This window comes from Helianthus annuus, chromosome 1 (assembly GCF_002127325.2).
Source record: "Helianthus annuus cultivar XRQ/B chromosome 1, HanXRQr2.0-SUNRISE, whole genome shotgun sequence".
Taxonomy (NCBI): Eukaryota; Viridiplantae; Streptophyta; class Magnoliopsida; order Asterales; family Asteraceae; genus Helianthus; species Helianthus annuus.
This window is the reverse complement of record NC_035433.2, coordinates 73,281,258-73,353,346: the sequence shown is the minus strand read 5'-3', so window position 1 is coordinate 73,353,346 and position 72,089 is coordinate 73,281,258. Positions and strand designations below refer to the sequence as shown.

The following is a 72,089-nucleotide window of genomic DNA, read 5'->3' as shown; positions in this document are numbered from 1 at the left end:
ACTAATGAATAATTGTTAATTATGAGTCTAAATAAATTATATTTGAGCTTTTATATGTAAGTGTGAATATAAGTACATGTTTATTAATGTTTAGATACAAAAAGTGAATGGAGTTATTGAAGATTTGGTGAAAGAAAAGGAAGAAGATAAAGAAAGTTAAACAGAGTTATTGACGAGTTAACCAAAGAAAAAGAAGATAAACAAAAATTGAATGTGGTCATTGAGGATTTAGTGAAAGAAGAAGAGGCGATGCTTGATAGGATGATGAGCTTTGAATCACTGTTACAACTTGTGTCTCGAAATGTCCTACCACCGAGTTAGCTCTACTCATTTGTATTCAAATGTTTTGGATTTATTATGTTCGGATAATTAGCATATTTGACATATTTTGTAACTTTAACTCGATGTTTTGTTTAATCCGAATGTGCACATTTTTGATCAATGGAAATGGCTAAGTTTGAAAAATATCAACAGGTTAAAAATAGAAAAAAAAAAGAAAATAGAGATTTATTTTTAATTTTTTTAATGTAGTCGCAAGACGGTTGAAAAACTCAGTCGCAAGACGGTAGCAAAAGGTGTTGTCGCAAGCTAGGGAATGAAATAACCATATATTATGTACGCATAGGTTAGAATACACAAGTAGCCATTAATCACACATATAGACCATATAGACTGATGAACAAAGTGGTTGATCTATTTAGTTTTGACGAGCTCCGCTCTTGGTCTATGAGACCTTGAAGAGTGCTTTTGTATCTCAAGTTGAGTAGAATCGACATACATCGTCTAGGTTTGGTTGCTTCCTATGTCGGCACACATATTAATGTTCTTGCAAAACATTAATGGTCAACAAATTCATAGACACTTTTACATATCGGGTTTTCAATACAAGATTTTCAAATGTTTTAAAGACTCATTTGATACAAAATGAAACACATGAATTCACCAACTTTATGTTTACTTTTCAAACTTACATTTATTTCAGGAAAGTAAGCGGATCTTGCATGGTTGAAGTCAAAGTACAATGATTACAAGTTGATGCCATCTTTTTGAAGGGTTTGGTTCATATATTTCCACTTCGTGCGAAATATAGATACAAAGCTTTTATTTATATAAACAATACTTTGACTTTGTAATTGTGTTAAACAATCTATGGATGGGCATAGTATCTATTTTTATCATATAACATGTTTACTTTATCGAATGCAATGAAAACTAATCAAGTTCATACCTCACGCTTCCGCCACAAACGGGTGTGACACCAAATTGGAACCAGAGTGCTCATCCCTACCCAATTAGACATAAGACAGCACATATACTATTATTTTATCCATCTTTGTCCAAACTATTAATTCTTGACGAGTTTTTTTTTCTAATTTTATATACTTTGTATCACTTACCAAAACATGAATTTCAATGTATCCAAAAGCAAACATATAAGCATAAAAAGAACCAAATTTCACAAAAGCATTTCACAAAAATATAAAAAAGGAAATGCATGTCTCAATTCACAGAATACACCTTTTGTGTTTTGAATATCTCCACGCAAAGCCCGTGAAGCCACTAGTTTTATTTTGTGTTTATAAATTGTAGTATTTGGTTGAAAGAACCTAACATGAAGAACCTTCGTGTAATTACTCTTCTTGTTCTTCTTTTGGTTTGTTTGGCTAAAGGTAACTACTTAACAACTTTATATGTCATAAGAATACATAGGGTCAGGATTTAGAGAAAACAGAGGAAAGTGTGAGAACGGTGAGAACATTTATGGATCGTCTGATCAAAACAATCTATGGACTAGATTGGCGCGGTGGCATTTTCGTAAATAACACTAATTCTATTAAGTGGATGCGCTTCATTAAGGGTAAAAGGGTCTTTAGACTTCTCTAACAAAAACGCCAAACTAATAAATAAACTGCCATTACAGGCCAAAACACATCCTATATAAACAAAACATCTCAGACATTCATTAAAACACAGCCCCCGAACCGGAAATGCAATATTGACTACTATAATTCATCTTAGAAAAGCCAAAAAAAACCCAAAACATCAAACACACCAACTCAAAAACGCCAAGTTTTACTATATACCAATCATCTTAGAAAATGCCAAAAAACTCAAACATCAAAGATTCCAAAAAAATCGACGTTTCTTTTAGATACACTATTTCCTTAGTAAAAACGCCAAAATGGCAAACATCGTTTCTTGTATGTTCAATATTGTTCTACACGAAGTTTCGCAGAATGCATTCTTCCCTGAGGTGTTCTGACTCAATAACATTTTGCTGCATGAGATGGACAAATCTTCAACAAAAAGATGATGATGTCAGACTTATGTCATTTTTTGTGTTTTGTTCTTGATGAATATTATAATGGCATGAAGAGACGAATGACACTGATGAGCGGTTTGAAGATACATATTCAAAAAAAAACTCACGTCATTTTGTCTTTCCAAACAGCCACAAAAAAGCCTACTTCAACAACAAAAACTCATGTATGCCAAAGTCAAACTGCCAGTGAACATGTTTCAAAGAAAAAAGAGACTGATGACAGTAAAGATTTGGAAGATTAATTGTTTCTATTTTTATTTTTTTAATTTTCTGTTGTTTGTTATGTATTTTTCAGCTAAGAAGAAAAAAACATTATTTTAATAAAAACGTCAAATAGACATAATGATTGTGAAACGCCATAATGCAATAAAACACCAAAAACTCCCAAACTATAATAAAAGTAATTTGGACAAGTATTATTAAAAACTAAAAATGAAAAAAAAAAGCGAAAAACTACTTAAAGCCATTAAAAGTGCCAAACTTGGAATATGGCACGTCTACCACCCTAAAAACTCATAAAAAGCTGAACAAAAACAGTAAAAATATACACAGTAACTGAAAAGACGGCTACTTTATTAATATCATAAAATCCCGCCTAAACTACGCGCCAAAAACATCCTATAAGAGAGACGTCTCTGCATAATCAATTGACCACAACCAAAAACAACGCCATGTTTCCTATAAACCACTCACTTTAAAACGCCAAAAAAAGAGTTTAAAAAGCCACAGATGGGAAACCTCCTTTCTTCTATATTGAGTATTTTTCTGAATGAAGTTTCACTGAATGGATGTTTCTCTGAGGTGGGTATCTTTATAAGCTTTTGCTGAATGAGATGGACACATATTCATGAAAAGGAGACTCATCATGTCACTTTGTTTCTTGATAGATATATGGATGGCATGAAGGGATCAATACATTTGTTCAGGCGTTGATCTTCAACATGTCGCCAAACAAAGTATATATCAAACCACAATACAGGATGCCACTAAAAATAAGCATCTTCTAAAGACGGGCGTTGTGTAGGAAAATAAGGATCTAGATAAGGTATTCAAAACAGGTTAAAAACGTCAAAAAAGGTTAGAGTACAAGAGGCTGATGACAGTGAAGATTTGAATGAGAAAAATATATTAGAATTTAATTTTTTTTATCATTTTCTATTGTTTGTTATGCAATTCTCTGTTGTTTATTATCTAGTTCTCTACTAATAAAAAAATTGAGTATAAAACGCCAAAAACTACAAACACTAAAACGACCGATAGTATGAAAACTGTGTGACGGTAACATTAATTTGGATGCTAGCAAAGCACGTTGTTGCTATATAAAACGCCAAAAATGCCAAACAAAGTATTAGTGGAAAAAAGCAACACTAATTGATAGATGAAAAAATGAACGAAACATTAGTTGCAAAACAGTAAAATGAAGAGACGGTAAACATTATTGCCAAACATTAATTGAATTTGTTTATCTTTTCAACACGCCATAATTGCCTGTTACATTATAGGCCTGCATCCAAGATGGCACAACAATCAAAGTCATACTTAGTTAAAATGCCAAAATATTTATTGTGCTCTTGATCTAAAAAAAACAATAAAAATGTCGTGTATTTGTTAAACACCAAAAAGTGGAGAGGTGATGTGAGACGCATTTAAAAAAAAGAATATAAAAGGACAAAAAAGCCTCTCTACCCTTCAATATGTCCCGTGACACGTGTTACGCCAGAATCTGTTCTCACCGTTCTCACACTTTTGGTTGTTTTCTCCTGATCCCGTTCTTGAATACATATATCTCATATACACATATGCAAATAAATGTGTGAGTAATTTATAATATGATTTTACAACAAAACCAATATACAATGCTTACATGTCTGTATGATATATTACTAAGGTTTATGGTTGACTTTTTCTCTCACACCCATGCAAATACACATATATATACATATACATACATGTTCTTTTCAAAACCAATACTATGTTGATAAAGCGAAAACGACATAAACATTCTACATAGTGTGTTAATCTCGTGTTTGTGTAGGAGTTTATCTATTTATTTGAATGAGTTTTAGTTGAGTTAGGATTAGAATAAGTTTAGTACAAATAATTGGTTAGGCTATCATAAATGGTGTTATTTCATTGATAAATAACAAAAAAAGTCGAACGAGTTTGTTCAATCTCGTGTTTGTGTGTTCGATTAAGCTCCAAATGTTCCAAAAATGGCAACTACTTGGTGTACCAAGATTTGAAGTTGCCTTGCGACCAACCAAAAATTGAGCACTTGATGAAGCCATTCGAGAATGTGAGATTTTTTATCGTCTTTCGCGAGAGGAGAGCATTTTTTATTATTATGATTCAGCCAAAAACCCCCTCAACCGAACATTAATGATCCAAACATCATGTTATGACAAATGATATTTGTTCTTTGTTTGTTTATAGGAAGCGGGCGGACTATTCATGAGGCAAGACAAATAAATAGCGGTGAGAAATTATCTAACAGGTATATATGCGGTAATGCATGCTGGAAGTCACAGGAAACGTGTAACCAAAACTGCAAGGATCCCTATAAAGTTAAAGGCAAATGTCCAAGTTAAACTTCAAAGTTTCCTATACAATTAATGGCATGCCTGCTAGGTTGACGACTAAACGGGATTTCAATACCAATAAAATAATGATGTAAAATAATGTTTTATTTAACTCTAGATGTAATATTAATTAACTATATATGAATCGAAAGTGGGCATGAATAGTGTTTTCTTTCTGATTTTATGATGGTAGATTATTAATTTGGTTTGGATTGAGAAAGGTAAAGTGTTGCTTGTCTGATGGTTATGTTGGTGTTTGTTGTCTGGGGTTGCCTGTGTTCGAATCTGTTTTGGTGCATATTCTTCAGGTTGTTTTTCTTTTTTCGTACCCCTCTTTCATTTCAAAAGAAAGAGAGATTAAATGATCAATTGTGGAATATGAGTGAAATTACTATACTATCTTCCAAGCATGTGATTGTGGGTTATGTGTTGTCTTCTTCTACGCCTCTCTATGGACGCACCCGGCAGAAATGGACGGCCGGAGTAAAGGTGATATTACGAAGTTTTTCGTCTCGACATTACCAGAAAAATGCAGCTCTAAGGATGTCGCGGAAGCTTTAGGATCATACGGATCAATTCAGGGAGTTTATATCGCAAAAAAAAGAGACAAAAAAGGTTACCGATTCGGCTTCGCCAGCTTCTATGGAGTGAAAGACGCGGCGGAGCTAGAGAAGATGATGAGGAATGTTTGGATAGGAAGTTATAGGTTGTTCATCAATGTCACAAGGTTCGCTATGGAAAATGTTGTGGGGAGTATCGACAAGGAACATGAGGGAAAGGTGAAGGGGCAGAGATTCATAGAACAGGAAGAAAGTCATTTTCGTTTCAATAAGCAGGAGGTTTTCAGGGGAAATGCATTCGTCAACAAAGGGAAATCTTTCGCCGACACGGTGTCCGGTAAGTCGCTTAACGTGGGCAGTGTGAAGGAAGTTTTGGTTTCGGAGTACGCTTCGGCATATGTCGATCTTCACGGCATGGCGATAGTCGGAAAGATGAAAGATTTATGGAACCTTAGCAAATAGATCTTTTGTTGAAGGAAGCTAACTTCGGGAACGCGGTGATTAAGTACATTGGAGGACTAGATGTCTTGGTGGTTTTCCAGTCGTCGGACGAGGCCGACAAGTTTAGAGCTAATTCATCCGGTTTTGGGTGGTTTGCTAGTGTAGATATCTGGAAGGGACAGTCGATCGCCTTCGAAAGCTTGGCGTGGCTTAACATATACGGTGTACGGTTACATCTTTTCGGTAATGAAACATACGATTCGGTGGGGAGAAGATTCGGAAAAGTAATCCATGCATCACAAAGACAAATGGAGGACAAATTACTTACGTCTGATTGTGTGTGCGTGTTGACGGACACAGTTAAAAGGATCAAAGAAGAAGTCGTTATTATTGAGAATGGAAAATGCTTCAGGATTTGGGTTGAAGAAGAAAGGGGGGAGTGGATACCGGATTCGGTTGAGAAACAAGATGCATTTTCGGAAGAAAGTGATGGGTAGGATCTTATGTCGGAGAGCGATAACCACTGCAATAAGAAGAAATCGGGCTCGATTGACAGTACTACGACGGCGGAGGTGAACAATGAGGAAGGTGGTCGGAATACAGCGTTAGGTGGTTCCGGCCAAGCGACAATGAAGTAAGACGGCGGATTCCAAGAGTCTGAAGTGGTTTGGATTACTGATACGATACTGTTTGGGGATCTGGGGCTTAAGTTGCACAGTTGTCCGACTAGTTTGGAAAACTCCGGTACCGGAGAAGGAAATGTATCGGCCGGTATAGGGGAAGATGTACATGCTGGGTCAATTAATGTGGATGAAGTTCCAAGTAATTACAACGGATATGAAGGAATTGATAAGCAATTAGAGGATGGGAAGTATTGGGTTTTTCAAGAAACTTGGAAAAGGAGCTAGGTGATATAGTAGGAATGCAAAGGAAAGTGACAGAGGGAGCGGGCGGCGATGGCAGGAATTGTGGTTTCAATGTTAAACTAAATTCTTTTGGGCCATTCAAAAGAGTCAAAAAAAGGCAGGAAGCCCAACAAGAAAAAGACCTTATTGGAGGAAGCAAGTGAGATTATAAGGCCTAGGAAAAGGATGAGAAATAATTATCCTTTCAGCTTGAATGAAACAATAGGGATTCAAGAGGATAGTGTCAGTAGTAATCAACAGGAAATTAACGACAACCTTTTTATGGGGAGCGTTGGAGGGCCCGAGAAACACCAGAAGGAGGCAAGTGGTAATAGAAAGGAAAGGAATGAGGAGGTGGTAAATGATTTAAATTTGCATCCAATCCCGGAGGTGGAGGATAACATTAATGTGGAATTGCATATAACATCTGTTATGGGAGGCTTACTAGGAGTTGATCTACAGAGTCCTGAGCATTTGATTAAGAAGTGATCAGGGAAGAAGGAATTCAAAGAGGGGATAGATGAATTTTCTTTCTTTAAATATTAGAGTTTTAGGAGAGGGGGATAAAAACAAAGCGGGTTGGATAAAAAAATCTAAAACGTGAGAATGGTATTGATTTCATTGCTTTGCAGGAAATTCAATATAGTAACATTTCAGGTATTGAATTCGAGAAATTTTAGGGAGCAGGCAATTTCGAGATGGATCGCGTGCCGGCTGCTGGTAGATCTGGAGGGGTGGTCAGCATGTGGGACCTAGGTATTATCAAGGTACATGATTCTTTCAAACATCATAACTTTTTATTAACTATGGGGACTTTAAAAGGGAGCAATCATGCTATTAATATTGTGAATGTTTACGCTCCTCATACAGTGCCTCAAAAAAAGACTCTTTGGGATACTATTGGGAGGGTGATGGGTAGTTACACGGGCTGGAGGGTGATTCTGAGAGATTTTAATTCAGTTCGTTTTCGGGACGAAAGGAGAAATTCTATTTTCAACAAAAAAATGTGCTGCTATTTTTAATGATTTTATCGATGAAAATGGGTTAAGAGAATATGAGATGAAAGTGAGAAAATTCACGTATCTCAAAGACAATAATAATAAAATGAGCAAAATTGATAGAGTCCTGGTTTGTCAAGATTTCTTTTTGAATTGGTCGTTGGCATGCCTTCGGGCGATGCCGAGAATGTTTTTGGCTCATTGCCCTCTGGTTTTGACGTGCTCGAATAAAAACTTTGGTCCTAAGTTGTTCAGATTTTTCAACTCTTGGTTGGATAGAAAAGATTTCGAGGAGGTAGTTAGTAAGATGATTGCAAATTTTATCGAGGTTGGAGACCATGACGAGGTGTTTGGAGACCATGATGAGGTGTTATCACAAAAACTTAAAAAGATTAGAGAAGCTTTAAGAATTTGGAAAAAAGAGGTTGTATCTAAGGAAGGGGAAGAGGAGATGAAAATTAAGGAAGAGTTAGAATGCTTGGAAGAGATGGCGGAAGGCAGAGAGTTATCTGAAGAGGAGGAGTGGACCAGATTGGAATGCCTTAAAGATCTAAAGGAGCTCGACGCAAAATGAAAGATATTAAACAAAGAGCTAGAGCGAGATGGGATTTGGAAGGTGACGAGAATACAAAGTTCTTCCATGGGTACATTAATAGTAGGAGGGCATCCAATAATATTCCAGGCCTTGTGATAGATGAAGTGTGGATCACTAAACCTTCTATGATAAAAAAGGAGGTTATGGGATCTACAAAGGGCTTTTGAGGAAAAGATTAAAGATCGACCTAAACTCATACGTCTGAACATTAGTCGTCTATCGGAAGTGGATGCGGCTTCTTTGACGGTTCCTTTTAGCAAAGAGGAGATTAAACAAGCGGTGTTCGAATGTGGTTTGGACAAGGCTCCAGGACCGGACGGTTTCAATTTCAACTTCATCAAAAAGTATTGGAATGTTTTTGAAATTGATTTCTATAACTTGTTAGTGTCTTTTCACAGCAAAGGTACTATATCAGCGGGATACAGTTCGTCATTTATAACACTCATACCTAAAAACAAAGATCTGGTGGGGCTGAGAGAATATAGACCGATTAATTTGATTGGGGTGATAAGTAAGACGATTTCTAAGGTATTAGCTAATCGGCTTAAAATGGTCATTGGGACAATCATTTTGCAAAATCAAACGGCTTTCCTTAAGGAGAGGTACATTTTGGACACTCCGTTAATGTTAAATAAGCTCATGGCTTGGATTAAAAAATACAATAAAAATGCTTTTTTTTGCTAAAAATCGATTTCGAAAAGGCTTATGATAACGTTAGTTGGAGTTTTCTTCTGAACATCGTGGAGCAAATGGGTTTTCCTGATTTATGGTGTAAATGGATCAATGGGGTTCTAGCTTCGGCTAGATCCTCGGTTCTTGTAAATGGGTCCCCCACCTTTGAATTCAGATGCTCCAAAGGGGGTCAGACAGGGAGATCCTCTTTCCCCGTTTTTGTTCCCTTTGGTCATGGAAGCCTTGTCTAACATCTTGTGCAAGGCCAAGACAGAAATTCTTCTAAAAGGTATTCAAATTCCCAATAACGGTCCGGTTATTTCCCACCTTTTTTATGCAGATGATGCTCTTGTGTTGGGGGAGTGGGATAGAGATAATGTTAAGAATGTGGCGAGGTGTTTTAGAATTTTTCACTTATGCTCGGGTTTAAAAATTAATATTCAAAAATCAAACTTATACGGGTTGGGTGTCGATAGTGGGACGGTGTCGGATATGGCTAATGTGATTGGGTGTATATCGGATTCTTTTCCGCTTACATACTTGGGGATTGTGGTGAGTTCGAATATGAACAGAATTAAAAACTGGACTCCTATTTTTGAACTTTTTGATAAAAGATTGTCGATGTGGAAAGCTAAAACTTTATCGATAGGGGGAGGCTCACTTTGATAAATTCAATTTTGGAAAGCCTGCCTGTGACAACTCGAACTTTAGACTCACTTTAATGTAACGTTACGTGTCTATGCGATACCCTGAACTAATGAATATTATGTGAACTTTGTGAAAAATGTGTTGTGTTTATATTGCATGTATGTATGTTAAGTGAATGATTACGTGAATGATGTATCTATTTGTTGCGTGTGTTGTGTAAACGCATGTGTATGTATACCATCTAGCCCAATCGCACAATGCACACTCACACAAGATATTTGGGCCGCACATCATGTGCTCGGATCAATGGCAGCCCAAGTAAGGGCCGGCCCATTGTTTTATGCGTACAAGCACACACATGAGGGGGATTGCACCTCATTTGTTACAAACATATCACACACACACAAGTTCTCAAAACCCTAGCTCTCTCTTTCTTGCTCGAACCCGACGGCACAAGGCACAAGAGGATCATCGTCCCTCTCTTTGATTTCCAATCGGTTAGTGTTTGCTTGTGTTTTAGTGATTGAATGATGTTGTTATTATTACATGCTTTGATTAGAACGAGTAGGATTGATTGTTATGTCAAACAATATGAACCGTATATAGACGATCTTGTGGATCGGTTTGGCATGAGAATAACTTAGAAATCGATTTGATGATGCTTGCTAAACTGCTGTGATGTTATTTAGTTCGATTTATAATCATGATGTTCATAAGAATCGGCTCAATATGTGCTTCGGATTATGTGGATTTCTCGGTTACATGTTCATATATCTAGATAGATTATTGTTCGTATGAATGTTGTTCATGTTGAATTGATTAGGGTTCTTATGAGTTAGTTTATGTTTGCACTGTTTGATCGATACCATGCCAAGTGATTTACTGAAATTATGTTAATTGATAATGGTTAAATTTGGAAAATTATAGTAATCATGTAACTGATTGCTTGAATTGTGGAATTTGTTCAAATCATCGCACAAGACTCCTGGGCCGAACAAGGAGTCCAATCACACAATCGGACCAAACGCACAAGCTGGCCCAAACGCACAAGGGTCACTGCTCGCACAAGACCTGACCCGGACATACAAGGGCCAGTCGTACAACAGGTTCCTAGTCGCACAATATGATCTCAGACGCACAAGAGTTAACAGATCGCACAAGGTCACGGATTTGAGTAACTGATTTGGGCCTTAAGCCCAATTCTAGTCGCATAACCCGTCCGAGCCGCACAAAGTTCACTGACCGCACAAGACTTGTTATTTGAGTTAATGATTTGGGCCGTGAATGTTAAATTGTTTGTTTGTTTGTTGGGCCGGGTAAGGTTTGGGCCTAGACTCACATCGCACAAGATGGTTGGGCTCGCACAAGCTCTTTGGCCCAACCATCCGAATCGCACAAGTGATGTATTTAATGTGTTGACTATTTACGTGCATACGTGTTTGCCATGATGTATATGTACACTATTTGAACCGAACCTGACTTGTGTGGTAACCCTGTTAGGACGTGGTTGACCACCCTTAGTTCAAGAGTCTTTTATTTGTGTATCTGCCGAGCAAACCAAGGTGAGTTCACACAGCCAAGGCATGGGATTCCCGGGTTGGGAATTGGGTTGGATATGTTGGTATTGAAAGTGTTACTCGTACTTACGCATTCTCTAGACTATAGACCAGCGTCCTCAGGTTAGTCAGGACACGTTACGTAAAGCCTACGTAACCCAGTATTTGCCATTTGTCTCCCGGGTCGGGAGGACACGTTACGTAAAGCCTACGTAACCCAATACCTTCTACTGTCTTCCGGGTCGGAAGGACACGCTGCGTAAAGCCTACGTAGCCCCCACGCGTACCACTGTCCTCGGGGAAGGGCACGTCACGTAAAGCCTACGTGACCCAGTACGTATTCCTGTTCTCGGTAAAGAAGAACACATGGTCGGAAGTTAGTCTAGTAAGTACCACTGATGAGAAGCCCTCATTAGTAAGGATAAACGTGGGAAGCCCCCACCAGTAATATAAACACAAGGTTTAGGAAGCCCCCACCTTTAGTACACACACTAGTATGGGAAGCCCCCACTAGTTATACTTATGCACTATGTTATGAACTTACTTTCTGTGAACTCGCTCAACTAGTTTGTTGATTATTTGCTGCATGCCTTGCAGGACCTTAGGTATACTTGGAGCTTGCACCAGAGGAGAGGCGGGTCGTTGTGGACAAGAACATGTGAATGCTTATTAAACACTTTTACATTCACACATTGATACTTATGTTTTGGGTTTTACATTTAATGCTTCCGCTACATATATAATGTTTGGTTTTGAACATCAATTATGTCTATGATTATTATTAAATGCTATGTTTGATATAATTGGTGGCTTGATCCTGGTCATGTCACGCCTCCAAGCGGTGGTACTCCGCGTGTGGGATTTTGGGGGTGTGACAGATTGGTATCAGAGCCATTGGTTATAGAGAACTTGGTTTTAATATGGGAAAACGTTTTTATTAAAACCGGACTATAACCAGAACAGTGCTCTCAAACGATCCACAACGACGCTTCGCTCCACGTGCAAGACTCGACATCCTAGGTAATAAGGTTATGTTTATTGCCTGTTTGCTAGAACTGCTTAGAACTTTGCTCGCATTACGTTTAGATACACATGATACTATAGCATGAGAATCCCTACGTGCTTACTCTTTTCTGTCATCGCCCTATTCGCGAACCATTCTTACCTATGCTACTTGTTACAATGAAGATCATGTCTGGACGAATCAACATGACACAAGCCCAGCTAGAGGCTCTCGTTCAAGCTCAAGTTGTTGCGGCAGTTGCAGCAGCTCAAGCAGGTAATATATCCTGCAGTATAGGCACACACTAGGATCTTTAGATCCTACATTAACTCCCGTATTTAACTTCGTCCTATTCATACACAATAGGTCAAAACGCGCAGCAGCAAGTTTGCACTTTTAAGAACTTCATGGACTGTCGTCCAAATTCCTTCAGCGGCACAGAGGGGGCAGTGGGACTCCTCCATTGGTTTGAAAAGCTAGAATCAGTATTCGAAATGTGCGAGTGCCCTGAGGCTCGCAAGGTCAAGTTTGCTACCGGCACCTTGGAAGGAATCGCGCTAACCTGGTGGAACGCGCAGGTGCAGATTCTTGGGTTGGCAGCTGCTAACGCCACCCCATGGAACGATTTTAAGGAACTCATCAAGCGTGAGTATTGTACACGTGAAGATATTCACAAGCTGGAAGACGAGCTGTATAATCTGAAGATGGTTGGATCAGAGATTGAAGCGTATACTAAACGGTCGAATGAGCTGGCCGTATTGTGCCCAACTATGGTGGACCCTCCATACAAGCGCATCGAGATGTATCTCAAGGGGTTGGCACCAGAAATCCAGAGCCATGTTACCTCGGCTAATCTTGACAACATCCAGGAAATCCAACGTCTCGCTCATCGCATCACCGACCAGGCAGTGGATCAGAATAAACTGCCTAAGCGTGTCAACGCTACTGCTACAGTCACTCCATCAGTTACTCCTGCTACTACTGGCGAAAGCAAAAGAAAATGGGATGGAGATTCTAGTAAAGGTTCAGCATCTGTTCAGCCACAAGCTCAGCAGCAGAAGGTTGACCACTACCAGAGCCCCAGTCAGCAATCCTCTGGTGGTCACAGACAGAGGAGATATCAGGGAAGTCAACCTAAGTGCTACAATTGCCACAGACATCACAATGGCCCGTGTAACAAGGGTCGTTGTCAAAGGTGTCTTAAGATGGGTCACGAGGCCAAAGACTGTAGGAGTCCACGGCCTGCGAATCAGAATCAGCAGCCTCAGCAACCAGCTCCACAGAACCAGCAGCAGCAACAGCAGCCACAGCGTGGAAACCGGGGATGTTTCCAGTGTGGGGCTGAAGGTCATTTCAAACGCGATTGCCCTCAGTTGAACCAGAATCGCAACAACAACAACCAGGGCAACGGGAATAACAACAATGGGGGAAACAACAACAACGGCAATGAAGCTCGTGGTCGTGCATTCGTATTAGGTCGAGGTGACGCAGTGAACGATCCCAACGTGGTTATGGGTAAGTTTCTCCTCGACAATATTTACGTTACTGTTTTGTTTGATTCGGGTGCGGATACAAGCTATATGTCTGTGAAAATGTGTCAACTGCTAAAACGTGCACCAACACTTTTACCCACCAAACATGTAGTAGAGTTAGCTAACGGTAAAAGTCTAGAAGCCACGCACGTAGTTCAGGGTTGTAATCTTATCCTAGCTGGTCAAGCTTTCTCTATCGATCTCATTCCCATAGTTTTGGGTAGCTTCGACGTCGTGATTGGGATAGATTGGTTATCCCAGCACCAGGCAGAAATCTTATGCAGTGAGAAGATAATTCGAATTCCTCGTTCTGGTCAAGAACCTCTCGAAGTCCAAGGCGACAAGAGTGGTGCTGTGGTTGGCATCATCTCTTTCTTGAAGGCTCAGAAATGCTTACGAAAGGGTCACACTGCCATTCTGGCACTCGTTACAGACGCATCAGCAAAAGAAAAGAAATTGGAGGATATTCCAATTGTACGTGATTACCCTCAGGTATTTCCTGAAGACTTACCTGGCTTACCGCCTCATCGTCAGGTCGAATTTCAGATCGAGCTCGCTCCAGGAGCAGCACCCATAGCTCGCGCACCATATCGTCTAGCTCCATCAGAATTAGAAGAACTGTCAAAACAGCTACAAAAGCTCTTGGAAAAGGGTTTCATTCGTCCAAGCTCTTCGCCTTGGGGAGCTCCAGTACTTTTCGTGAAAAAGAAAGACGGTACGTTCAGGATGTGTATCGACTACCGTGAACTCAACAAGGTGACGGTGAAGAACCGTTATCCTCTTCCACGCATAGACGACTTATTCGACCAGTTGCAAGGGTCGTGTTACTATTCGAAGATAGATTTGAGGTCGGGGTACCATCAGCTGAGAGTCCGGGATGAGGACGTCTCCAAGACAGCCTTCAGAACTCGTTACGGTCACTACGAGTTTCTTGTCATGCCGTTCGGGTTAACGAACGCGCCTGCTGTATTTATGGATCTTATGAACAGGGTGTGCAAACCCTATCTTGACAAGTTCGTCATAGTATTCATCGACGACATTCTGATTTACTCCAAGAGTCAGGAGGAGCACGAACAACATCTTCGCCTGATATTGGAACTCCTTCGGAAGGAACAGCTGTACGCCAAGCTTTCTAAATGCGACTTCTGGCTTCGTGAAGTCCACTTCTTAGGCCATGTAGTGAACAGGGATGGGATCCATGTCGATCCATCCAAGGTAGATTCGATCAGAAACTGGCCTGCACCGCGTACGCCAACGGAAATACGCCAATTCTTGGGTTTGGCAGGTTACTACAGACGGTTTATCAAGGATTTCTCGAAAATTGCTCAGCCGCTTACGCTGCTGACACAGAAGGGTGTTACCTATCGCTGGGGAGAGCCCCAGGAGACTGCTTTTCAGCACCTACAGGATAGGCTTTGCAGTGCACCTATCCTCTCTCTGCCAGAGGGCACAGATGACTTCGTGGTTTATTGTGATGCATCCATTCGGGGACTTGGATGTGTGTTAATGCAGCGCGACAAGGTTATTGCTTACGCCTCTCGTCAACTCAAGATTCATGAACGCAACTACACGACGCACGACTTAGAGCTGGGAGCTGTTGTTTTCGCGCTTAAGATATGGCGACACTACCTGTACGGTACCAGGTGCACGATTTACACCGATCACAGGAGTCTCGAGCATATCCTTAAGCAGAAGGATTTGAACATGCGTCAACGACGATGGGTCGAGTTACTGAACGATTACGAATGCGCCATCAAGTACCATCCAGGCAAAGCCGATGTTGTGGCAGACGCCCTCAGTCGAAAGGACACTTTACCGAAGCGCGTGCGAGCGCTACAGCTTACGATTCAGTCTAGCCTTCCTACACAGATACGAAATGCTCAGGTAGAAGCATTGAAGCCCGAGAACGTCAAGGCTGAAGCCTTACGCGGCTCACGACAACAGATGGAACAGAAGGCAGACGGCGCCTACTATGTAACGGGGCGTATTTGGGTCCCACTTTATGGCGGTCTACGCGAACTTGTGATGGACGAAGCACACAAGTCTCGCTATTCGGTACATCCAGGGTCGGATAAAATGTACCACGACATCAGCACTACTTATTGGTGGCCTAGCATGAAGGCCCACATCGCTACGTACGTTGGAAAATGTTTGACCTGTGCGAGAGTCAAGGTCGAATATCAGAAACCAGCTGGTCTACTTCAGCAGCCTAAGATACCACAGTGGAAATGGGAAGAAATTTCCATGGATTTTGTTACAGGCTTACCTAGATCCCAGCGTGGGAATGATACCATATGGGTGATCGTGGATCGACTCACCAAGTCTGCACACTTCCTACCTATAAAGGAAACGGATAAGTTCTCCACTCTAGCAGACGTCTACCTTAAAGAAATTGTTTCGAGGCACGGGGTGCCCACATCCATCATTTCGGATCGCGATGCACGATTCACGTCAGAGCTATGGCAAGCGATGCATAAATCTTTCGGCTCACGATTAGACATGAGCACAGCATATCATCCTCAGACGGATGGCCAGTCTGAGCGAACGATTCAAACCCTAGAAGACATGCTTCGGGCATGCGTTATCGATTTTGGCAACGGCTGGGAAAAGCACCTCCCTTTGGTGGAGTTTTCGTACAATAACAGTTATCACACCAGCATACAAGCCGCTCCATTCGAGGCATTGTACGGACGTAAATGCCGGTCACCTCTCTGTTGGGCAGAGGTGGGGGATAGTCAGATTACGGGTCCAGAGATTGTAGTGGACGCCACAGAAAAGATTGCACAAATACGACAACGCATGGCGGCAGCACGCGACCGTCAGAAAGCCTACGCGGACAAGCGTAGAAAGCCTTTGGAATTTCAGGTCGGGGACCGGGTATTATTGAAAGTTTCACCCTGGAAGGGTGTAGTACGTTTTGGCAAACGGGGCAAACTGAATCCGCGGTACGTCGGACCATTCGAAATCATAGAAAAGATTGGCAAAGTAGCATACAAGTTGAAACTACCAGCTGAACTCGGGGCAGTTCACAATGTTTTTCATGTATCGAACTTAAAGAAGTGCCTATCAGATGAAAACCTCATCATTCCTTTTAAGGAACTCACTATCGACGAACGGTTGCAGTTCGTCGAGGAACCAGTGGAAATCACGGACCGGGATGTGAAGGTCCTCAAAAACAAGATAATCCCTCTTGTTCGAGTTCGTTGGAACTCCAAACGTGGCCCAGAGTACACATGGGAACGCGAAGACAGGATGACAGAAAAGTACCCTCAGTTATTCAAAACCAATGCAACCACTACTGAGGCTGAAGCTACTACTTCGGAATTTCGGGACGAAATTCCAGATCAACGGGGGGAGGATGTGACACCCCAGGAAAACCAGTGAACAGTACAGTTTACCTAGCTTCCTCAGTGAGTGCATACCAAATTTCGGGACGAAATTTCCAATTAGTTGGGGATAATGTGACAACTCGAACTTTAGACTCACTTTAATGTAACGTTACGTGTCTATGCGGTACCCTGAACTAATGAATATTATGTGAACTTTGTGAAAAATGTGTTGTGTTTATATTGCATGTATGTATGTTAAGTGAATGATTACGTGAATGATGTATCTATTTGTTGCGTGTGTTGTGTAAACGCATGTGTATGTATACCATCTAGCCCAATCGCACAATGCACACTCACACAAGATATTTGGGCCGCACATCATGTGCTCGGATCAATGGCAACCCAAGTAAGGGCCGGCCCATTGTTTTATGCGTACAAGCACACACATGAGGGGGATTGCACCTCATTTGTTACAAACATATCACACACACACAAGTTCTCAAAACCCTAGCTCTCTCTTTCTTGCTCGAACCCGACGGCACAAGGCACAAGAGGATCATCGTCCCTCTCTTTGATTTCCAATCGGTTAGTGTTTGATTGTGTTTTAGTGATTGAATGATGTTGTTATTATTACATGCTTTGATTAGAACGAGTAGGATTGATTGTTATGTCAAACAATATGAACCGTATATAGACGATCTTGTGGATCGGTTTGGCATGAGAATAACTTAGAAATCGATTTGATGATGCTTGCTAAACTGCTGTGATGTTATTTAGTTCGATTTATAATCATGATGTTCATAAGAATCGGCTCAATATGTGCTTCGGATTATGTGGATTTCTCGGTTACATGTTCATATATCTAGATAGATTATTGTTCGTATGAATGTTGTTCATGTTGAATTGATTAGGGTTCTTATGAGTTAGTTTATGTTTGCACTGTTTGATCGATACCATGCCAAGTGATTTACTGAAATTATGTTAATTGATAATGGTTAAATTTGGAAAATTATAGTAATCATGTAACTGATTGCTTGAATTGTGGAATTTGTTCAAATCATCGCACAAGACTCCTGGGCCGACCAAGGAGTCCAATCACACAATCGGACCAAACGCACAAGCTGGCCCAAACGCACAAGGGTCACTGCTCGCACAAGACCTGACCCGGACATACAAGGGCCAGTCGTACAACAGGTTCCTAGTCGCACAATATGATCTCAGACGCACAAGAGTTAACAGATCGCACAAGGTCACGGATTTGAGTAACTGATTTGGGCCTTAAGCCCAATTCTAGTCGCATAACCCGTCCGAGCCGCACAAAGTTCACTGACCGCACAAGACTTGTTATTTGAGTTAATGATTTGGGCCGTGAATGTTAAATTGTTTGTTTGTTTGTTGGGCCGGGTAAGGTTTGGGCCTAGACTCACATCGCACAAGATGGTTGGGCTCGCACAAGCTCTTTGGCCCAACCATCCGAATCGCACAAGTGATGTATTTAATGTGTTGACTATTTACGTGCATACGTGTTTGCCATGATGTATATGTGCACTATTTGAACCGAACCTGACTTGTGTGGTAACCCTGTTAGGACGTGGTTGACCACCCTTAGTTCAAGAGTCTTTTATTTGTGTATCTGCCGAGCAAACCAAGGTGAGTTCACACAGCCAAGGCATGGGATTCCCGGGTTGGGAATTGGGTTGGATATGTTGGTATTGAAAGTGTTACTCGTACTTACGCATTCTCTAGACTATAGACCAGCGTCCTCAGGTTAGTCAGGACACGTTACGTAAAGCCTACGTAACCCAGTATTTGCCATTTGTCTCCCGGGTCGGGAGGACACGTTACGTAAAGCCTACGTAACCCAATACCTTCTACTGTCTTCCGGGTCGGAAGGACACGCTGCGTAAAGCCTACGTAGCCCCCACGCGTACCACTGTCCTCGGGGAAGGGCACGTCACGTAAAGCCTACGTGACCCAGTACGTATTCCTGTTCTCGGTAAAGAAGAACACATGGTCGGAAGTTAGTCTAGTAAGTACCACTGATGAGAAGCCCTCATTAGTAAGGATAAACGTGGGAAGCCCCCACCAGTAATATAAACACAAGGTTTGGGAAGCCCCCACCTTTAGTACACACACTAGTATGGGAAGCCCCCACTAGTTATACTTATGCACTATGTTATGAACTTACTTTCTGTGAACTCGCTCAACTAGTTTGTTGATTATTTGCTGCATGCCTTGCAGGACCTTAGGTATACTTGGAGCTTGCACCAGAGGAGAGGCGGGTCGTTGTGGACAAGAACATGTGAATGCTTATTAAACACTTTTACATTCACACATTGATACTTATGTTTTGGGTTTTACATTTAATGCTTCCGCTACATATACAATGTTTGGTTTTGAACATCAATTATGTCTATGATTATTATTAAATGCTATGTTTGATATAATTGGTGGCTTGATCCTGGTCATGTCACGCCTCCAAGCGGTGGTACTCCGCGTGTGGGATTTTGGGGGTGTGACACTGCCTATTTATCATTTGTCCTTATATAAGGCCCCGATTGGGGTTCAAAAGGCCCTCGAGGCTAAGATGAGGAAATTCCTTTGGGCTGGTACTAGTAACATTTCTAAGATAAACTGGGTGTCGTGGGATTGGGTTTCTTGGCCCAAAACTAAAGGTGGGTTGGGGGTTAGCAGGTTAAAAGAAGTCAATGAAGCCCTTTTATTTAAATGGGGGTGGAGATATAGGGCTGAAAATCATAATCTTTGGTGTAAAATTATGGAAGCGTGTCATTGTAAGTATAATCAAAGGAGCTTCCTTTCTCTTAATGGAAATATTCCGGGTTGTTGGAAAAACATTGTGAATCTTATTTCCAAAATGAAAATTAATGGGAAAGGTTTAAATCATTTTATCACGGGTAAAGTGGGGAATGGGACTTGTATTCATTTCTGGATAGATAGGTGGGTGGGTGACCTTCCCTTCTTGGAAAGGTGGCCCCATTTATTCGGTTTGGAGTTACATAAATCGTGCAGGGTTGTAGAGAGATTGGAAACAGGTAATGGAAATGGAGCGTACAAATGGCAGTGGTCTAGGCAACCTGAGTCTGAAGAGGAGTTTAAGGAATGGAAGGAATGTTGCGAGGTGCTAAGTTTGGTGAGACTTTCCAACGATGAGGATGCTTGGTATTGGAGTGGTGATAGTAAGATCGGTTTCTCGGTGAAGGCGGTCAAATCGGCATTGATTACAGATAGAGGTAATTGTCACCCTCCAAATTTTGTTTGGTGTAAGTGGGTGCCCATTAAATGCAACATAGTGAACTGGAGAGGAAATCTGGATAGGCTTCCTACTAGAAATAATTTAAGAAAAAGGAACGTGGACATAACTACTACATTGTGCCCTTTGTGTGAAGATATCGAGGAATCGGTGGAGCACTTTTTTACTGCATGCTCGGTGGTTTTGAGGGTGTGGTCAGCTTTAGGTGTTTGATGCAACATATCTCCGCTCTACCTTTTTGAATATAAAGACATCCTAGAAATTCACAAATTCAGTAATCTTAGTAAGAAGGAGGAGAAGATCATTCAAGGTTTGGCAATGATAGCCTGCTGGTGCATGTGGAAGGAAAGGAACGATGTGGTTTTTAATCAGAAAAGATGTAGTCCTCAAGATATCATAGGGGAGATAAAATCTAGAGGTTTCGCTTGGGTTAAAAACAGATCTTCTGGTAAATGTATCAGATGGACAGATTTGTGTAAATATCCTATGTACATGTTGTAATTTCTCTTCCCTTTGCCCGTTTGGGTCGGAGGTTGTTTAATGAAGTTTATTTTTCAAAAAAAAAATGTGTTGTCTTCTCAGTTTTAATTTGTCACCGATTCTATACTTTATTGGCAGGAGGTTCTAAACAGTCTTTCTTAATTATTTGTCGCCTAATGCCATATCAATTATTTTGGTCTAAAGATTTTAATCATGGCCAATTAATGTTGGTAAACATATGAGCGTATATATGTACATGATGCGTATGGTACGATGATAACATATGAACTTGTTTCAAAGGGCTTCACGGATTACACCATGGTATACATAATTAGGGTGGAGATATAATAGGAAGTTTATTTCGCCAGGAAGCATAGGAAGCAATCATAACCGTCCAATTGCACAATCTACAGTCTAGATCAAAATCAAATTAAAAACTGTCATTTAAACATGCTCTCCGGGCTTTCAAGGGTATTATTGTCAAATTCCAAAATAACCGCCATTGAATATACACAGAAACGCTTCGAAAAAAAGTGCATTACGTTTTACACTTCCATTGAATGATCACACACATACAAAAATTTGAGAAAATCATACTCCGTTGAAGTTTATGGCATCGTCGAGAGATAATTTGAAGGTTTACCTTCGAGTTACTGAAAAGAAATCCGTCTCTGAAAACCCTAAATCATCAAAGAAGCCAAAAACATCATCAGCTGAAGAGAACATAGATCAACAAGTAAATATTAGCCGAAAATCAACAATGAAACAACAAAGTAGTAGAAAACGCAAAGAGATTTCAGACGATGGTAATTTTATGTATTTTTGCTTTTTAACTGAATTCAAGTTACGTTTTATGAAGTGCAATAGACCTAATATATCATATCCCTTCCCAAAAATTGTTAATGAGTGATATCTTATCCCTATCTTAACATTTTTGTTACTAGAGACTACATTGCGTTTTATGTTAAAACTATGACCTAGGGTGCTAATGCTTTTTATGGGATTTATATATTGTGAACTAATGCTTTTTATCTTAATAAATTTGAAGAAACAAAGAGATTAGTATTATGATAATTGTAATCGAATTTTAAAACATTGCGTTTTATCTTTGAATTTGCTGAGATACATATGTTGTTAACTATTGTGTTTTATCATAATACTATCAAATGCTTTTTTTTACTTGACTAATGTGTTTTATATTAAAATATCATAAAAAACAAAATGAGATTATGTAATGTTAATTTGTTGTGTTAAATTTAATATGATGTAAAGTATTGCGTTATATCTTAAAACTATGAATTACTGCTTTTTATCTTTATAGTGTTAGCTAGTGCGTTTTATCATAAATTTGTTAATTGACATTGTTTCATTATTCTGTTTAAAGTTAAAAAACAAGAGGGAAAACAAAAAAGGAGAAGAAAGAAAGTGGTGATAGAATCTTCAGAAGATACAGAGTCTGTTTCAAAGGATGAAAATTCTAGTCGAGCTATAGTTCTGCATACTTCCGAACAACAACAGGTAAATTCAGGTAACATAAAACGCATTTAACAAATATCATGTAAAAAATATATGTTTCTAAAACACTTCAATGTATTAGATGATGATTTTGTTGATCCACCACCAAGACTGAAACAGACAAAAAATCAAAAGAAGGAAAAGGCAAAATCAAAACCAAAAAGATCATTGAGGAAAGATAAAACAGAAGAACAACCAAAACAACAACCATATTATGATTACGACGGAAAAAAATAAACATAAGATGTGCAGTCAATAATCTAAAAGATTATATTGAAAGTTTGTCAAAAGAGCAAAGGAAAGTTGTTAGCGAAATAGGGTTTGAGAGCATACTATCATTCAAGCTGCATTCAGTTCCACACAAATTCGGATATTGGCTGGTAAAAACTTCGATGCTGAAAATGATCAGATAAATACAGGAGATGAGAAGATTAAGATCACAGCTGAATTGATCCAAAAGGTATTTCAAATACCAAATGGAAAAACAGAGATTGAGGAAAAATTGAGGCAAAAAAAAATGATCTTATAATTAAATTCTGGCGCGGTCAATTCAGCCAGGGGCGGACTTGTAGTTGTTACGGGCGTAGCCCGGGCTACGGCTCAAGTTTTTAATAGTAGTGTAAATTTTTTTTTTCCGATTTTTATACATAGGACACCCCTGAACAAGTACGAGGACACCCCTCAAAATTTTTTTACAAATAATAAGCCTAGATGGTAAGCCCAAATAAGTAAATAATAGCACATTAGGTAAGCCTAAATTAGTAAATAATAGCCCAAGATTGAAAGATTATTGATTTGGGCGGCATGTTGGATATCAAACGTCGACTCCAATTCTCCAGACTCCAATAGTCAGATCACGAACGAACAAAAAAGAGGCAACTTCGAATGAACATAATTGGACTTCGGCAGATCATTGAACGAATAGACGGACTCGACTCCAAAAACGAACGAACAGAAATACTGAAATACAGAATCCGCACTTGAACTTCGGCAGGTTTGTTCGATTTCGAACAGAAAATATAGGTTTGTTTCGATTTCGAATAGATTGTTTAATTGATAATTGTTGTTAGTTTATGATTGATAATTATTCGATAATTGGCACTTTGGCAGCATCACAGAATTGGCAGGTTTGTTCGATTTCAAACAAAACTACAGAAGTCAGAAGATCATCTTCGAATCGAAATCGAAGTTCGAACAGAATTGGCACTTCGGCAGCAACGACAGAAATAGAATTCAGGTTTGTTTGATTGTTATTCACTTATTTGATTGATAACTGTTTGAACTTTGATAGTTATTTGATTGATAATTGTTTGAAATTTGATTTTTATTTGATTGATAATTGTTCGAACAGGTTGTTATTTGTTAGTTTGATTGTTCGAACAAGTTGTTACTTGTTAGTATGATTGATAATTGTTTGATTGATAATTGTTCGAACAAACAGGTTGTTACTTTGAAGTGATGACGAAACCAAAATCCAAAAAACAAGCTTTAATTGGGAACTTTTTCAAAAGAAAATACGAATAAATTAATGATAATGATACAATGCCGAATGAAACAACTCCTCCGAATGTTAACATTGACTCAAGTCCGAATGTTGGTAATGATATCCAAGCAAATGATGACGTTGATGAAAGTCCGAATGTTGATAATGAGAATATCCAAGCAAATGATGACGTTGATGCAAGTCCGAATGTTGATAATAATAATCCTACAACTTCAATTCCAACAACACGAGGTATTATTGATTTAAATGATCTTCATTCGGATTCACATGATAGTTAAGTTAGCTTTGCTTGTACCGGTTGCAACCGCAACCGTTGAAAGATGTTTTTCGAAATTGAAGCTTGTCAAGACGGATTTACGCAATCGAATGGGCCAAGAATTTTTGAACAATGCTATGGTTTATGCGGTCGAAAAGGATTTTTTACGTGAAGTAAAAGATGACGATGTGATGGAACGATTTCAAGCTATGAAAAAAAAAGAAGAGGACAAATCTATTAGGTAATTTATTTATTATCGTTTTTTTTAATATTTATGATTGCACAGTAAAAAAAAATGGGATACCCCTGAGTTAATCTTCTAGTTCCGCCACTGAATTCAGCAAAGATATTTTGAAAAGAATGTATGCGTCCAACTTGATTAAATATTTAAAATCAAGAAATGAGCTTGGAAGACTGTTCAAACTAAACTTCTTGGTTATATTTTTTACGGTCATGGCAGAGGCAATGCAAAGTAGTAAAGTTAATCAAAGATTCTTGCCATCGATGAAAAGTGACAAAAAAAAACCCAGGATTTTAATTGGTGTGAATATATTCTGACTGCTTTAAGGCGAACAAGAAGACAATGGCCTGGAAATGACAAGCTCTTCAATGGACCTATTGCATTGTTAGCGGTATGAAATCTTATCTTTCATTATTGCTACATATTTGTTGAATGCTTGTTTAGGCTGCTTTTTTATATTCTTTGTTTAAAATATGTTTGTTTAAAACGCAATGTATATAATGTTACAAAACGCAATGACTTGTTTATATTATTTGTTTGTTTGTTTAAAACTATGCTTTATTAAAACGCAATGTTTGTGTAAAACGCAATGTTTTTGTAAAACACAATGTATTTAAAGTTACAAAATATTAGTTGTGTAAGTTGTTTACAATGATTTATATTATAAAACGCAACAAAATTAGTATTGATTATTTTTTTAAAACACAATGATTCATAGAGATACTATATGCTTACAAAAAACAAGGATTTGACGATGCTGAAAACACTGAAGAGTTCTCTCTTGATAAAATAGACTCTACAACATTACAAGAATTTGAAGATGAATTGGAAATTGTTGCGCAAAAATAGGGAAAGATCTTGTAATGGATAAAAAGAAAAAAGAGAAAAAAGTCAGAAAGAATAAACAAAAAAAGAAAGATGAGGAGGAGGATGAATTTTATGTTTATCCATCTGAATCCGAGAATGAAAATGAAGAAATTTTTCAAGATGGATCTGAAGAAAAAAGATGAAGAAGATGCTGAAGAACACCCAAACATCAATACAGAAGAGATAAAAGATTGAAACACCTTACTTAAAGCTGCAACAGACTGGATTGAACAAGAGAATCAAGAGGAAGTTCAAAACAGCCAACTTAAAACCAATGAAACTGAGAAAACACAAACAGAAAGTGGATGATCATGGAGGCAATTCTTCATTAAACCATCAATAGGAAATAAAGATAAATTGTGGGTAGACAGTCAATGCCGACTGCGTAATTTCATGCCATCACAAAATTAAAGTGAAGGTCTTTCTGACATTCATTCAACAGAAAGTGGCGATGAAAATATGTAGAACATTTGAGATAAAAAATCAAATGAAGAATATGTTGTGACTGCCTTGGGTGATCATTTTAAAGGATTTGAAGAAATTTTTGAAAACATCCGATCACGCATAGATGAGATCACTGAAGAATATCCAAACAGTGAAACTGTTTATAACAAAGTAAACGAATGGGCGTCATTGATTGAAAAATTCAACCATCAAGCTAAAAAGCACAAGAAAGTTAATATTGATTCAACTCTGATGGAAACACCATCAAGATTTCTAAATTTGAGCCAAAATGAAGACACCGAAAATCAAATCATTTCAACTCCATTGATTGTAAAACGCAATGATGATGATACAAAACGCAATGAGGATAACACACATGTAGTCCAGTCCTCCAATCCAGAAAAAATCAGTGAGAATGAACCTGCATCTATTCTGCAAACACACATTGAAAAACCTTCAATGGTACAATCATCATTTAGCGAAGAAACTCCATCATTAATGTTGGAGATAAACAAAAAGACAGATGAAGAAGAAAATGATCAAATCAAAAGAAAATTCAAGATGATGAGGTACCATCCTTTGATTTGAAAATTTCTCAGTTGTCTTCAAATGTTGATGAAAACGAAGTGGAAGTTGATGCTACTCGCCACGCTGCGCAAACCGAAATTCAAGCTGAATCTGAAAATAAAACAATCGAAAAAGAAGTTCAAATTACTGGAAACAATGTTAGATAGAATTGAAGAACAGAAAACTGAAAAGGAAATCAGTGATCTAATTCAAAACACATCATTCCTAAACCCATAAGAAGATCCGTATAAAACACCTGCAAAATCAGTTCATCAAGAACAACCAACAAGTGATATAACCAAAACATAACAAATAATCACAAAGATGGTACGACCAGATCGACAGAAAAATGTACCAGAAGTATTTTGTTCACCATACTATCTAAGACAAGTAGCAATGAAGGAAGCAAGAACGGCACACGAAAACAACATATTGGGATATGCTTTCCATGCAGAAGGAGAAATGATGTAAAAAATCATTTATATACACTAACACAAAACAAAAATCAAAATATTATAATTTAATTATTTTTTTTTTGCGGGGACACTCTCTTTAAAATTAGAAATCATGTATTTCTGTATAGATATACTGCTGAAACAATGAGGCCAGGATTGGAAATCACCGAAGAAGTAATCAATTGTTGGGCATATATTTTGAATGAAGAAGAAAAAAGAAGACCAAAAGACAACAAAACTCCAAGATTTTTCTGTACTATTCGAATACTGGTAAGATATATAAAACGCAATTTGTCTGTTTTATTGAAATAATATATGTATAATGAAGTTTTTTGAAGTTTGATTGAATGAAGCTTTATAAAACGCAATTTCCAGTTTTATTTCTTTCATAAAACGCAATGTATACTTTGTTTGAATGAAGTTTTATAAAACGCAGTTGTATGTTTTATTACCTTCATAAAACGCAGCTGTATGTTTTATTACCTTCATAAAATGCAATAATATATTAATTTGTTTAATGTTATTCAGGCTTTAACATCGAGTGATAAGGAAGAAACTGAAAATGAAGAAAAGATGATAGAAGCATTCACAAAGAACATTGAAAAAATTCTTCAAGGTGCAAAGCTAAAAAGCATAAAAGATTTTAAAATTATCTTTGTCCCAATTCTCCTTAGAGAGCATTTCTTTGTGATCTCGTTCAATCTTGAAGAGAAACAAATATTCATCATTGACAACAGTGCGAAAGAAGCCACAAATAAAGAAAAATATGATGATGTGCCTGAAAATACATTAAGTATTCTTACTTATGCTTTTAAAACACAAATATAAACCACTTAATCTTTTTGTTTTTTTTTTTTTGTTTTTTTTTTTTTTTGTAGAGGAATGCTTTGGCAGCTTACCTTAAATCTGTTGGACATGAAAAAGCAGATGATATAAAGGGAATAACCCCTGTTAGAATGGAGATGAAATGGAGGACAAAAGATAAAGGCATTGACTGTGGTATATTCTGTATGCGTCATATGGAATGTTATAATGGTGAAGCACTCGAAAAATGGGATTGTGGGTTTAATAAGGAATATGAAGAACCTGCAATTATCAAGAAGGGTAAAAACAAAAAACAAGTCAACAAGCAGACCGCACAACTTGATGATTTAAGAAGAAAGTTCATCGCAAAGATATTATTGCACGAAATCAACGAACTCAAAGATTACGTTATTGAGGACTCAAAGAAGGTTCGAGACCTCAGTGCGAAACTTAAAAAACAATCTTATGACACTAGTTTAGAAAGGATTAAAGATAGGCTTGCTCTTGCTGGTTTACTTTGATTTTGAAATGCTACTTATTATAAAACGCAATGTTTTTTCTTTTAGCATAATTTTAATATAACTCAGTATTTTCTTGATCTTGCTGGTTTACTTTGATTTAGAAATGCTACTTATTATAAAACGCAATGTTTTTCTTTTAGCACAATTTTAATATAATGCAGTATTTTCTTGATCGTGCTGGTTACTTTGATTTAGAAATGCCACTTATTATAAAATGCAATGTTTTTTCTTTGTGGATAATTTTCATATAACGCAATATTTTGTTGATATATTTAAAATGTTACTATTTGTTTGTTATTTTAAAACGCAATATGTATCCTTTCGTTTAAACATATTATTTAAAATTTGTACAATTTATCAATAAAAATTTTATATAATAAATTTAAAAGAAAGGATACATATATAGTGAAATGTTATTATGATAAAACGCAACATTTTAATAGTATGCTATAACTCAACAATGTCTATTTATTTGTTGTTTGACATAAGTTATTTATTCTAAAACGCATTACAAAGTGTTTCCTAATTATTCATTTCCACACTTATAACGCAATATATCATTATAACGCAATAAAAGTTTTTTTTACTATTTTTATAACACAAAACAAATTAAAAGCTTAATAATTACAATAATGACAATCGTAAAACTGATATATTATACTCTTCTAAAACGCAATGTTATAAAATAAAATAATAATAAATGAAGAGTAAATAAACAAAGAAAAAACTGATAGATTAATGACAAAGAAATTGATTAGACAAAAAGCCTTAAAAAGCCTTTTGGATTCCTGATAAAATACTGGATGATTGAACAATCAATTCAAAGAAAAAATAAAATATAATCATTTTTATTATTAACACATTTGATTCAAATCCCTCTACCAATCCATTATATAAGAACAAAAACCCTAAACTATTTTCACATTCCTCATCATACACCAAATACACCAATACCCACACAACAAAACACAAACACAAATGCTAAAATGGCTAATCAGCAACTATCAATTTGGTGGGTTAAAAGAGAGAATTTCGTTCTTCAATTCCTTGATGGAAAAAAAAATAAGATACCATTCCGTTGCTTCTGTTCTTCAAAACTGCAATGATAATGTGTTAAGAAGGATGAATGAAATGGGTATACCACCTGCTTGTTACACAAATCAGACAGCCACACTGTTCAGAATTCTACACAAAAGATTTGGAAATCTGAATCAAACTGCAACTGAAGATGCCAAAGTTACATCTTGGGAGTTCATTGAGGAAACTTTCAAAGTTTCAGTGACTTGGGATGATGGTGATGTAGAGATGTATGACCCAAAGGACATATCTTCCAGTGAGGATATAAAATTCTTGAAGCAATTATCTGAAATACCACTAATCAACAACTCTGCTAGCAAATTTGCAGAGAAGCTTCAAAAGGCAGTAGTCTCACAGGTTGATCTTTGGACTGAATCTGAAAGTGATGAGGAAATCCCTGATGGAAGCTTAGGGTTCTCATCCGAAGAAGAAACAAACTTTGATCCATGATGCTGATGTTTCTAGTAATTTTTATTTAATTTTGAGGTTTGAAAACATCATCTATGTTTAATTTTGTGGTTTGAAACCTATCATCATCTATATAACGCAATGTTTATGATATCCACTTGCATTTCTTGTTTAATTTGATCTGTGATCTGTGTTATAATAAAACGCAATAATCAAAAAATTCCATTTACAGTATATTGTTCTATGTATAAAACGCAATAACAATATACTGTTGTTATCATAAAACGCAATTAACCAAAAAAAACTGATATTTATGAAGGATATCACAAAACGCAATAACAAAAAGAGATGAAACCTATACATCATAAAACGCAATGACAAAAAAATTTTCTTTCTTATTGATATCAGAATTTGACAGAATTTGTATACATACTTACATTGCATTGCTAGAACCTATAGCATTAGAAGAAACCTTATCTTTACACGTGCGACTGTTATGTCCTTTTCCACCACATACACGACACGATTTCTGGATCTTTGATGATTTCTGAATTGCAATCTCACGATTAGACTTGATCCTTTTTTGTACACCGCATCCTTTGGTCCTTATTTTGATCGGGACACGAATCATAGAATCTGACTTTTCTAAGTTCCCTCCAATATCAGCAAATCTTTCTTTGCGACTAGGAGGCGGCGCAGCAACCATAACCTCATCCGCTTTATCAATATAACTTTTAATATGATCCCTGCAACGACATAGCTCATCTAAATCCCCAACCAACCTATTAACCACATACTCATTTGCAACAACGATTTCTCTAATATGAGTAAATTACAAGTTTTGTCCTTTATCTTTACATCAAATTTCAGGCGTTGTCCTTTAGGCAAAAAGTTGACAGACGATGTCCTTTACGTTTCAAAATCTTGCAAGTTTTGTCCTTTATGCCAAACCAAGTTAGAAATCTCAGTTAAAATACCTCATGTGCAAGGCACATGAGGGTAAAATGGTCATTTTCCTCTCACCCCTTTCAATTCCCTCTTTATATCCCACACCAACCCGCTCGGAGCCCCAGATCCAGCAAAATAAAGAAACATAATTCACACATTGTAGCAAAATCAATCAGATTTCACCACTAATCACAAACAAAACCATAATTCATAATCAAAAGGCTTTAAATCACCACAAAATAACCAAATTTCAAAAAAATCTCCACAAAAACCAATCAAGTACCCTGTGGGAAGATTATCAGCGTAGCTGATAAGCATCTTAAGCTTACTACCACCTTCAGAATCAAGTCCAGCGTACATCTCAACCGTCATAGCATCAGCAATCTGCCTCAGTTTCGACGTAGGAGTCGCGCATTTTTCCTCCAATTCCTTGAGAATATCAGCGGATTTCACACATTGTTTTGATATCTGCATCCGATGTCGCACAACCAACGCCGCTGCAGCACACACCGCTGCGCCTCCAATCACCGCCACTGCAACCGTCACCTTCCCCATCACAATCAACGATCTAAACACCAACAATTGAAGTAATAAAAACGATAAAAAACGAACGATTGAAACGACAAATTTCAGATATGATAATAATAATTGTCTTGTGATGAGAGATGTAAAACGAATGATTCAACAAAAATCGATCTGAAAACGAACAATTCAGCAATAAAATGATCTAACAACGAACAATCCAACGAAAAAAATGATCTAAAAACGAACGATTCAACAAAAAACGAACGATTGATTAACAAAACTTAGATTAAAAATCTAAAAACGAAGAGACGGAAACAACAGAAACTGAGATCAAGGATCTAAAACGAACAATTGAAATAGCAAAACTACGAGATCGATAAAACAACAGAAAGAAACAGAGATCAAAAGATCCAAAAACGAACGATTGAAACAACGGAAAGAAACCGATCGCCTTTGATTTGTGGTAAAAACCCTAACTATGAAAGATGAGGGACAGCGAGTGTGTTTAGAACCTGAATTCAGGGGTTGGTGTGGGATATAAAGAGGGAATTGAAAGGGGTGAGAGGAAAATGATCATTTTACCCTCATGTGCCTTGCACATGAGGTATTTTAACTGAGATTTCTAACCTGGTTTGGCCTAAAGGACAAAACTTGCAAGATTTTGAAACGAAAAGAACATCGCCTGTCAACTTTTTGCCTAAAGGACAGCGCCTGAAATTTGATGTAAAGATAAAGGACAAAACAGAACAACATTGTTACCATACAACTTTTTTGGTTGATTTTCTTTCGGTTATCTTTTAGTGTTTTTTTCTATATTTTCTTTTTATTCTTGTTAGCAGTTCCTTTCGCAACACGCTCGTAGTGATTTCAAAAACATGTAAACACAGACTAAATAACAAAAGAAATTCGCCGCAACGCGACGCACTTCTTTAAACCTAGTTATATTATATTATAATTATAATATATAATAGTGACCCTATGCTAACGTACACCTAGCTGCCTTTGCTAACATGCACCGTTTTTTAAACCGTTTTTCTCTTACCCCCTATACTTTACTCTAGTTTTTTTTTCTTTAACCAACTTGCATTTCTATCCTTTAACTTTTGTGATGCTTATTTTTTATCGTTTTTTCGACCTTTTTTACCGGCTGAATACTAATATATATTCTTTTCGACGTGAACTTGCTTATATGTATGGTTTTTTTCAATGTTAATTTGTACCAATGATCGAAACCGTGCTTTACATATTTTTTTCCGTATCTACACCCTCAATGTGAATTACTTCCATCGCAGGGAGAAATGCGAAAAAATGGTTGTCCACCGCGAAGCACGGGCTTAATATATCCCAAGTTTTACTCAATTGTAACCTGTATTGAAATTTATTTTCATATTATATTCATTTTTCTTCCCTGTTATGCTTTGTTCCTAATTATGAATGCTATATTAGTAGAAAAAAGGTTTTTTTATCCTTTTTTCGACCTTTTTTACAGGCTGAATACTAATATATATTCTTTTCGACGTGAACTTGCTTATATGTATGGTTTTTTTCAATGTTATTTTGTACCAATGATCGAAATCGTGCTTTACATATTTTTTCCGTATCTACACCCTCAATGTGAATTACTTGCATCGCAGGGAGAAATGCGAAAAAATGGTTGTCCACCGCGAAGCACGGGCTTAATATATCCCAAGTTTTACTCAATTGTAACCTGTATTGAAATTTATTTTCATATTATATTCATTTTTCTTCCCTGTTATGCTTTGTTCCTAATTATGAATGCTATATTAGTAGAAAAAAGGTTCACCTTTTGTTAAAATAATAATATAATATAATATATATAGTAATAGTAATCTCTTACTAAATCTAAATAAAATGAATATAAAATACGGGTGGGGTTGGGCTACAAAGTCCATTTTTCCTACAAAGTGTACAAAGTTATAAAACACCATAATTTCAGCCATAAAACATACTCAAAACCCACAAATAACAGAGTGAAGATTACTAAACACAGTATCTAAACTCTATCAGTCTATAAAAACTTCAAACACATCATCGTTGAACTATGAATATAAAACACAACATGATAATCAACATAAAATACACTAATGCTAGTCATTCGCTAATCAAAGCCTTATCATCCAAAACACAACACAAAACCCACAAATATGGCGTTTTAGTAATCTTCACTTTATTATTTGTGGGTTTTGAGTGTGTTTTATGGTTGACATGATGATGTTTTATGACTTTTTACACTTTTTATGAAAAATAGACTTTGTAGCCAACTCCCACCCTATAAAATACCAACTCTATATACCAAACTCAATACAAGCCTCGTTTTCAAAGGTAACGAGCATTCTTGTTGTATCCTTGATTTGAGTCCATGCCATGTTGAGCCTTCAACCATGATTCTTGACAACAACAATGAACACAATAATAAGGTTGACAATTTTGGTTGAGGATCGTGTTTGACACAGGTCCCTTAAAACATATTTTACACCTCGTTTTTAGACGAATGCCTCTGTCTCCAAGAATACCATAACCGAAACAATAGGTGTACAACCGGAGATGGTTCTCAGACCCGAGATAACGCCGGTTATAATGGTGTTTAGAAAAGAATAGGAAAAATAAAAAGTTGTGGATGTATGAGAGTACTCTTCTCAATCTACATGAAATGTTTCTAGTGTTTTTCTTTTGTATAGGAGATAGCATCAAATCGAGGGAGTCATAGTAGATAGTGGGTCTAATCCCTTATAGTTAAAACTTATTTAACACTTTTTCTGACTTTGCAGGATGGTCGCCCAGCTGCTTCCGACCAACATAGTCGAGGGTAACGTCTGCCTGACCAAGAAGACCTACCACTTTATGACATTAACAACATACAAATTTGTTTTCTTCATAGAATGACTTTAGGTGTGTCATTTAGCAGAGTACTAGGGAGAACATACCAAAGAGACGTATTTTCCGTATAAAAATCTCTTGAAAAGCCCGTAACCAAAGAAGTTAAATTAGAAATTTTTAGGAAGTCAGATCCAAGTGATTCTTCTTGCTATTATTCTCGCTTAATTTTAGTTACTTTATTTTTATGTTTAAAACCTTTCCACAAAACTCAATTTTTGGTTTGACTAAATGTTGCTAAAACTCCGATATTGAAAGTTCTTGTGTCCTTAGACGATTTCAGTTCTTATCTTTGTTCTACTACGCTAATGGTGGGTACACTTGCCCAAACATGTTGAAGAAGTGATTTTATTTTACCATGTTTTAAATTTGAAGCTTGATTTTGTGTTAAAAACCGGCATAATATAGCTAATATTTATATATACGTCTCGACACGTCATTGGTCATGCGGCATCCAACCCACATGCCACCCGCACTATTTGGCGTAGCAAATGACGTGCGCCTGAGTATCTTGCGCAATTGCCACGTCATTCGCCTAAGCCATGTCTTTTACCACGCACATGTGGACAAAAATACAAAAGCGGCTCGCAGCGTTGCGAGTGTGCGAAGTGCGCCACATTGCGCTCATCGCTCACGCCAATTAAGCGCGCGTGAACGCAAGTGCAAGTTAGAGTGCTTCGCACCCATTAGGATTCCCACTAGTATTTGCCTAAAGGTAAACAATATATAAGGAGTACTCCTCCATATAAATCACTTCAACCATATAACTTCGAGCATTGGTATCTTATTCACCTTACTTCTATTTTAGATATGATTTGATTCGTTATGATTCTCTCACATGGTATAACACAAACCTACAAATGAAAATTTATACAATACACATAAATATAATTATCTATCCAAAATTAATGAGAAACTCATTTTTACCAACATTTTTTACAACAACATTCCTATGGAAAAAACTATTAAAATCTACACCATTCAAGTACTGTTTAAATTTTTTTATGACTCACTTTTTAATCTCTGAGTTTCTAGTGTCGGGTTTTCAGTATTTTCTACGCATTTAGTAGTATATAACTTTTTTTTCCTATTGATTTATATAAATTTAGGAGTGTAGAGTTCTTTTAAATATTTTTGTTTGAAGTGTTTTTTTTGGTTAGTTAGAAATAAAGGTAAGATTTTGATGTTGAGAAATATTTTTAGAACCGGACTGGACTAAGAAGTCAGACAAATCATATGATTGACATGGTTGAGTCCATTTAAACAGCCTTTATTTGAACTGACTGAACAGGTAAGATCGGGTTTTATAACTGGTCTAGTTATAAAAGTACCGGTACAAATACATAGATTCATAGAAAAAGTGTAAAAGAAAAGGAAATAAAAAAAAATAAGTGGACATTGAAGTATGTACTAGTTGTATGTACCAAGACTAAATATATATACACATAGGGAAACACAATGGATTTGCAGTCTTTGTAAACAACAAGAACTGAACAAGTAAAGACAAGATGTGTTCACCTTAATCTTAGGGGAGTGTGATATATCATAGATCCATGTTCATGCATGGCAAGAATGTTTGCCCTTCTTAAATATAATAAACATAAATTGGTTCCATTTTCAACCACTGCAGACATCAGTAAATTTCCATACTCCTTCCATCACCGGCCACCACAATTGTTGAAAAACATCACATTTTCTACTATTTTGATGAAGGTTTCTAGGTTTAGATAAATGTTAGGTATGAAAGTAGAAACTTGAACTATGATTTCAAAGAAAATAAAAGATAAATCATCATTTTCATACAAACATCAAGAAATACGATGAGTTCATGAACTGGGTACGAACTAATATAGTAATAAGTGCTTATAAATAGCAATAATTATCATCAAAATGACCCTAAAAACCCTACAATGTAAGCGAGTACCAACAACATCTCACTAGAATTCGATCTAGAATTCATATAGTCAGATCTAGAGTACTCGCCCATCTTGGATTCCTTGCAAGTTCACCATCTTCTAACCAGCTAAAATGTTTCTTCTTCTTCTTTGGGGAAGAAGGAAATAAAGAAAGAGACAACGAGTTGTCTACTTCTTCATCTTCTAGTGATCTTACATTGATGCTTAATGATAGATTCAAATCAAGACCATTGTCTATTGCTTTTCTCTTCTTTGTTTCAGGTGGGTTATGATCAAATCTTTGACTATTCATGAGTTGATAGTCTACAAGAGTTGACCTTGTGTTGTTTAAGGCTTGTTTGATTACCCATGGTTGCATCAAGCTTGCTTTATTATCTTCAAACTCATGATGGGCAATCTTGTAATTTTGTTCATCCACAGATGAGTTCAAGATCTTGCTAGTATAGTAAGATCCATTATCATTGATCAAGCCATGATCTGTCATTCTAGTATTCATGTTGTTTCTGGATATCAAGCGTGCCATGTGACTACTGCATTGATAATATGAACGAATCGTGTTAAATAATTGAACAAGTAAATTTAAGAAAGAATAATGGAATGGGTACCTTGGATTAAGACTATATGATCTTGGATTGAACATGGGAAGTTGCCATAAAGTGTGAACATGGTTGTTTCTCATAGTATAGTAGTCTCCCTCATTTATTACTAAAATTAGAAAGTAAAAGAAGTTATTACAGTTGCAAATCAAGAAAGATCAAGAATCATGAAAACCCTAATCTGAAAAAAACAAACATACCTTGGCCTTGATCATCTATCCTCCTGCTTCTATACATCTATATTTGTAAGTAAGATATAGAAAATTAGTATGTCAATATATAGAAATTACAAGAAAATTATCTAAGTTTTATATTATTACCTGTAGATGGCTTTTCACATGAGCAATGTTCAAACCCTTTATGTTCATAAGTTGTAACACAAGTTTAGGAGTTGCTCCTACACAAACACAAAGTCAAAGAAAGATCAATTACACAATCAAAGACAACCCAAAACACACAACTTCGAGAAAGGATTAACCGATGAATTACTTTCTTGACCACCAAGTCGTTCGACGGCTCGAACAAATATGTGATGAAGTTCAGGAGTCCATCTCAATCTAGGCATCTTGGATCTAACATATTGTCTAACTCCAGTAGATGTCTTCTCACCCTCTTGTTGATCCACCGTGCTGTTATTCCCTGAGCTCTCACTCGATTTCGTTTTAGTTCCATCATCATCATCTTCAATTTTCCTGCAATACATGTGATCATTCAAGTCTAAACTATCACATTCACCATCTTCCACCATCGTTCTTCAATTTTTCAAGCTTGTAAGATCAAAAACTAACTGACAACAATAAGGTGTTCTTGCACTCATCAATCTTTAAAGATAAATGATCATGAGAACACACTTTGCCTTTTCAAATCAGCAAGGCTTGATATGATATGATATTTATTTAGCTTTGAATCTGAGAGATAATTGACCAAAGAAATGGGCATGACTTATTAGACCCTTTAAAAGTCTAAGGATGGACTTGTCTATATGTATGCTTCCATATATAAATAAATGAAATATTCTATTCTAATTGCATGTACATACATTATACATACATACAATTTTTGCATGGGTCATAGCCATGGCCATGGGACCATATGTCCTACGTAATATGGACATGTTTTCTGAGGACAGAAAATGACCGTAAACTATAGATGATTAGATGGAATATTTTTAAGCAGGAAATAAGGGCTAAGTTTTCATACAGGAAATTTTTCATGATTTAAGTCTCTATATTAATTAATGCCTTCCATTTTTCTGACGACAAATGGCCAAATGCGATAGTCATACATCCTCTCTCACGATATAGTGACCCATACGGAATTTCAACAAAACTATGAGAAAATAATTAATTATGGTTTCACAAGTGGAGTCATTTCTTTACGTGACACGAAAATGTCAGGATTTAGATTTTCTAAAGACTGTGGGGTATGGTGGGACGGGGTTTTGGGGCATGGGTTGACACGTGAACTTTGAGGGGCACTGCTGGTCAGTTGCATGTTGGGTTGGCATGGCAGGGCGTGGCTAGCCCGCGTGGGTTGGCCACGTGTTATAATTTTTTTTTTCAATTATTATAAAAATACATACAAAATTAAAAAAAAAAAAAAAAAAAAAAACCTAAAATTATTATTTAAATCCTAGCCACTTATAGCCTAGCCAACCCAGCCAATGAGAGCCGACCACGGAAGACCGCTAGGCCCGCCCAACGCCCGGACTGAAACCCCCGCCCAAGGGGCCACGCCGAAACCCAAGCCCACCCGGGGTGGTGAGTTGGGCGTTTGTACCCAACCCACGCCCCATACCCCATAATCTAATATAATGTGTTTATTAAATGCGTCAACATGAATATATCACATTTACTAAATAGGTTAACTCGGTCTAAATTTGGCTTGTTTAATAATTAAACGGGTTAACCCTTAACTTATTTAAAATGGAGTCATGAGATGCTTGAATTGATAGTAAATGTATTAGTCATATTTGCAAATTAACTTAAAACGAGTTAACTGGAAATATGCACGACACGATACAATACAGTTTTAAGTGTGTTTGAGTTTTATTGATGTTTCAGACACAGATAAAAATTATAAATGTGTCCAGGTTACCTATTTAACGTGTCAATGTATCAACCCAAAATCACCTGACTCCCAAAACAATACAATTAACACCCATATATATGATATCGGTAACAAATTAACAATTAAGTTAAAAATATAATTAAAACAAAAACACCCATATATATGATATCGGTAACAAATTAACAATTAAGTTAAAAATATAATTAAAACAAAACTTGTCAAAGTTATTTAAAAGTTCTTCCTCAAATCTAAACTCCTGCTTTGGTTTTTTTCTCATAATAAACGATATAGCCACTTTAAAATATCTATGACCTTATTTAATATTTTAGTTATTTTTATCAAATTTAATACACCTAATACTATACATCCAATTATTATTTTGGGGAAGGTTACTACAACAATCTATCAAATGTCATTCAAGTAAGAAGCATGGGGTTCATGTAAATATGTAACAAGAAGTTGTAAAATCTGACCGGTATTACATAATCACATAGTATTACGTAGCTTACATAGTATTACGTAGCTGTAATGTGTTTAAAGATTAGAAAAAAAAAAAAAAAAAAAAAAAAAAAAAAAAACTCTAGCAATAGCAAAATTAAATCTAAAGGAATAAAATACTCATTTTATGGTGTAATTTAAAAAAAAATGCTACCAGATGAAAAGTTATGTTTGTTTAAAATAACGGGAGTTGATTAAAAATCAACAATAGTGACTATTTCTTTTTTGCCCCTTTCCATACTTGTTTCACTTGTTTTGGTTACGTAATTTCAAGATTTTTGAGGACTATCTAATTTCAGCTATTGGATTGCTAGATCAATGTCACATTCTCTCATACACTTCATACGTAATGTAAACTTTGTACATGATTCAGATACAGATTATCAGCATATGTGTTTAGAGTACATGTTTTATTACATTACTAGATTATTAGACCCGTGTACCATACGGGTTTAAGGATATAAATTTATAAATTATTTAAATTTATATTCTGTTCAAAAATTTACATAAGTGAATTTTTTTATCATAGATGACGCAATAATTGGTCATGTGTAAAAACCGATTCTTTTAGAAACACACCAACTTTACTTAGAAATTGTTATATACTTTTATTTATCATCATGACAAAATATAAAGCGAGAGAAAATTGTCTTCTTTTCAATTTAAATGGAATCATTCTATTTGGCGGTATTAAACGAAATCTAGGGATAAACGTTCAAGTGCAAGTATTAGTTCCAGATATGAGTGTCTCAATAACCTGGTCACCCAGTGATAGGACCTGTAGTCGAGTTCCATTACATAAACCATTCTTTCAATCAATATTTCTTGATAACGTCACTGGAACACTGAACTTTGGTAATTATCAATGGTTTGGCAAGCCTAAAAATATAACTCTATTTAGGACATCCGGTGAGTATAGACTTGCATCAAAATTATTATGAATATATTCTATCTTTAAACCCGTTTATTACACGAGTCTAATAACATTAAAAGTGTTTTCAAAGCACGGAAGTAAACCGGTTTTCAAATATCGGATTAACCCATTCTTTACCATTTTTATTATTATAATATAAAATTATAATTTATTTAATAAATGTTTTAAACATATAGTAAAAAAATCATTTTAAAGAATAAGAAGATGTTAATACATTGACATCATTTGAAATTGTTTATTATAAGTAGAGTTGTTACTAATAATTAACTATATATTTTAGATAATTCAAAAGTAAATAATAATTATCTAAGTGTTTGTTCTTATTAAATTGTTAATGATTTCTTTTATTGTTTTGTATTAATTAATTAATTAATAATAATAATAATAATAGTAAATTGAATGAAACAATGCCATGTGGTATTAAGTTGGCTCTTGTTTTAGTATAAGAATGTCATGTGGCATTAATCATACTTTTTTATTAGTATTAGATTAGATATAAATGATTTTCTAGTGATTAAATGCATAAATTGTGCTAGAAAAAATATTGTTTTTTTTTACAAATATATATATAGTTGTTGAAAAACAAAGGTACAATCATGTATTAATGAATATTCCATGATTTTTTTTTCTGAAATCGTGATTTGTTTAACTTGGTAGATGGGTGTGGGGCCCAAGGGAGAAAATTAGTCTGTGTGGGTGCTGCTAATCGGTATGTCGGTCGTTGACGGATTCCTTTTGGGATGTTACGACCCCTCCCCTTTCTCCGTCGATACAAACAAATTTCTTCTTTTTTCCCACTTTTTGTTTCACTTTTCCATAAGATTCCTCGTGTAACAACGCTCACTGTTTTTCCTAATAATAATATTATTCATATCATTTTCGTTGCTTGAGGATAGAAACAACTCACTTGTTATATATATTCATATCTTATATGCATTGTTGTGACAAGGAAATGATATTTATGTAATCAAAACTCACAATTAAGTGAGTCGTAGTTGGAGCGTGTGTGTTATAACGAGTTTAATATATCATTGCAATGGTTTAGAGTTTAGACACACATGGATGCGCCAAACCTTTTGGATAAACATCATCTTATAAAATATAGTAAGACTAATATCAAACTAAAAAATAAAATATGAGATTTTATGGTATAACTTTAAAAACTAAACTATATATAATAAGTTATTTAATATTAAGAATTGATGAAAGTAAATTCAAATGAAAAGGTCAAAGGAGTGCTTGTTTTTCCTCTTTATCCTTCCAATCATAATTGATATTTGATACAATCAGTGGTCCAAGACTCTTCTAACGTTTTTATAGAACAGGAAGTTTTTATTTATTTGTCCTCTAGAACAAATTGACCAGCTTATAAATAGGCAATTAATTTTGTAATGCAAGACTGAGTTTGCACATACTAGTCCTCTCCTCAAATTGAAGTCCGCTAGGTATCTACTCCATCGATAACCCGTGAGATATGACGTTATTTTGTACCGTTGCATTTCAATCTCACGACACACTTATTTTGTACCATTGCATTTCAATCTCATGACCGTCAAGAATTTTATACAAGGTATCTGAATCGACTTTATTGATACATGATTCACATTCGTAGTGAAGCAATGAGTCAAGGAGCACGGTTACTTGTATATCGTTGAATATATTAGGGTAAACTTAGGGACATCACTTGCGTGTTACGCCTTTCCCATCCTAGCTAAAGAGTAGCTCTAATACCACTTATTAGTTCTGATCACATGCTTAACAAGTTAGATGAAACATTTTTTAGCAAACTGATATTAGATGGAGTAATTCTTAGGCTATATAGGTGATGCACAATGCATCCCTCAATTTTCAACCGTATTATAGATTTAACAAATCTCAAAGATATGATCTACCAATATAACCATATCTATCCCGACCCATAGCTTTAGATCTAACCTAAGATCTTTCTTTCTATCTAAAACTATCTTTTCAAGACGAGTTTCATTGTTCCTCGACCGAAGGATTTCTAGCGATCATCACATACTAAAATTGTATGTCGCATGGTATAATACCAAAGGCACAAATTGCAACAAAGTACAACTTTTGTAGTGTCTCTGGTATATAAATCACATGCCTTAACTAGTTAAAATGTTCAAATACCTAGCTACAATAGAACAAATAGTTTGAACTCCTTGTAGTTGGTCAACGCTAGCAACCTGTGTTCAGTCAATATATTGCTTATAAAGTAAAAGGTAGTAGGTTTGAAATATTCAATTAGGTTCTAGTATCACATCCTGTTGAAGGATGCAAATCTTCCATAAAGCAAAATCTTTAACCTAGTGAGTGAACTATGAAATATCAAAAACATAAAAAAGACATAAAAGAATAGCAACTATGCTTGCAGGTATATATATAATGTAGAAATTAACAAACCGTTCCAAATGGCCAAGAATCCTATAATATGCTATTACTTGCCGTATTAATTACTATTCTTTTATATATTCTATTAATAAATCCAATAATTAATTAGCAATACTTCAAACGTAATAAATAAAATAATTAAGTGTCATATAATGTATATTAAACTAGGTAAAGATTCACTTGCACATTGAAGATAGCTATGTGTGTTTTCTATGGCTTCTTGAGACTATAAAGTCTAGGGTTTTGCATGAAGGGTTTATTAAATCTATAATATAATTTTTGTTTGATTAGGCCATAGAAAAATGGGCATAATGCCAGTAATAAGGTCAACTCTCTACTATCCCATGCATTAGTTTAATATATTAAATAAGATAATTGTTTAAATGCAAACAGTCCAAAAAACTGAAGTAATTTATATGAAATTTGCATGGGTATATGTTAAACACACCTATTAATGCGGATCAACACCATCATTCCAGAATGAGTATGTTTGTCTTCACTCTCTACCATTGATTAATTCATCATCATAATATATGCATCATAGATACCATACATGCATTAATTATGTAGGGAAAAAATCAAATAGAAAGTTTATTTTGGCTAGAAAGTATAGGAAACAATCTTAGCCGTATATCTTCTTTTTTAAAATTTTGGACGCGTGGGCTTTTTCGTCTTTTTACATTATCATATCTTCGTTCTAATTCGATAATAGATTATGTTACCTTTCTTCTTAGTTCATCACTTTCATAACAGAATTGAAGATTCTATAACCCTAAATCGCAATCGATCGCCAATTCACCCTTTTTCAAGCAATAATCTTGTTTCGTTTGTCAATTCGATAACCTCAATGTCTTCTTCAGACACTGTTGGTAAGTTTAACTTCAATTTTGAGTAAATTTTTGTTATTTTTTTCCAAAATTCATTGTTTTACGTTTTATAATTCGTCTTTCTGTTATTAATATTTGATTTTTCATTAGTTTAATTGTTATTGTTGTATAATTTAACATAATTTGTTCGTTTTGTTTCTTCATCATTTATTGCGTTTTATGCATACAAACTTTAAATTTAAGATTGATGTAATATAAAGCAATAACTGTCATTGTTGTACAATTTTAGAGTTTTTTTCGTTTCATACATTGTTTTGTTTGTTCATTATTTGGATGCGTTTTACTGAACGTATTGCGTTTTATGCTTTTATCCATATTAGTTCATATACAAACTTTAAAGGTCTGTATTTTTAAATTTTTATTAACATATTTTGAGATTTAACACTAAAAACATTATTATATAAGAGGTATTGCGTTTTATAGTTATTTATTAATTGTTTCAGATCACATTTCCAAGTGGGAGGAACGTGTATGCTTAAACAGTAGAAGAAAGTTTTTCAAACCTAAAGTCAGTGGATCCATTACACCTGCTGTTGGAATGTATTTTAAATCATTTGATGAGGCTTTTGCGTTTTATCAGAGATATGCACTTCCTGTAGGTTTTTCTGCAAGAAAAAATACCTCTCGGAAAAATGTTGGTGGTTTAGTCAAAATAAGATATATTGTCTGCTCAAAAGAAGGATTTCATGTTAGCAAAGAAATAGATTCTGGTTCAGTTGATGAGAATAGTAAAAAGATTGTTAGACGTAATAGAGGTTCAAAAAGAGTTGGATGCAATGCTCATGTGAAATTAATATTAGAGAACAATAATATGTTTAAAATCTACTACTTTGAAAAAGAACATAATCATATCTTTGTTGAAGATGAAGATATTCATTTTTGCCGGCTGCCAGAAGTATTGATTATGTTAAAGAGAGTTTTATATCTGGATTGTCTGCAATCAATATTGGACCTGTTAAAGCATTCAATATTATGAAAACAATGTATGGTGGTTTTGGTGAAGTTGGTGCTAGTAAAGTTGATTGTAAGAACTATAGAAGGGATTTGAATCTTTACATAGGAGAGTATGTTGCAGAAATGGTAGTTAGGTGTCTTATTAGGAAGAAAGAATGTTGTCCTGGTTTCACATGTGATTATGTTATTGGTGAAGATAGAAGATTGAAAGGACTTTTCTGGGCTGATGAGCAATCAAAAACAAATTATACAGTGTTTGGTGACATAGTTGGTTTTGATGCTACTTATGAATCAAACAAGTAAGTTTTTTTCATTTATTGCGTTATATATTCTATTGCGTTATATATCCTGTTCTATTTTTCCTAATGCTTTATTAATTTGTTTTTATGTAAATATGATTTGGTTTTTGTACCATTTACTGGGATTGATAATCATTTTAGGAATGTCACATTTGGTGGTGCATTACTTGGTTCTGAGACTGGAGATTCTTATAGATGGCTTTAAGGTGCTTTGTTAATAATGCTTTTGGAAATGAGCCTAAAGTTGTTGTTACTGATCAAGATGCTGCAATGAAGAGAACTATTAAGGATGTACTTTCAAGAAGTAGGCATAGGTTATGTATGTGGCATATATGGGAGAAATTGAAGACAAAGGTATTAACTCGTTTTATGATTTAATAAACTACAATTTTTATATAGGTTTATTATTGCGTTTTATGTATTATACAATAAGACCCCCAAACACTGTTATTAATAGAATTACAAAACAATTGCGTTTTACCATTAATGCATTATGTTTATCATTTTCAATATATTGCGTTTTATGTTTAATAATTTTATTACTTTTTATACAGGTTGGTCCTGTTTTGTCAGCAAACATTGATTTTAATACAAAAATGACTCATGTTGTTTGGAATGATACTATTATTCCGGAAGATTTTGAAACTGAGTGGCATTCAATAATGTCTACTTTTGGATTAGAAAATCATGAGTGGTTAAAAGATATGTATGATCTTCGATTTGATTGGATTGCCGCTTATTACCATGGAGAGAATTTGGCTGGTCTTATGCGTACTACGTCTAGATGTGAAAGCGAGAATTACTTCTTTGGTCAGATTTGCAATCCAAGATGTACACTTGTTGAATTTTTCACTCATTTTGAGATTGCAATGGATATTCAAAGGCATGAGCATAGGAGGAATGATCATGATACAAGGTATATTCAGTCTAAGACCTGGAGTGACATTGTATTGGAGAAACAAGCATCAGAAATATATACCAAAACAATTTTTAAAGATATTCATATTAAAATTGATGCTGCCATTACAAAGTGTATGCCAAAGTCTCATGATACTGTGGGTGATGTTCAATATTATGAAATAAAGGATTTCAAACAGCCATGCATATCTTTATTCAAGGTAATTTTTTAAATTTATATTGTTTTAAACATCTATTGCGTTTTATTTTTTCCATTATTTGTTGCGTTTTATCATTATATGATCATATACTTAATTTCTGTATTATATTTATTATTCATTGCATTTTATATTGCATTTCACTAATTTTATATAGCTTTTTAATTTTATTTACAGGTTCAATACAGTAAACAAGAAGATGGTTTAAGTATAAGTTGTACTTGCAAACGGTTTGAACAATTTGGTATATTGTGCCGCCATATATTTTATGTTCTACGGTATGATGATATAACTGAGTTTCCTAGAAGATAAGTTCATAGAAGATGGATGAGAGATGTTGTTTCAAATGGATCAAATCATTGCAATATTCGGTTTAATGAAATTGGTAGGAATAGTGAAATTGATAAAGTTTTGGAAAAATTACAAGTTTTGTCCTTTATCTTTATAGTACTTTACAGGCGGTGTCCTTTTTTTCAAATGTTGACAGGCGGTGTCCTTTAGTAGGTATTTTGTTACAAGTTTTGTCCTTTCCACCCAACCTGGTTAAAAAACTCAGTTAATGTGTGGCACATGATAAGCACATGAGGGTAATTATGTCTTTTCTCCCATCCCTTCATTTCCCCTCTTTTATAACCCCCATAAACCCTAATTTGTTGTGACTGTTTGAACAACAGAAATAGAACCAGAGCTTTTCCCAAATGCTTCACTTTCATGCACAAGGTTGTGTGAGTGAGCTTCTTTTCTTTTTGCCTGAGCAACTGCAATTAGATGCCTCATTGACTTGTTTGAATCTATATTTCTTGAATAGCTTCAGTCACTCCAACTACTTCTTCAATAGACATTGAAGTGTGTGAGACTTTAACATAATCAGTATTTTCCCCTGTTTTAGGTGTAACAGAGCTTTCAGTTGTTCTATCTTCCTGCATGCCTTCCGGGACCAAACAACGGCGTTTTGTAGGTTGTACAACATCTTCGTCACCAAGAACTCTATCACCACCATCTCCCACCTCCCACCACCACAACCATCTGCCATCCTTCTCAACCATCATCCACCACCACCTCCCACCACAACCATCTGCTGTCGCCCACACTTCTACCACCAACATCATCTCCCACCTCCCACCACCACAACAACCATCCGCCGCCGCCCACACATCAACCACCATCATCATCAACCGGTGCAGACCTGTGTCTCTGTCTCCGATCACAGACCTGTGTCGCCGTCTCCGATCACAGACCTGTGGCGCTGTCTCGATCTCACCGTCGTCCGAACCCGTATTCATCGATAAACCTCCACCGCCTCCGGTAATTTTTGAGGGTAATGATTTGGGGGGGGGGGTTTATTAAGTTGATTTTAAAGAACTCACATTGAGTGTGAATGAGAGACAGTGAGTTGCATGCCATATGTACTACAGATGTTCTTGGTGTGAAGCTTTAGTTGGTTCAGATTGGGTCTCTAGAAGATTGGGGTTGGTTCGAATTACAGAGAGAGAGAGAGATGGGTTGGTTCAGATTATAGAGAGAGAAAGCTTATATTTCTTTTAGTTTTTATTTTTTACAAATTATCCCTAAATAAGAATTATTTACAAACTAGTCTCTAAACATAAGTTTTTTTACACAATAGTCCCTAAAGAGATGAAATGACATCAATGCCCTCATGTGCAAGGCACATGACCAAATTTAACCAAAAAATTCTAACTGGGTTTGGCCTAAAGGACAAAACTTGTAACAAAATACCTACTAAAGGACACCGCCTGTCAACATTTGAAAAAAAGGACACCGCCTGTAAAGTACTATAAAGATAAAGAACAAAACTTGTAATTTTTCCTAGTAATAATAATATATAGTAATATATTTATAAATATAATAAATTTTTTTTTGAACGGAAAATTATAATAGAAGTAGAAATAGGTTATTTGGTGAGGGGTTTTTTTTTCCGGGGGTGGGGGTTAAGGTGTTTTGGTGGGGGTGGGGTGGGGTGTGGGTGTGTGTTTAGGTTTTGAATGGTGGTGTAGTAAGTTTAGGTTTTAGGTTGTTGGACACTTGTCACTCTATAAAGCCTTCTTATAATTCTTAAAATTAGGAGCCTTTGTAGAATAACTTAACCACTAATAATGCATATCCACAAATTCGGGAGAAAAACCAATAAATCTAGAAAAATTTCCTTTGTGGGAATTGAACGACCTTATCATTCCTAAGCAGTGGCGGAGCTTGACCAAAAGTTTCGAGGGGGCGTAAAGTGATGGGACCCAAATTTTTTTTTCCTATCGTTATGTTTCGAGTCGGGTTGGCTATTCGATTCAAATCGGGTTAAATAATAATAGTTCCAAATAAAACAAAGTGTATATTTAACAAACTACCCATCATTTATATACAAAGTTTATAAATATTTAGGATATACAATTTAGGAAAAATAATCGGGGGACGATCCTATATAATTTTAAAATTTTCGGTCGAAAAATCGAAACTTATACACTTCTAACTGAAATATTGGGGTGGGCGGGTGCACCCTCGGGCACCCATAATACTCCGCCTCTGTTCCTAAGTCTTATCTCACCCCTAAAATGTCATTAGACTATAATGTCATTGACAGCAGTGTTCTACAAGTCGTAACTTTCAAAATTATGTACACAATTAAGTCGTACTATGAGGGAATAGGATATCATTGGTGAATTGGATTTGACATATGATTAAAAGTGGGAAATGCATGAAAGGTAAATGTAGGTGGCGTATTCATACGCCCACACATGTATGCTGTATGCGTATGTTTGGTTTGTAATGCACCTTCACAAGTCTTCTTCTGTATGCTGGCCATACGCCTAAAAAGAAGATATAGGAGCGCATATGCAGGTAAAAAAAATTTAAAAATTTGGTTTGGTTTGGTTATGTTAAGATATGTGTGTAAACTCACTTAACATTGCTAGTATGTTGTTAAACACATACTTTTAGGAAATAGCATTAAATAGATGTTGCTAGTATTTGTATACACATTTGTCGGTTTGTAAAATTTAATTGCGATCTTGAATACTATCCCACTTGTGAGATATAAGACTAGAAGGTATGGGGGCCGGCTGAGGCCCGGCTAGGACCGGCGCCGGTCCCCCACACCTCGGCACACCCGGCACCCCACAGCCGGGGTAGCCGGTCCTCCTTTTTCTCTTGCCTCTCACATATACCTATACATACATATATATACATAAAGGGGTTCATCCCCCACCCCGTAGGTCCATCCCCTCCGAGCCATTCCTACGTGGCGTCGACATGGCGGCTCATCCCCTCCAAGCCCATCCTCTCCATACCCTTTAGTCTAAATGGTGTTTGTTAAATTAAAGCTATAAATTATTGGTTTTGTAACTAGTTAAGTCTTCCACTACACGTGAAAACCTAAATTTAAGAAAGTGCTGAGACCAAATTGAGATAATATTATAATTTCATTTTTGAATTTTAGAGTTAACACCTCTGAACATGAAATGCCTTGTAAACTTACCTTCGGGGTGCACAGGGCCGGCTCAACCATTTTAGAGGCCCAAAGCGAACTAGAGATCTGGGGCCTACTAAATAAGGTTATTTTTGTTGGGCTTGTACCAATTGGATTTTTGGCTTTGTTTTTAAAAATAAATAAGGAAAAAAGCGGCCTAAGCAGGTCTCGAACCCCCGCCTTTTTGGTAAACAAAGAGGAAGTTTACCACTAAGCCAACCTTGCATTTTATGTTTAGATGCCCTAGTTTAAATATATATACAAAAACTAGCAGTCTTTTTTAAATTTGGGGCTTTTCTTAAGTGGTGGCCCAAAGCCCTTGCTTGGGTTTACTTACCCTTGGGCCGGGCCTGGGGGTGCACCTAGCTTCTTAACAGGGGTAGCCCTCGCTAATGAGGTGGTGGTGAAGTAGTAAGGGAGACACTTGGTGTTTTAAGGGGCTCATGTTCTATTCATACCCTCCTCATTATTTTATGTGGCGCCTGTCGTGCTATCAGGCGAGTGTTCACGGGCCTCGACCCTAAGTGAGGGTTTTCCCCGGTGCGGTGCGAATGTATCCCGATGTGGTGAATTTCACCAGTAGCTCATTTGGATGATTCGTTGGTCGTTCAAAAAACAATAGGGGTAGCCCCCGCTACCTCTGGACGCTCCGATAGTAGTGTAATTTTAGAAAAATTTGACGTTTTTTTCGAATTCGTTACCGTTTTTTTTAAAACGTTGCCCCTGTAAGGAGTTTTAGATCCACCACTAGCTTAGTCTATAAAAATTAAGATTTAAATTTCACACCATCTCTTGGGTGTGTGTAGGAATTGAAAAAAAAACACCAAACTAAAGATAATTAGTTCTCCATATGTCTTGTGTTTTTACTTATAAACCATTTTAAGATTTATAATTACAAATGTCTTGTGTTTTTACTTATAAACCACTTTAAGATTTATAAATTTTCTATATGGGACAAGTTCCCACCAAATTTCCCAGTTCACTTTCATTTCAAACACATCATTTTAAACTCCAAATGAAGTTAGATGGGTTCCTTATGAGGGTGTTCATAGTTCGTAAAAATTTATATTTAATTTGTCATCACATATTTCTCACGTAGTCAAGTACACTTATGATTTTGTATACACATAAACATATGGAAAACTGTTATGAAGCTTGAACTTTTCTAGCCTTAGTCAAGCCCAATCAACGCATATTAGCTCAACAATCCACCAATCTCGATACATGTTAAGCTCAAGCTACTGTCGATGGTCAAATGAAATAAATGTGAGTTATTGAAAATGGAAAAAAAATAGAGTTAGAAAAATGATTTTTAAAAAATCATGTTTCTTCTCCTTTAAATTTATTGTTTTTTCTTCAACGCTTCAATAATTGTTGTCATTATCACGACCATCTATATATGTCACCTCTCTTTCCGTCCATATTCGAATGTCACTTTCTCTTGCATTGACAAGTTATTTGGCAATTAAAACTTTAACCAAGGAAACAAGACAAAATCACATGTGTACTAATTTATAGTCTATATTTATAATTCAGTGTCTAGTCTGAAAAGACGTCTAATATATATACATATATATGTGTGTAAAATAAAGGGTTAATGGATTTAAACACCCTAACTATCGTCATTTGGCCGATGGCACTCTCAACTTTCACTTTGCCTTAGACCACTCCCAACTTAACACTTGGGTTGCTGTGTCACCCTGTCGTTAAATAAACACTAACTGGGTTAGTTCTTTTTGCTGACTTGGCCATTTTGTCCAACGTGGCATGGTGACATGGCCTGTTTTTATCCAACGTGGCTATTTTTGCTGACGTGGCCATTTTGTGACCAATGGTTGTTGAACAAGTCACAATTTCACGATTAGGATTTTAAAACCAAAAAAACTTGTCTCTTTCTTTTGATTAAATCCAACGGCAAACAGATTTCACCACCACCAACATCAGATTTCGTCATCTCCAACATCAGGTTTCACCCCCTTTCTCACCACCGCCACAATCAACCCAGCCACCATCTCCTTCTCCCTTTCTCACCACCGCCACAGTCAACCCGACACCCACACACCCCCAACCACCCTTCAACTCCACCTTCACGTTGCAGATCGGAAGAAAGGGAGCCGCTGCACACGGCGACGGGGCAACGACAGAGAGGCAGAGAACGAGATCAGAAAGAGAAGAAAGAGAAAGTGAAGCAGAGAGAGAGAGAGATAGTTCGAAACAAATCTGATCGGTGACTCTGTCGGAATGAAATGAAGACCGCCACCTTCGTCAGCGCCAGTGAGCCACCATCCTCCGATGTAACCCCCACACAACACCCCTCGTTATCCCTCTCTACTCCGACTAACCAGCCGGCCATACCCCCCTTCCGTCACCATCCTGTTGCAGAACATTTAAACAAATCTGACCGGTGACGGAGATGTCGGCCGACGACGGCGACGAAGGCAGTAGTGGCAACGACGTATGGCGGTGGAGCCTTATTCGATTCTGTTTTGCTTTGGGTCCGGGTCAACACTAGCCAGAGACAGATTCATATAGTGTGGTTGTTTTGAGCGGACATGGAGCTTATATACATGCTGATGGGGCGGTTGTAGTGTGGCTGTTTCAGATCTGGGGTGGATGTTAGCAGGTGAGGAAGTGGTGGCGGTGATGGTTGATGGTGGCAGTTGTTGGTGGAGAGAGGGAGAGGGAGATGGAGATGTACAGATTCAACTCTGCATATATAAATACACATATTATATATATATATATATATTAAATATAATAATTATTATATAGATTTCTTTAAAAAATTAATTGGCCACATCAGATTTAAATGACACATCATACGTGCCACATCAGATAAAATTGCCACATAGGCTAAATTTACTAACCTGGTTAGTGAATATTTAACGAGGGGGTGCCATGACAATCAATGTTTTAAGTTGAGAGTGGTGTGAGCCAAAGTCAAAGTTGAGAGTGCCAGCGGCCAAATGGCCATAGTTGGGGGTGTTTAAATCCATTAACCCTAAAATAAAACGAAAACTCACTTAAGTTGAAAAAACTCAAGAAAACCCTATGAAACATTTTTTTTTCAAAAAAAAAGAGGGAATGTAACATAAATGTACTTGATAATTTTTTCTAAAAAAAGAGGGAATGTTTTTTAAATGTTCAAAATTTGTATGTTACATTTTTTTGGGCAAATATATTATGTAACATAAATTTTTAACATTTTTTATATATATATTATGTAACATGAAATTTTTAACATTTATTAAAAAATAAACTATTTGGCGCTTTTTTGTTTTTCTTTTATAAAAATGTTCAAATATATGTATGTTACATTTCCTATTTTTTTAGAAAAAAAATAAAAATGTTACATGTGGTTTTTACAAAGGTTTTTTGAGTTTTCTCAACTCAAGTGGGTTTTTGTTTTATCATTCCCATATATATATATATATATATATATATATATATATATATATATATAGGAGAAGGATCCGTTAGGAACCACCCTTTTTTACGAGAACGAGTGTGAACACAAACAGTAATACCTAAAAAAATCTAAAAAACACCCAAAAAAAATTTTTTTACTATTTTTTTTTTTGGAAAAATCGCTATATTTCGTTGATAATAAAAAAATTTCAAAAAAAAAAAATTCGAGTAATAGTTATCCATGCACATGTGAATATGTATCATTTCTTTGACAAATTCTGTAATTCATTACAAATATTTGACAATTGCACTTTCATTTACACTACCACGTGTAATACACTACTTTTTACGTTAACAATATTAGAAATGCACATGTGCATCTATATGTATCAACATGAAATAAGGTGTTTTGCTACACTGCATTGTATACACTTTCTCTTTCATCTATCATTCCATCCATAATACACAAACATGCAAATGTGCATTTTTGTCATTTCTTTGACAAATTCCGTAATTCATTACAAATATTAGACAATTGCACTTTCATTTACACTACCATATGTAATACACTACCTTTTACAGTACCAATATTAGAAATGCACATGCGCATCTATATGTATCAACATGAAATAAGGTGTTTTTGTACACTACTTTGAATACACTTTCCATTTCATCTATCATACCATCCATAATACACTACCATTACCTCCTACCATCCATAATACAATACCATTACCTCTTACCATCCATAATACAATACCATTACCAATATTTTCACTTTATTACATGTATATAAACACCGTTTATACCATCCAATCAACATATTACATCATAAATTGACAACTATAAACAACCCATTAACCACTAGATATAACTAACCAAAAAACATGTATATGGGCCTACTTCTCCATTCAAAATCACAAACTTTTTTGTACCAAAACACGTTATATCATGGTTATACTTAATGATGCACATGTGCATTTTGAATATTGGTAATGTAAAAAGTAGTGTATTACGGATGTTATTGTAAATTTAAGTGCAATTGTCTATTAATGATAACGTATTATAGAATTTGTCGAAGTAATAATATTATGCACATGCGCATAGATAACTGTTACTCGGAAAAAAAAATGTTTTTTTTTGTAACGAAATATTGCGATTTTTTTTAATATTAAAAAAAATTGAGTGTTCTTTTGATTTTTTTAGATTTTATTTTGGGTTCACATTGGTTCTCGCGGTTCTCGCAATAACGGTGGTTCTCAAATGAACCTTACCCTATATATATATATATATATATATTGTCGGGATTTGGAGAAAACGGTAGAAAGTGTGAGAACGCTTATCGATCGTTCGATTAAAACAATCTATGGACTAGATTGGCGCGGTGGCATTTTCGTAAGTAACATCAATTTTATTACGTGGACGCGCCTCATTAAGGGTAAAAGCATCTTTACACCTCTATACCAAAACGCCATACTGATGAATAAAACGTCATTACGGACCAAAACACATCGTTATATAAACAAAAACATCCCAAACATAAAAACACACCCCCCAGAACCTGAAACGCCATATTTTCTACTATATATCATTCAACTTACAACGCCAAAATCCCCAAAACATCAAACACAACTACTCAAAAAACGCCATACTTTCTACTATATACCATTCATCTTAGAAAATGTCAAAACACTCAAACATCAAAAATTCAAAAAAAAATCGATGGTTCTTTCAGATACACTATTTCCTCAGTAAAACGCCAAAAATGCCAAATATCGTTTCTTGTATATTCAAATATTGTTCTACGCCAAAGTTTCGGATAATGCATTCTTCCCTGAGGTGTTGTGACTCAAATAAAATTTTGCTGCATGAGATGGACAAATCATAAACAAAAAGATGCTGGGGTCAGACTTATGTCATTTTCTGTGTTTTGTTCTTGATGAATATTTTAATGGCATGAAAAGACGAATGACACTAATGAGTTGTTTGAAGACACATATTCAAAAAAACACTCATGTCATTTTGCCTTTCCAAACGTCCACAAAAACACAAGCATGGCTAAGCCAAATCACCAGCGAACATGATTCAATGAAGAAAGAGACTGATGACAGTGAAGATTTGGAAGATGAATTGTTTTTATTTTTATTTTTTTAATTTTCTTTTTCTGTTGTTTGCTATGTATTTTTCAACTTGGAATAAAAAAATACATTATCTTATATAAAACGCCAAACAACCATAATGTATATGAAACGCCATAAATGGAGTAAAAATGCCAAAAATTCCCAAACTATAATGAAAGTAATTTGGAGTATTAATTAATAAAAGCTAAAAATAAAAAAAAAACGCCATTCCAAACTTTGGAGATGAAAAGTCTATCACCCTAAAAACTCATAAAAAGCTGAACAAAAAACAGTAAAAATACACAGTAACTGAAAAGACGGCTATTTTATTAATATCATTTATTATAAATAAAATCCAGCCTAAACTACGCGCCAAAAACATCCTATAAAGAGAGACTTCTATGCACAAACAACTTATCACAAAACCAGAAACAAACGCCATATTTCATAGAAACCATTCACTTTAAAAACGCCAAAAAATACTTGAAAAAACCACAGATGCAGAACCTCGATTCTGCTATATTGAGTATTGATCTAAATGAAGTTTTACTGAATGGATTCTTCTCTGAGTTAGGTATCTCTATAATCTTTTGCTGAATGAGATGGACAAATATTCAAGATAAAGAGACTGATGACACTGATATGACATCATGTCACTTTGTTCTTGATGGATATATGGATGGCATGAAGGGATCAATACATTCGAGCAGGCGTTGGTCTTCAACATCTCATCAAACAAGTTTTTATCCACTCACCATAAAGGATGCCACAAAAAATAAGCATCTTCTAAAGACGGTCGTTATGTAGGAAAATAAGGATCTACATAAGGCATTCAAAAACAGGTTCAAAAAAGTTAAAGTAGAAGAGGCTGATGACAATGAAGATTTGAATGAGAAATTAGATTATATTTTTTTTTTCAATTTCTATTGTTTGTTATGTAATTCTCTGTTGTTTATCATCTAATTCTCTACAATTTGAAAAAAAAAAATGAGTATAAAACACCAAAACGCCTGAAAGTTTCAAAACTGTGAGAACGAATGCTAGCAAAATACGAGGTTGCTATATAAAACGCCAAAACGCAAACAAAGTATTACTGGAAAAATCAACACTAATTAACAAATGAAAATTGAAAAGAAACAGTAAAATAAAGAGCCGGTATCATTATTGCCAAACATTATAGTTATATTAATGCCACTACATGGAAAATTGAAATTTATTTATCTTTTCAAAACGTCATAATTGACTGTCACATTATAGGCCTGTATCCTAAATGGTAAAACACTTGATATAATAAAATCAAGAAAATTACTGATGTTTTTTACATTAGAGTAAATTGCCATTTTAGTCCCTGAGTTTTGTCCAAATTTGCCATTTTAGTCCAAATAGTTTTTTTTTTGCCTCTGGGTCCCTGACTTTTCCCTTTTTTGCCATTTTGATCACATACACCAACTCCATCCAAAAACTCCATCTTTAACCAGAGGTATTCTGGGGATTTACATTTTAAATGTTTTCAATTGTCATTTTGATCCAATTCCAAAAAATAAAAAAATCCAAAAAATAAAAAAAAAAATCCAAAAAATTCTAAAAAACAATAAAATTCTAAAAAATCATAAAAATTCTAAAAAATTCTAAAAAAAAATACAAAAAGTCCGTTTCGGCGCGAACCGTTTCGAACCCGAACCATTTTGAGCTGAACCGTTTCGACGCGAACCGTTTCGACCCGTACTGTTTCGACCCGAACCGTTTCGAGCTGAGCCGTTTCGACGCGAACCGTTTCGACTCGTACCGTTTCGACCCGAACCGTTTCGAGCCGAACCGTTTCGAGCTGAACCGTTTCGACGCGAACCGTTTCGAGCTGAACCGTTTCGACGCGAACCGTTTCGACCCGTACTGTTTCGACCCGAACCGTTTCGACGCCAACCGTTTCGACCCGTACCGTTTCGACCCGAACCGTTTCGAGCTGAACCGTTTCGACGCGAACCGTTTCGACCCGTACCGTTTCGAGCTGAACCGTTTCGACGCGAACCGTTTCGAGCTGAACCGTTTCGAACCAAACCGTTTCGAGCTGAACCGTTTCAAACCGAACCGTTTAGAGCTAAACCGTTTCGACGCGAGAGCTGAACCGTTTCGAGCCGAATCGTTTCGAACTGAACTGTTTCGAACCGAACCGTTTCTAGCTGAACCGTTTCGAACCGAACCGTTTCGAGCTGAACCGTTTCGACGGTACCGGTTCAGCTCGAAACGGTTCGGGTTCGAAACGGTTCGCGCCGAAACGGTTCGGGTTCGAAACGGTTCGCGCCGAAACGGTTCGGGTTCGAAACGGTTCGCGCCGAAACGGTTCGGGTTCGAAACGGTTCGCGCCGAAACGGATTTTTTGGATTTTTTTAGAATTTTTATGATTTTTTAGAATTTTATTATTTTTTAGAATTTTTTGGAACTTTTTTGATTTTTTGGAACGGTTCAGCTCGAAACGGTTCGCGTCGAAACGGTTTAGCTCGAAACGGTTCGGGTTCGAAACGGTTCAGCTAGAAACGGTTCGGTTCGAAACGGTTCAGCTCGAAACGGTTCGGCTCGAAACGGTTCGCGTCGAAACGGCTCAGCTCAAAACGGTTCAGCTCGAAACGGTTCGGTTTCGAAACGGTTCGCGCCGAAACGGATTTTTTGTATCTTTTTAGAATTTTTTAGAACTTTTATGTTTTTTTAGAATTTTTATTATTTTTTGGAATTTTTTTGATTTTTTGGAATTGGATCAAAATGGCAATTGAAAACATTTAAAATGAAAATCCCCAAAATACCCCTGATTAAAGATGGCGTTTTTGGATGGAGTTAGTGTATGTGATCAAAATGGCTACAAAAGGGAAAAGTCAGGGACCCAGAGGCAAAAAAAAAAAAAAAAACTATTTGGACTAAAATGGCAAATTTGGACAAAACTCAAGGACTAAAATGACAATTTACTCTTTACATTAAAAGCCTGCATCCTGATCTAAAAAACAATAAAAACGCCAAAACAATACTTAAAACGCCAAAACATTTATTATGATTCTGATCTAAAACAATAAAAAATGTCGCGTATTTCTTAAACGCCAAAAAAATGGAAAGATGAAGTGACACGCGTTAAAAAAAAAGAAATATGAAAGGACAAAAAAGCCCCTCCGTCTTTCTCTAAGCGGCGTGACACGTGTTAGGCCAGGAAGCGTTCTCACCGTTCTCACACTTTTGAGCGTTTTCTCCTGATCCCGTTTCTATATATATATATATATATATATATACACACACACATATGGGTTGGTTAACGTACAATATTCCTTAACATACGACGTGTACGCTGAGAAATTACGCAAGTTATAAAACTAAAAAACCCTAATCACGCATGTTGAAAATCATAATCACGCATGTTGAAACCCATAATCACGCATGAACATAATTACTCATGTACAAAATCAAAAATCACGCATGAGATAAAAACCCTGATCACACATGTTATATTATCCCAGTGTACGTTAACCCAGATTGTACAGTACACTTTCTCTCTCTCTCTCTCTCTCTTTATATATATATATATATATATATATATGTGAAAGATAAAACGAAAACCCACTTTAGTTGAAAAACTTAAGAAATTCATAATTTTCTACTATTGTCTATTATACCAATGAAAATCACGAACATTTCACGTATGCTTATTACTTTCATGTTATTTTGGATACTGGCAGAATTAAAGTACAATAACAATTGTTATCATCTCATTACTAGTAGAAGCTTTCAAACTAATTGTTGGAATTAATACATGCACTATAACGCGAAACCAACGATTGAATACAACCTTCTTTAATTTATTAATAATGGAACATACTCCTAACTTTAAGATGATATATTGATATTCTTGCAATACTAGATCTAGAAAATTTATTTATAAAACCAGTTAAAAACAACCGGTAATCATGGCTTCGATAGAGGCGTAACTTTAGATGAATGAATTTTTGGGATTTTTTTTAATCAAACAACCGGGTTTTGATGATTTCACATATAAGGTTAAATAACTGAGTGTCACTAAATGACTAAAAACCAAAAGAAAAGCAATTTAAAAAAAAACGTTGGTAATGCATAACGAGATTTATAAATATAGTTAGACCATGCGTAGTGGGTAAGATCCACTCTTGGGCGTTTTGCGTCATGTGGCAGCCCAGTCAGCAAGGGGCATTATTGAGCGTTTTTTCCTAAAATGAGTGTAGTGGGGATGTGGCCATTATGTTAAAAGGGCGTAGAGAATCAAATATATATAAAAAACCAACCAAAAAAACCTATTGGCTAAAAAAAGGAAGCTAAAAAATGATTGGCCAAACAATTGCCCCATGAGTGTGATTAAAAACACGCCTAAACAAAAAATATGCCAAACACGCCCATGCGTAGTGGCATGTGGGCAAGATTAGGCGTGATTGAACACAAAAACGCCCCAAAGGGCAACCCCTACGGGAGTACGGGTGGTCTTATATGTATATATATATATATATGTGTGTGTTACTATATATATATTGATGCGTAATTATATCGATAAGTATAGGTAAAATTAGGGAATCAAAGAAGTAAGATAAATTTATTAACAGAAAACTTTGAGGAACAAAAGAGCACGCAGTTCCCCAAATGAACAAAATTTGAAGAGGAAAGTTAGGCTACAGATTTAGGATTATTAAGAAAAATTGCTAATAACAAACATTAGACAGTTTGGCCGATTGGTCTAAGGCGCCAGATTTAGGCTCTGGTCCGAAAGGGCGTGGGTTCAAATCCCACAGCTGTCACTATTTTTTGATTAAACCAGCAATTCTTGATCTTTAGTTATCAATGGGATTTTTTTGAACTAATTTGTGTAGCCACACTTCGGTTTCGGTATTCTAGAGGTTCGGTATCGGCTCGACATGTGGCATCTTGAACCATTGTTATGATTATTGTTTGTGATATTGGGAATACGTTTTAAACGCCATAGACAAACTGCATGACAAGCAGATTTTCGTAGGTGTAACATCTCAAAAGTTTTATGTTATAAACGGATCGAGTTTGTCTTAACTATAAAATTTTATTTTAAGGTTCAAATAATGTAATTAGATAAATAGGTTTGTATTAAGGACTAAGGTTGGTATGAGAACTATAATGGAGAGCAAGTTGTCAAAGTAGGAACATCGTTTATAATGTCTCTGAACTTAATGAATAAGTTTATTACGAATTGGCAGTATTTATGTCTTATGTGGATTGAAGGTAGTATAAAACAAGTATCCATGCATGATACTGAAGTTTTTTTTTTTTTTGTGTTTTCATACAAAATAAAAAATGGAGTTAAATGGCGGATCTAAGAACTTTTTTTACTGGGTTCCTTTTGTTAGATTCTCACAAATTCTCAATATTTCTTTTTCCAAATCATAAGATGTTCTCACTAATTTTCTCCATTTTTCCAAACCAAATGAGTTCCTGGGAACCCACAAAAGTGGCCTAGATCCGTCTCTGAGTTAAAAGTGTATAACTGAGGTTGCAAGCCTCACTGGGAAAAGAACACCAAAACGGGACTACATGTCTCGAAAGGGAGATGCGTCTTATTAAGATATCGAGTCAAGTATCAAATTGAAGTCTATAAATCTCATCAGGTTTTGATTTGGGAAAATGAGGTCAAAAGACCTCACAAAGAGTCGATTAATAGATGTGTATGCTTCTAATTATGTTACAAGCAGGTCTAGTGTGGTTCGGTAAGTTTTATAGCTCGGTTATACAGGTAGAAATGCCGTTATATGATGGAACATGCCAATGTTAGGTAGAAACAAGTTGTCCAAAAATGTGTAGTCACTACTTAGGGTAAATTACAGTTTTCGTTTTTATGTTTATACTGTATTGCAACGGATAGTTTTTAACTTCAATAATTACAGTCATAATCCTTTATTTGCAAAACCCATTACACTCTACGTACTTTAGTAGTAATCAGATTAAAATTTTCAGTTAAGTTTATTCACTTAAGAGTATTTTAGTCAATTCATGTTTTTATGTAAATGTTTAATAAATAAGACCAAAGAAATTGCAAATACACTTCATCTTCCCAATTTCCTAACCCTAAAACCCTAACAACCATACCACCACCTTATCCTGCCGCCACCACTCCGGCCACCGTTCACCCAGAGGCGGACCTTATGTATAAAGAGCCGTAACACGGGCTACGGCTCAACTTTTTATCAGTAGTGTAGATTTTTTTTCGGTTTTTATATCAAGGATACCCTTGAACAACTACGAGGACACTCCTAAAAAAAGTCTGTAAGCCCAAATCAATTGAAAATAATAAGCCAAAATCCCAATTGCTTAATATGTTAGCCCAAATCAATTGAAGATTGTAAATAATAAGCCCAATTGCCCAATATGTTAGCCTAAAATAATAAAATATTGTAAATAATTGCCCAATTGCCCTGAAGTTTTAATGCACGACACGGCACAACTACGAGGATACCAATCAATTGAAAATAATAATCCCAAATCCCAATTGCCCATTTCGTCACTATAAGCGATGATGATAAATTTGCAAACTTGAATGGAATAAGTGATCTTGCGCGTGTTATGGTTGAAACGGGAACGCATAGTTCTTGTTCTTCAGTTTATCGGGTAGGGAAACTAGCTTTGCTTTTACCGGTTGCAACCGCAACCGTTGAAAGATGTTTTTCGAAAATGAAACTTGTCAAGACGGATTTACGCAATCAAATGGGCCCGGATTTTTTGAACAATGCTATGGTTTGTGCGGTCGAAAAGAATTTTTTACGTGAAGTAAAAGACGACGATATGATGAAACGATTTCAAGCTATGAAAAAAAAAGAAGATGACAAATCTATTAAGTATTTGTTTTACTTTATTTATGTATTGTCGTTTTTTAATATTATACGATTGCACGGTGAATTTTTTTTTTCTTTTGGGATACCCCTAAGTTAATGTTCTAGTTCCGCCACTACGTTCACCTGTCGGGCCACCACCACGTCACACCCACCGCCCCTAACCCTTTGCTGATCATAATAACATCGTTTTAATAAACTTAAATTTGGGCAATGGAAGATGATCCGCACCTGAGGAGATCGTATCACAAATGGAGTCGTTTAGAGTCACCCGGTTTTCAGGAACATGTTTAATCAAAAGCTAGATGCTGCAAAATCTCAGTATTATGAATCACTTAGGTTCTATAGAGCAGTAAAAAAGCAAGTTGATGCCAATGATGCAATTAATATCTCAGCAATGATGTGTATACACAATTTCTAGTTGTATTTGAAATTTAGAAACTTGTGATAATGTGGAAACCGTTCTGACCTTGCGAGGCTTCAAATCATTCAAGAATCTAGTATTAAGTGTTGCAAGGGATTAACAAAAGAAGAAAAACTTCTGCAGGTAGTGTTGCAAGCTATGTAGCATGGGAACGGGTACGGGACTAGAGTACGGGGACGATACGGGTACGGGGAACGGCAAAACTAAAAAATCCAAGATACGGGTACGGAAACACAATTTAAAAAATAGCTATTTATAATTTATATATACACACACATAATGTTAGTTTTAAACTTTTCATGACTTAAGGGCCAAATGTAAAATAGTGAAAATAAAAGGGGTTAAATGTTAAAATGTACAAACTAATTTTACGCTTTTATGTAAATTTTTAAAAGTTTTAGAAAATAAATAAAAACTATTAATAGAGGGGCTAAATGTCAGATACATAAAGTTGCATAACCCTAAAGTCTAAAAACCCAGCCGCCCACTCTCTTCTTCATATTCTTCTCTGCTCTTCATCTTCTTCATGAAATCCTAACAGCCGCCCACTCTCCTCTTCATATTCTTCTCTGCTCTTCATCTTCTTCTTCATGAAACCCTAACAGCCGCCCACTATCTTTCTCATCTTCTTCTTCTGCTCTTCATCTTCTTCTTCCTGGAAACCCTAAAAATGAAAGGAAATGTCCCCGAAACGTTTGGTTGTCGTCCCTCGATTTCAGGATACGTTTTGGAAACGTCCCCAGCCGTCCCCGCGAAGTTTCTGTCCCCAGGACGGGTACTAGAGGCTCATAGCCGTCCGCATGCTTCATAGGTTGCAAGGGATTAACAAAAGAAGAAAACTGTATGGAGGTGCAATTTCTTGGTACTTTTCACTATGATAGATGAGTGTTCTATCGTTAGTTTACTGCCAATAAACGGTGGCCGGAGTGGTGTCGACAGGATATGGTGGTGGTGGTGGCGGCAGGATGAGGTGGTGGTGGCAAGATGTGGTTGTTAGGGTTTTAGGGTTAGGAAATTAGGGAATAAGTGTATATTCAATTTTTTGGTTTTATTTATGAAACCTTTAAATAAAACATGAAGTGAACAAAATACCCTTAAGTGAATAAACTTAATTGAAAATTTTAATCTGGTTAGTACTAAAAGGCGTAGAGTGTAATAGGTTTTGCAAATAAAGATTGTGACTGTAATTATTGAATTTAAAGGCTATTTGTTGCAATCTGGTACAAACATAAAGAACGAAAACTGTAATTTACCCTACTACTTATTATACGTCGCTCCCTTGTTTTGCACGATTTTGTGTTTTGGTTTCTCAAATGACCTAGGGTGCTTACTTAGCTTATTCTTGATTTATTTTATCTATGATTACATACACAGAAATGGAAGGATGATTGGGATCAGGTCTTGGGTCGGAGCATAAAGATGTTTTACAAGTGAAGAACAACTCCAAAACTTGAACTTTTGTATAAGGATTTAGACAATAATATATGGTTTCTCCTTTTGTATAAATAAGTGTAGTTAAAGGGATTGTTATAGATGAAGGTCATCACAAAAAGCACCTAAATGAGTATGGAGGAGGGTAGTCCTTTGGAGATGATCCGTCACGTAGTGGGGGATGAGCCGCAAGGGATGGGCCAAGGATGTGGTGATGAGCCCCTTTGTATATATATGTATGTATATATGTGATCGGAGTGTCGCGCTCCGGTCAAAGATAATATTTATAAGCCCAAATTACCCTTAACAATGTGTTAGTGGTAGTAAGGGGTCGAACCACGAAGAGTATGTGGTTTGTGTGTGGATTCGAATGAATTAAAACGATTGTCACAATTATGAAGCTTGCTAAAGTATTTTTGTGTTTTTGTTTACTTGAGGGATATGATTTTAAACTAGATGAATTGATGAAAATGATGAACAACTACTTAATTAACAATTGCAAGAAAATTGGTTACTAGAACAATAATAATAAAAAGGAATCACGCCCGGCTTCGGTAATTGTTAACCCAGAGTTTCTACAAGTTTTAGTTTCAACTCAAATGCATTCGATTAGCGGATTTAGAGTACCGTGACTTAGGTGCTACTAACTATCAACGTCCCGAAGAACAGACAAAAAGACACTTTGTAATCAACACAAGTAAATCCTAACAACGACAACGTACAATTACATATCACCGTTTCACAAAGTCATAACTTTTAACATCGTTCGACAATTCATGAATTCGTAACAAATGTAATACTATTGTCAAAAGTTTCGAAAACCAAACACAAATTGTCACTAAGACGAAACAAGAACAATTCGAAACACTTGAATTAACAACTACCTACGCCGGGGTGAAGCCGAGATGATTAGCCGCTCATGGTTGATGCAACTTGATCACCGGATGTTTGGAATGCGGATGGAGTCATCTTGAAGCTTGATTGGAGGATTGGTGAATGATGAAGGTTGGTGATGGATGATGGATTGATGGCTAGGGTTTGGAATCAAGGTTGTGATATGGTTCTTGATCTTGATTCGGGTGATTGATGTTGTAGAGAGTTGAATGGTAGGTGAATAATGGATGATAATGGCTCCAAGAACAAGTTCAAACCTCCAAGAATTGTGTAACTCCCGTCTTCAATACTCTCCATCCAATAGAAATCGAGCTTAACCCTTTTTTCAACCAATTTCGCGTTTTAGCAAACTACTACCCGTCGCCGACGGGCCTGACCCCGTCGCCGACGGGTCCCCAAAAAGTTAAATGCTGCCGACGGGTTATGCACCTGGATACGAGCAAATCTGGCCGACGGGGTTATTTAGAGGCCGTCGTCGACGGCTTGGGACCCGTCGGCGACGGGCTCTCCAGCCTAATTCTCCGATTTCTTCGTCTTGCACTCCCGGTTGATCCGTAACGCGTCCTGGTGCTCCGGTTTTCGACCCGGTGACCCGTAAAGCTCCCGAAAAGCTCCTTAAACTCCATCAAACCTGCAAAACACATTTTTGATTAAAATTAGGCTATTCGAAACTAAAACTTACGTAAAAACGTCAAGTTAAACAATAACGAGCACCGGTTTACAACCACGTATCACATCCCCACACTTGTCTTTTGCTTACCCTCAAGCAAATCTGTTTTTCACTTTCACGTGGGTCGAACAACGAATACACATCCCATTCCCGAGACAGAGGTTAAGGTCTATTGTCATACAAAAGTTCAAACTCTTTACAAATTTCACATATTTACCGGTTAAGTGAATAATCACATATACTAATGGTTATCCAAGATTAACCCGCCCGTAAAACTAACAACTCATGCATATCCCTCACAATGTGCTATCCACTCGGCTTAAAATTGGCTAACGTGTATAATGTATTAGCACTTCAACAATTAATCGCTCAAAACCGATTGGAACACGTACCCACATAGGCTTGCAACTCAATCATTCTCCACCACCGAACACAAATACTAAGCACAAGTCAAAAGGTCTTTGAAAGGTTGTAACGGGGCTAGGCTAAGGGTAGGAAATAGGATATTTTTAAAGTCGCTAAAGTGATGAAAATTCGATTTTTATTACAAAAGACTATTCTAAACAAAAGTAAACTATAAACATCACTACAAGGCACAACTTAAGCCTTTTATTCAACAACTACTAACACTTCTTTTTGTGTTTTTCTCAAAGCTTTTTTTCAATCTTTTTCGCAACATTTTTTTTAATGAATCATAACAACTATAAAAACTTAAGCTCCTATAATCGAATTTTCATCACACGGGTTTAAAAAGAAAAGGTTTAAGGGTTATGGGCTATAGGGTGGTCAAACGAAAGGTTTAGGCTCAAAATGGGCGGCTAGGGAATTTGTTCGGGTAAGGATAGAAAAATGGTTTTAAGAGAAAAGGTTTACCTAATGCCTTATTCATTCTCGTGCTTGTATTTGGTCTATAGTCTCAAATGTATCAAAAGTTGCAAGTTCTACAATACGCGACTAATGGTCCACTCAAACAAAGAAACATGTAAATGTAAATCTATGATATAAAAGTGGCTCAAACCTCACGTATAAGGGTATGCTATGTGATATGCATAAATTGCTAGTTCCTTAGGCGAATTATTCCCAAATAACCACCCGCTAAATACCCGTTATGCTTATTAATTTGAACTTGACCATGACAAAAGACCAAATGGGTTGTGACATCCCTCGTTGACTTGGTTACTTGGGCTTTTAAGATTGCTTTTAAAACAAGACATTTTTGAAATTTTCCCCCATCCCCACACTTGAGGCAAACATTGTCCTCAATGTGTAGTGTTTAAATGCATGGGTAAAAATCGAAAATTTTTACTACTCCCCCATCCCCACACTTGAAGTACATATTGTCCTCAATGTGTAAGAACTAGAGTTTTAAGAATGCACAAGGGATGTGACACGACTAACCTTCCCAACTTTTCACCCCGGAAATTAAAATACATATTACAATCCACTTATTCCTAACTAACAATCAAAGTAAAAAGAAACACATGCACCTGATTTTTATCGCTTGATGCTCATGTCCTTCGTCTCTTCATAAAAATGGTTGTCCCGCAAACATGTTGTACCTACAAATTCTAATCCTTGTGTAGAAGCATGCTTCTCACAACCATCAAAATTTGTTAGTACGTAGTTCTACCCTTTTTATGAACATATTACCAAGTCATGCATTATTTTACTTTGATTTTTGTGGAAAAATTTTTTTTACAACAACAACAAACCTAACTCACTTTCGTAGGAATCATGGTTGCATTTAGCTTATGCAACAAGCCCTTTTAAACCCCCTAATAGCTTGGGAGGACGAGAGGTCTCGTGAGGGTTATATAGGGAACACACCCACAAAGTTCATTTAACTAGACATAAATTAAATAAAAACGACAAGAAATAACGGAACAAAATATACAACAACAACAACATAAAATATACCATACCTCTACCGTTGATATCGCTCGTTTGGATCCATTGGCGGGTTGGGTTGGTATGGATAACCAGTTAGGGCCTCGAACATCTCCCTATAGTTATCGAGGGGACTTTGCTCCCCTTGAGGTGGCGGTTGGTACGGGATCGGAACAAAGCTAGACCCTACCGCTTCGGGCCAATGTGGAGTCGGGTCGGATGGGTCTTGCGGGTGGGGGAGATCGGGGTAATTTGTCCACCCCGAGTGCTCGACATATGGGAGGCCGGCTTGGTAGTCTCTTTGGTGCCGCTCCTGATCGTGGAGCACTTTGGCGTTATTAATCGCCATTTGTTGAGAGACGTACAAAGCACTCCAACAGCGTCGGTTCAATTCTCTTTCTTCCTGTTGACGCGCTGCCTCTGCTTCTTCCCATGCCCGTCTTCGGGCTGCCTCATCCTCTTGCATCTTTGAAAACTGTTCCATGTGTGATCTTTCAATTGCTTGGAACAGTTCTTGCTCTTCCACAAACTTGTTCATTCTTTCCCTCTGGGCTTCTTGAGCTGTCCAATACTCTTGCATTGAGGATCCATGGGATCCCTCCCAAGCTTCCCTTCTTCGATTGTATTCCCTTCCTTCACCTATACAAGCGGAGACATTGTCATATAGCTCCTGTTGCCCCCGATCAAAATTCTTGTAGGAAGGCACCCGTCTCATGGTCATAAAACCCGCCACATCTGCGTTAATTTCCCTATGTGGCCGCATGTACCGTTGCCTTGGTCTTTGTGTACCGGAGGGTTCAACTTCCTCCTCTTCATCCCCCATTTCTTCATCTTCTTCCGATGCGGGTGGTGCTCCAGAAGTACGACACTCATACTTGTTACCCAAATCATCGGTCACAACGTACTTGTTTCCCGAGAATTTAACCTCTATCTTCCAATTCTTCCTCATGTACGCCATGTTAAATTCCTCCACCGGCTTAGGAACCCATAGTGATTCCGCGGGTAAGCAATTTTGTTGCACAATCATGGCGCTAATGAGGCGTGCGTACGGAATAAAACGCCTCTAGGACGACTCCCTAGTAGCCCACGTGTTCATCATCACTATATGTCGCCATGACAATGTTGGGGTTCCATAAAGCAAGGCGTGCACCACCCTACAGTCACTCACTCTAACACCTCCACGATCACCAAACCTCGCCAAGATGTTCTCAACAGAAATCCCTTGAAGAATCTTTCCCTCAAGCGACATTTGCTTTCTTTTCAATTCTCCCCCTTTGTTGAACGGTAAGATAACATCTAACAGTTGCTCGGCATCGTTGTTGTTCAAATGATTATCCAAAAAATGTTCGATGGATGGGTAATCATATGCTTGTACTCCCAAGGAGTCGAAACGAGCAATACAATTCATTGTCTCAAAGGACATTGTCATGTTCCCTCGAGTAGTCTTTCCCACCAACTTCCACTGTGATGGAGATTCATTCTTGTTCACGAGCTTCAAGGTAGATAACCATTCACATACTTCCACTAAGTATATCCTGGAGGTATTATCTTCACACCAATCAAGGACACTTTCCCATCCTAGACGTTCAAACATCTGCACAATCCCTATCTGACGAAATTCTTCTACGTTCACCACCCTTTCACATATTACCCTTGTTGGAACTGAAGTGTTCACACCGTTCACCATCTTCCACTTCCACAACTTAGCCTCTAACTTCCTGTCTTGATAACCCGACAACGGTTTGTTTTTCTCATCATCCCAAATTCTAGCGCTTTGGCTATCCCTAAACTTCACCCACTCCCAATCCTGCCTGTATAATCTTGCATCGTTCTCCTCTACGGAGCTTAGTTGCTCCCACTTCTTCGGTACTAAACCGGAAGAAGAACCGACCCCTGATGATGATGTTTGGCCTGTAGTCTTTTGTCTCTTGCCACCCGCCATAATTACAATCACAAACAAGCAAATATCAATGCAAACTCAACCTTCATTAAACTCCCAAACTTTGAACATGAGGTGCGATGTTGAAATTTTTAATTAACAAGTGAAAGTAAAATCGCATTTTTAAACTTTAAAAGTCGCAAATTTTATCATGAACTTATTAATTTCCTTGTTAATCTTACAACTTCTTATAATTTCAACAATGTATTCAACATCACTTTCATGTTCAATCATGTGCATAACAAGTGCAATTACTTCACTATAGTTATAACATACTCAAATTCCATTCATAACAACTAATCATACTTAAAATCATGCTAGATCAACACACATTGTCTAAACAACCTACTCTAAACTTCGGAAGAAAAACATTACATATATGATAATTAAGCATAAGATTAAAGAGAATCCATACCTTGTGTTGTTGAAATAAGAAAAACTGTGAAAAGATGTAAAACAAAGATCTTGATGAACACCCCTTCAAAAACTTTAAGTAACACGCCCAGAAATTTCGCAAACTAGCAAAAATTGATACAAACCGTGTTGGGGGTTTTGTTTCTCTCGAAAAGTTACACAAGATGGACCTAAAAATCAGTTGATTTGGTGAAGATTTGATGAAGTTATGAAGGTTTGAAGGTTTTAGGGTTCTTAGGTAGAGAATGGGGAAGATGAAGTTGAGGAGGTGAGAGGAAAAGACGTTATGCAGTGAATATGAGGGTGTTAGGGTGAATGGGTGAAGTGGAAAGGATATGGGTCGAATTATGTTGAAAGAATTGAGTTTAGGTTATGTTTGAGGAGGTTTAAGGATGTTTGGTTCGGTTCTAAACACTTCAAAACGAACCAAAATCGGAGCATAAAACACAACCCGTCGCCGACGGTTCCCAACCCGTCGCCGACGGGTTCCCTTTTTCTCAAAATTGGGCGACGCCCTATGTGTCTGGATACGGGACTTTTATGCCGACGGAACCTTTAGAGAGCCCGTCCGGGACGGGCACCACCCCGTCGCCGACGGGCACCAATTTTTCACTTTCAATTTTTTTTTTTTGTAAAATATGAGGAAATTTGTGCACTTTTTCTAAAGGGACTATATACACTAAAAAATCCTAAAAATTATTAAAAATCTTTTTGTGCATTTTTATAAGTTAAAATTTTTAAACATGAACATCGTTAACGGCCCTACCACCCCCAAAAAAATTGTGTATTGTCCTCAATACACATAAACAAGTCTAAAAACATACCTTGTATCTTCATGACCCGTTCGGAATGTCTGGACTTCACACAATCAAGAGAGATTAGTAGGAACTGAAAACGATTATCCTCGAAACACACAAACAATTAAAAAAATTGTACATAACTTTACACAAAGTGTTACCGGTCCTTTTCATTCGACCTCGTAAACCGGGAAACTTACCACGAAGCTCACCGATTCCTTGTTTTCATCCACTTTCTCGTTACCATCGAGAAACGGTTTTAGCCGATGACCATTTACCGTTTGCCGTACCCCATCCTTCGGGTCCTCGATAGTAACATCACCAATTGTCCGACCCGGGTGACAACATAGGGTCCCATCCATTTGCTCCGGAGCTTCCCGGGAAAGAACTTGAGCTTCGAATTATAGAGCCACACCTTTTGACCCACTTCAAACTCTTTCTTTCTCAACTTGACATCATGCGCTCTCTTCATCCCATCCTTGTATTTGGATGCGCATTCATATGCCATCTCCCTTAGCTCCTCCAACTCACATAACTTGAGCTTCCGTTCCTTACCTGCATCATCATATTGCACATTAACCTCTTTAATAGCCCATAATGATTTGTGCACAAGTTCCACCGGTAAATGGCAGTTGTTACCGTAAACCAACCGGTAAGGTGTAGTGCCAATAGGTGTCTTATGTGCCGTACAGTAGGCCCATAAAGCATCGTTCAACTTAATTGACCAACCCTTACGGTCCGCCCTCACAGTCTTTTGCAAAATCTCTTTGATTTGCCTATTTGACACCTCGACTTGCCTGCTTGTTTGCGGGTGATAGGGGGTGGCAATCCTATGGTCAACACCAAACCGTTTTAGAAGTTTCCCAAACCGAAAATTTTTAAAATGGGAGCCTCCATCACTTATGATGACACGAGGAATCCCAAACCTTGAGAAAATATTGGTTTGGACAAAATTACACACTACGGAATGGTCGTTTGTCTTGGTGGCTATTGCTTCGACCCATTTTTATACATAGTCAACGGCCACCAAGATATACAAATTGCCATAGGAATTGGGGAATGGGCCCATGAAATCAATACCCCATACATCGAAAACATCGACTACAAGGATTGGTTGCATGGGCATCTCATCCCTTTTTGAGATACCCCCTAATTTTTGACACTCCATGCAATTTTTGGCAAACTCATTTGCATCTTTGAAAATAGTAGGCCAATAAAGGCCACTATTCAACACTTTATGACCCGTTTTGTGACCACTAAAGTGACCACCACATGCAAATGAGTGTAGATGCTGCAAGACACTTGGAATCTCTTCGTCATCAATGCATCTTCTTATAACTTGATCCGCACACTCCTTCCACAAATGCGGTTCTTCCAACCGATAGTATTTGATTTGGGACATGAAGTGTTGCCTTTTCCGTCTATCCCAATGTGCCGGCATATCACCTGTAACAAGATAATTGACAATGTTAGCATACCATGGCAATTTATCTAATTTCATTATATGCTCATCTGGGAAAGACTCATTGATTTCTAAGGCTTTCGGATCATCTTCAACCATCAACCGGGACAAGTGGTCCGCTACCACATTCTCGATACCCTTCTTGTCCCGTATCTCCAAATCAAACTCTTGGAGCAACAACACCCATCGGATTAATCTCGGTTTTGCATCCTTTTTCTCCATGAGGTACCTAACTGCAGTGTGATCAGAGTAAATAATCACTTTACTACCCCATATATAAGACCGAAATTTATCCAATGCATATACCACCGCAAGTAGCTCTTTTTCGGTGGTGGTGTAGTTCAATTGTGCATCCGAAAGAGTCTTACTTGCGTAGTATATGGCAACGGGTTTCTTGTCAACCCGTTGTCCCAACACGGCCCCCACCGCATAATCACTTGCATCGCACATAATTTCAAAAGGTAAAGACCAATTTGGCGATTGCAAGATTGGGGCCTCCACTAGTTTCTCTTTCAACCTGTTAAAAGCATTTTGGCAAGTTTCATTGAAATCAAACGGTTGGTCTTTTAACAACAAATTACATAAAGGCTTTGTTATATCACTAAAACCCTTAATAAACCGCCTATAAAACCCCGCATGACCTAAAAACGACCTAACACCTTTAACAGTCGTGGGATATAGTAAAGTAGATATGACTTGTACCTTAGCACGATCAACCTCTATCCC

General features: G+C 36.6%; 2 protein-coding genes and 1 non-coding gene across 3 annotated transcripts; 2 read left to right on the top strand and 1 right to left on the bottom strand.

The window, feature by feature from the left end:
* Nucleotides 1-35,660: 35,660 nt before the first annotated feature.
* On the bottom strand, nt 35,661-37,399 carry LOC110869030 (two-component response regulator ARR18). The gene is made up of 5 exons (XM_022118329.2): nt 36,921-37,399; nt 36,752-36,828; nt 36,632-36,668; nt 36,441-36,540; nt 35,661-36,365 (listed from the first exon to the last, which is right to left on the bottom strand). The coding sequence occupies exons 1-5, from the start codon at nt 37,177-37,179 to the stop codon at nt 35,876-35,878; spliced, it is 963 nt and encodes a 320-aa protein (XP_021974021.1). The 5' UTR covers nt 37,180-37,399; the 3' UTR covers nt 35,661-35,875.
* A 7,269-nt stretch (nt 37,400-44,668) lies between these two features.
* On the top strand, nt 44,669-45,900 carry LOC110909724 (protein FAR-RED IMPAIRED RESPONSE 1-like). The gene is made up of 3 exons (XM_022154535.1): nt 44,669-44,827; nt 45,028-45,591; nt 45,766-45,900. The coding sequence occupies exons 1-3, from the start codon at nt 44,669-44,671 to the stop codon at nt 45,898-45,900; spliced, it is 858 nt and encodes a 285-aa protein (XP_022010227.1).
* A 13,410-nt stretch (nt 45,901-59,310) lies between these two features.
* TRNAL-UAG lies at nt 59,311-59,390 on the top strand. The gene has a single exon. It is a non-coding gene; the product is annotated as a tRNA-Leu (tRNA).
* Nucleotides 59,391-72,089: the final 12,699 nt, after the last annotated feature.

Coding starts and splice junctions, on each gene's coding strand:
- LOC110869030 (XM_022118329.2), bottom strand. CDS start 37,179: ATGGTGGAAGATGGTGAATGTGATAGTTTAGACTTGAATGATCACATG. Junction 36,669..36,751: donor ATGTGAAAAGCCATCTACAG/GTAATAATATAA, acceptor TTACAAATATAG/ATGTATAGAAGCAGGAGGAT. Junction 36,366..36,440: donor TCATATAGTCTTAATCCAAG/GTACCCATTCCA, acceptor TTATCAATGCAG/TAGTCACATGGCACGCTTGA.
- LOC110909724 (XM_022154535.1), top strand. CDS start 44,669: ATGGCTTTAAGGTGCTTTGTTAATAATGCTTTTGGAAATGAGCCTAAA. Junction 44,828..45,027: donor GGGAGAAATTGAAGACAAAG/GTATTAACTCGT, acceptor CTTTTTATACAG/GTTGGTCCTGTTTTGTCAGC. Junction 45,592..45,765: donor CATGCATATCTTTATTCAAG/GTAATTTTTTAA, acceptor TTTTATTTACAG/GTTCAATACAGTAAACAAGA.